A 72089-nucleotide genomic window follows, 5' to 3' on the forward strand; every position below is an offset into this window, starting at 1 on the left:
TTTGATATATTGTTAAAAAAAAACTAAAATTCTTTTACAAAATTGAAATTATAGGCAAAGTTCAGTCTATTATTGAAAAAATTAAAAGTTCATAACAAAATTGAAACAATGCCAAAAGTTTATATTTTTTTATAATTTATTCTTTACTTTATTAGCATTATAAACTTTAACACAAAATTCAGTATACTATTAAAAAAAATTAAACATTGATCATAAAATTGAATTCATGCCAAAATTTCATCATCTTTTTTCTATAATTTATCCTTTATTAATATTATAATGAAGGACGAATTTTCATGAGAATGATAAAATTATTCTTTTATGACCAAATGACTCATAGGTTAAAATTGTGAAAATTTCGCTCCAGGCATAAATCAGCTGGTAAATAAAGAATTACTGGGATGTTGCTCTTTGAGTTCTTAGGTTCCGTGTTTAAGTCACGTCTAAAGAAAAAAACTCAGCAGGCAAGAGTTATTCTGAAAATTAAAAATTTGTGAGACTACCCTTACGTCAGCAGAGAGAGTCTAAGGATAAAAACTGGCTACTGAATTTTCTAATTTACATCTTCTGTTGGAATTATAGGGGCCGAGTAGCAGGGGATGTTCGTGATGGTGCATTAACAAAAATATATATATATATATGAAAATTTCTTAAAAAAAAAAAGCCAAAGTATGCGCAAATACGTCTCTTGTAGAGCGAAAAACATCATATATTATGTGTGGATGGCTTAATGAGAGAACAAGTCTACTTAAAAATAATTAAATTGTCTCTCTATTTAATTAAAAAATCAAAGTTTAAGTTAAGTTCTTTTAAAAAAAGAAAAAAAAAAAAAAAAGCACGTGTAAAGTTGCTTGCAAAGATATGCTACCTCCGAGGCAATAGAAGCATCATAACACGTTTGGGAGGGCATTTCCAAGGCAATAGAGAAGCATCCACAGTGATGAAAACAAGGTCTCAGACTCAGATCGATAAAATTAGTAACAGAAATAATAAAACCGAAGAGAAAACCAGGGAATAAATGCTCATTGAAATTGATACAAGAGGATGGAAACCAATTAAACTAAACATGGTTCGTTTCTGGAAAGAATTTGCAGCAGAATTTGGATACACGCCGCTGTAGGACAGGAGCTAAGAACTGTTCAATACTAACCTTAGAAGAAGTAGAGAGCAGCAGTTTGTTGTTACAGTAACCAAGATGTCGGAGGGGTTGGGCTTCTTGACTTGTTATCCTTTGACGACGGCCCGTTGTCGGTGTCAGATGGCCGGATGTCCTCAATCATCTTCACAACCTCCTCCATCTTAGGCCTCATCTCCGGCACCTTCTCAACGCAGGCCATTGCAATCTGGAGCATCTGCACCATCTCCTCTTCGATGTTCTGATACATCATCAGCTCAACGTCAAACACCTCGGCTGTCCACTCCTCTCGAACAACAGATTGAACCCATCTTGGGAGATCAACCACATCGTCATGGCCCGGTGACTGTGCCGGTGCTTTGCCTGTCAGTATCTCGAGGAGGAGAACACCGAAGCTATAAACGTCTGACTTTTGAGTGGACCTCTTGGTTTCAATCATCTCGGGGGCTCGGTAGCCTGCATTTCGAAGTGGGATAGTTGGCAGGCCCATGAGAGGAGTTAGGCCAAAATCAGAAATGCGGCAGCCACGGAGGTCTTGGGTAAGGAGGACATTGGAGGACTTGATGCTTCCGTGTGTGAATTTCGCGCCACCAGCAGAATGAATATGGGCAACACCCCTTGCAGCGCCGAGGCAAATCTTGAGTCTGGATTCCCAGTCGAGCGTTCTTCCAGTCTCCTTGTTTCCTGTAGTTATTGGAACACAAACATTTGGAAACAGGAGCAATTTGTTAGCAATTTAAATTTGCAGAGAGATTCAGGAACCAAGGGCTTCTATTTCTCCAATTCTAAAAGTCTTAGTTGCAATATGACTTGTCTGTATTCAACAGTAGAATCTATACCCGTGCCCTTGTATATCTTCCACTACAATGAATGAAAAACAATAATCCATCAATTATATATTGTTCATATAGCAACTAGCCACTACTTACCAGAATGTTAATGTGCTCAGTAATCACTATATACCTGAAGATTCCCGTATTCATTTTATGTATTTCAAGAGGAAATCCTCGTAACTAGGTGAAGTTCCTCAAATGCACATTTTATGAAGACATGGGCTCAAATTAGTTTAGGGCAAGCTCTTGCAGCAGCTGTAAGGTTACTTCTAATGGCAGACTATGTGTTTTGAGTTGTGGAAATAGCCTATTTGCAAAGCAAGGAGTCAATGCACAGTGGATGCTCTTTTATTGGTTCAAAATAGTTGGTTTATCAAATGGAGGTTTTAAAATGATTTAGAGTTCATTACATGTTTCATGGATAGCAGATCTACAACATGGGAATTAGGTAAAAGGACATAAAGAAAGAAAATGAAATCAGTAATATACCGTGCAATTGGGAGGATAAGCTCCCACCCCGCAAGTAGTCACACACCAGAAGCTTCTCATCCTTAGAGTAGAAATAAGCACGGAGAGGCATAACATTTGGGTGCCTTCCCACCCTTCCCACTGTCTCCATTTGTTGTTCAAATTCTCTTTTACCAACCACCACTTCCTTCAGTCTTTTTACAACTACCGTCGTTCCCTCTTCCAGAATAGCCTTATAAGTCGTTCCATAACTCCCTTTTCCCACAACTTCAGCAGAGGCTCTCAACAAATCCTCAAGATCAAAATTATAGGAACAGCCTTCAAAGAAAACCAACTTGTTCTTCTCAGCCACTTGCACCCCACTGCTAAAGTCCTCCCTAGGCTTGTCACTCCTTACACCACTGTGGGCCTTCCCTAGTTGCACGCCACTACCACTTCCACATTTCTTCTTTGAACAAAGTAGCAGTGTCATAAGAACAGCAAGAAACAGCACGGCAGAACTCCCAACTGCTATGGCAATAATAGCTCCCATAGTCAGTTTCTTCTTGGCTCTTTGTTTGTGGGGAGGGAATGTGGGTGAGATTGGCAAGTGATTTGGGGAAAGAGGTGGCGGAAAATAAGCTTGAGAAGGAGACGGTGGCAAGTAAGCTGGGGAAGGAGAGGGAGAGGGTGAGGGACTCATGGAGCACTGGTTTAGTGGTGATCCACATAACATAGAGTTTCCTTCAAAAGAGGAAACAGGAAATTTCTGGAGGGAAGATGGAATTGATCCGTTCAGGTGGTTGTAGCTCACGTTGAAATGATTAAGCCTTTGAGCATTGACAAGGGGAATGGGTCCGCTGAGGGAATTGTTCTGGAGATCTAATTCAGTTAGGTACGCCAAATTCTGAATTGAGTCTGGAATGTTGCCTGTAAAGGAATTGAAGGAGAGGTCCAGAAAGCTGAGTTTGGGGGAGAGTGAGGAAGGAATATCACCTGAGAAGTTATTCTGTTGTAGGTGTACAGATTGGAGGGAACGAAGGGAAAGAATATCAGATGGAAGACTACCATTGAGGAAGTTGGATCGGAGGCTAAGGATCGTGAGTTCATCAAGCTTCCCAAGAGTGTTGGCTGGAATGGGACCATATAATCCAACACCAGGGAGCCGGAGAGCAATTACTCGAGTGCCATTTGGGTCACATGACACTCCAACCCAAGAGGAGCATATTGGCGAACTGGATTTCCAGTTGATTTTTCGGCTATGTGGGACAACAGCAGCAAAATTTAGGAGGGCTTGTTTGTCAATATTGAGATCAGCAATGGTGCGTGAGACAAGAAAAAGGAATAAGAGCACAGTTAATGGTGCGGAAGAATTGTGTAGCTTCATGGACGATCTTCTGGCTTCTGTCTGGGAAGGGGATGATCATTAAGAGTCTAGTGTCAGCAATTCTTCTAGTTCTCCTGGTACAGCCATGTAACATTACTAATCATTTTTACCTTCCTCCTAGCACCATGGAACAATTGTAGCTGATCATACAACAAAAACAAAAAGGAGCAGTAAATACATATTACATCCGAAAGAAATGAATTCTTCTCCAATTTGCAGAAAGCTTGATTGAAATAGGTTAATGCTCCGTAGTTACATTATCCTCTCATGAAATCAGGAAGCAAATAGAATGCACTGGATGAAAAGAATGATTTTCTAAACAATGAAAGTTCTTTTTCTCCTTGATGCACTTCTATGTTGTATGCTAACAGTATAATTGGAATCATAACTGCCCAAGAGCTTTGTTCAAGAGAAACTAGGCATTATAGGATCAGAATCTGAAAATAAATAGAAAGTTAACTTAGAATTTTTACCAGTCAATTATGAAACAATAACAAGAAAGATGAAATAGCAGCAAAATTTGCTGCTGCCCTATATTTTCTCAACTACATAAATAACAATGCAAGAAAAAAACAACAGATGGCACCTGCCCTATCAACCTTAACTAGTAAAGGAAACTGAAGGTGATCGTGGTCTTAAAGTTTTCAATTGAAATGGAAAGCACAGAATAGCTAAAATTTGTGTTTCTATACCCAGGAAGAATGAATAAAATTGTCAGTGAACCCTACCATAACTGATAAGGTTGAATTATTCTGAATTTAAGTCATGAAAAGGGAGAAGGTAAAACTTTTTTGGGGGAAGGTTACTCACATTAAGCCTCCTTATGGCTCTTACTGTTTCTTCTGAATATTAACAAGTAATGGAGATTTGCTGGAAGATTTAGGATTACACAAATTACACTACTATAAATTTTGAGAAATCATAACCTGGCTCTCAAAACCTAAGGAAAAGAGCGAGCAATTTGTCCTACGCAATTATTTGTACCTTGCAGTCTCAGTTACTCTAATTTAACAGGCTGTCAATTCTTCAATACTTTTCCCATGCCATACGAATTCCACACAAAAGGAAAAAGGGAAGAAATATAGGAGAAGAAATGATCATCCATTTCTGAGTTAAAATTTGATATCTCCGGGCAGATATATAATGTGTGAAGTAATAATTGGCCTTGTTACTGAGCAAGATTTTTAACATAAACAGTTTCTTTTTCTTTGGTTACCTTGGCAAGTAAAACTTGACCCAATACAATATAAGCACTAAAAGGTATAGGCCATCAAAAATAAATAATTTCAAAAATTAAGGTTGTAAGAAAGGAAAGAAGAAGCCAAATGACGATCTCTCTCTCTCTGTGGTTGATGTGGGTAACGCTCTAGCATAATACTAGTTCTGTTTGTCATTGCTTAATCTGGAGATAGATTAAACCATGTAGCCAGAAAAATACAGAAATTCAATGATGCTCATAACTCTCCATTCATGGAACAGCCGCATTGTAGGCCTCTGAAACTAAACAAGAAATAAAGTGAAAAGGAAAAGAGAAGGGACATAAAGTAACTATAGGCTGAACAGAGTAGAAATATTAACTGGAGAATGACTTCACTGTTCAACTCAAACCCAATTACTGTACAATTTTGTCCCAAGTCTCGGCCACCAGTTATATTCGATTTCACTAATTTTGAAGACTTCTGCATCCTCTGGCCAATTTGTTGCTGAATTGATAAATATATTTGCACCACGAAGAATGTAGGGTTAAAAAGTTCCATACTGATTATTATTATCTATATTTAGTAACTTTTAGCTCTTCTTCATTCCTTCTTTTAAGAAAAAATCTCATCAGGTCCCAGAAATGCACCAGCGAAGTTTGAGCTCTCCTCTTCAAGTATTTGAATCTAAATTAATCGTGTTTAGGAGGGAGGAAATCCTTTGATTCACTAAAAAGGGGTGGCCAAAAACCATACCGCATTTTTGTTCATAGTTCCAATCCCTAGTCGTCGAAAAGTACAGTCAGCGAAAAACAATTGAATGTGTCAAAATCTGTCCAAGCTCAAACAAGTCAAGAACCGAGGTTTTCGTCGAATTCAGTTCAATTGAGACACTTATCGTCCTCGTTTAGCTCTAAGACCGACGCAGACGAAGACGTATTGTGGAGGCGAGCGAGAACTTCAACAAGACGCTCTGGAAATTACTAGAACCGACCAAACCAAATTAAAGAATGCAAATTGCCAACATACAGTTGAACAATAATATTTGTTATATATGTATGCATAAACAGAGAGAGAGAGAGAGAGAGAGAGACCTGGAGTAGTAACTCGCGACTGGAGGTAAAAACGACAGAGGTGTGGAAATCCGAAGCGAACTCAGAGAGAAAGCTCCGCAAACAGTAACTAATTGAAGCTCAGAGAGAGGGACGAAGCGGAGGCATATATATTTCCATTTTCCGCTCTAACCTCCAACGGCATTGTTCTCTGCTTCGGATTCAAAGGTGAAGAAGACTTTTATCATGAAATTCGTAACCAAAATTCCTCAGCTTCTTCGTCAAGCCAACGCCGCACGGAAAGACACAGATCTCGATGACTTTTCTCCCTCTGGGAGAGAGAACGAAGTTGTTAGGCTTCCGGCAAACCACATTCTGAAAAGAAAATCACCATTATCGAATCGTGAATTAATCTCAACTGCTCCACCAAGGTCGGTGAGAAAAATACAAACCATCAAGCTCTCTCTCTCTCTCAAATGAGTCTATTGCTCGTCTCATCTACCAGACCGCCATTGCCAAGTAGCCGAGAAAATATTGAATGTAATATAACATTCTGTTATTTTCTAATATCGTAATTTAATAATTATTATTTTGTCATGTCTAATTAAAATTTAAGAATAGAACGTATTATTTTATTAAAAAAAATATTATGTTACTCGTATTGGACAACATATCATTTGCCCGACGCGAGCAAACTCAAAGGGGTGCATGGGCCCCACCCTATCCTTTGCATGTCTATGTCGACACGGGTAACAAATCACCTCTGTATATTGTTATTAGGATAATTTACTTGTAAAGTTTCTCTTTTTGATTGTTATTTATATTTATTATTTAAAAATCTTATGTAATGATATTTTTAAATTCATGTGATTTAAATATATTTTTAAAAATAATTTTTTTTGCATAAATACCTTATTTAGTGACTTTTTGAAATTAACGAAAAGAATGTCTAACAAATAAAGTAAATTATGAGAATCTCTAAATATATTTTTAAACTATAGGGATTTTCATGCAAATAAACTAAATATAATAAGTTACTATTATTCTTTGCATATAAATTAAAGAGTTGATATATAAATATAATGTTTAAAAACAAAAATAAAATAAAATCTTATATGTACTTTTATGTGTCTACAAAACTATTACACTTAATTTTTCTTATTATAAGATATTAAGAGTTATTTTTATAAAAATTATAAATAAATTTTAAATATTGCGTGACGCATGATGCATATAAAAACATTTTAAGAAATGGCAATATATAAAAAAATCTTGAAAAGTATAAAGAGCAAATGAAAATCCTTAAAAGTTAAGGGGGTAAATGGAAAATTTTAAAAAATTGGGGGGACCGACATTGTTTTAAATAATTATTATTTTATTATATATATATATTTTGTTTAGTTTTTATTTAGATATATAAAAAATAAATGAAAAATGATAAATTAAGTGGGTTAGGCGATGGTCAAACTTGGTGAAGAAGGTGCAGCGTGCAAATTGGGAATATGGTTGACTAAGCTGTGGTGGTTAGGGTTTGTTGGCCTTTTACTTGTTTAAGACAATCAGCTTTGAGGCCCAAAAAAAAAAAAAAAATTATCTTCATTGAGTTTAAAGAGCAAATAAATTAGTGATATTATAACGAAAGTATCGAATCTATAAATTTCTTTAAGAATATCTCGCTTCAATTTTTTATCTTTTGCAATGTCTTTCTAGATAAGTTCTCATTATAAATAAATTATATTTTTAATATTAATTTTAATACAATATTTAAATTTTTAGTGTCTAATTTAAATATTAAAGTATTTATGCAAAAAATTTTCGTACCGCTTTTGATCGTTTTCTTTTTTCCTGAATCTAAATTGTTTAAGGAGGATGTTTCCAATTAATGAATTTATTGTTATGTTCAAGAAAAAATAAATTAACAAATTATCTCTATTCCTACTTTTACAGGTGGCTCTCTTTTTATTTTGTTCAATATTGAACTCGATCTCATGGATTAAATCCCAAATTTATAAGTTTAACAAAAATTGTGCTTTAAGAATATCTTAATTTAATTATTTATCTTTTGCAATACCCCTCAATAAATAGATGACCTCTCATTATAAAAAAATTACGTGATATTAATTTTAATACGATATTTAAGTTTTTAGTATTTAACTTAAAAATCAAAATATTTACACAAAAATTTCTCTACCCTTTCTGATCGTTCTTTTTTCTTATAAAATTCGATTAGTTTGACGATAACGTTCTCAATCGATAAATTCATTATTATATTCGAGCGAGAATAAATTATCTCTATTCTTATTTTTATGGGATGACCCTCACTTTCTTTTATTCAGTACTTTGCACTACTGGACTCAACCTCATGGATCAAATCTTAATTAAATTAAATTAAATAGCTTCCATTCTCCCTAATAACTAAGTTGATTCTAAATTTAAAATCATAAATTCAAACCCAATTAATTAAATTGAGTTACGAGTTGTATAGATACCCAAACTACTAAGAACACACACTACATTACATTAATTTAATTGATACCACCCACTTCAAATTTGGTTTGACATTTAATACTAAATGAGCAACAAGCAACTCCTCGTCTTTGCCCGGGCTTGAAACAAGCTCGAGCTCTTCACCTATTAACTCCACATCATTTGCATATATTATTTGTTTATTTTTGTGAATCACATGCTTGAAGGGTGGAAGTTGCGTGTTCAATGGGTCGTGAGGAGGAGTGTTGTTGGGTCCCCATTGACCCACTGATTGTAATATTATTTTGGTCTTTTCGGTAATCAAGTCACTAATTCTAATGTAATATATAGATCCCCAAGTAAAATCCAAGTTAGTTTAATCGTGAGCAGCCTGATCATGACATCAGGGCTACATCACAGCAGCATGCGCGTACCTTGCGATGCGTATCGTGCCAGTTAGTGAGTCATCCGTTCAGGTAGGCCCCGATGCCTATCACGTGCTCAGGGGATCTAGCCGCAGAGGAGGTTGCCGGAGGAGGAGCCCAGAATGCTCCAGTCAAGGAAGACACCGTCACAGCCATAAGTGCTATTTTGTTCACTCTCAGATCACTTTATTTTGGACATAAAAATATCATTTTGATCTCTTTTTTTTATCTATCACCTCGTTTCTCTCTCTTTTCTCCCATCGTCGACTTACTAACCACAACTAAGTCACCGCTACCTTGCCGACCCACCGCATCACCTTGTCGTTGTCTCGTCGCCACCAACCCACTGTCTCATCGACCTATCAGTGCCTCACCACTGTGCAACGGGAGGCAAGGCGACAATGGGTCAACAGAGAGAAAAAAAAAAAAAAAAGAGAGAAACAAGATGATAAGTAACAAGAGAGACCAAAATAAAATTTTTACTCTCAAGGTGAAGTCACCCGCCCAGAGTGAACAAAATTGCACTCGTCAACCATAACACACTTCTTTATAATCCCAAAAGATTGGTGAGCCTCAACTTCAAGGTAGGCATTGCAGGGGATGCGTACCATGGGTATAAAGCAAGCCTAGACCATAGTGGTCACCAATTTAATATATAATGACTCAGCTTAATGACAATTTGGATTGCCCCAAACATGAGTTCATAATGAAGGAGAAAGAAAAGGTGATGAGTGCCCAAAATTTACTAGGAAAGTTATTTTAATACTTAAAAAAATATAAGGACGAGGGTAAGACGAGAATACCAAATAAGAGCTTAAGGCTCTAAAGATTTAGTTATTTCTTTTTTACTGGGAGGGTTTCCTTTTAAAGGGGCGTTTGGTACAGGAGAAATTTTAAGATTGCTGGGAATGTTAGGTTAGGAATCTGTATTCCCATGTTTGGTACAACTTTCTTATAAAAAGAATACTGGGAAATAAGATTTCCAGAAATAATTTTTAAGAAACTTTCCCACAAAAAGATTTTCATGAAAGGGTTGGGAATCCAAATTTTTCATGGACTTGCGAATATTTTTAAGAACATTTCCAAAAATTATGAATCTTAAGAATTTAAAAACTTTTTTCATACCAAACGTCCCCTAAATGTCCTAGTTGGTGATGCCATCAAAGAATAGCCAAGCGAGTTCGTTCCTTAATCACAGAGGTTGTTAATTGGCCTAAGCTCTAGTGAGATATAGGAAAGCGATGATGGTGGCTCATCATGGATGATTGCTTTGGGGTTGTGATGCGTACCTAGGCTAGCTCGGTGGGGGCGTAAGTCACAAATGGGGGCATGTTTTGCCTTCCTCAAATCGGGGTGCCAATACTTGGTAGAGCCCCAAGTTATTGGACTACAATTGTGCTGCGACCCATAGCAGGCTCCACAATTGGTCTAGGATGACATGGCAACCTTGGAGATAACATCCACTTTTGGTGGTGTGGCTCGCAAGGATTGGATGTTAGCTTTCTTAGGCCTCACTAGGACTACCTAACTTCATTAGATCAATGCCGTTGAAACTTAAGAAGCCAAAAGGTTCACTTAAATTGCATGAAAATGAAAATAGAAAATATTTTTAATATGATACGAAAATGTAGAAATAATATTTAAAAAAAAAGAAATGAAAATGAGGGTCAAATGTAAATTTAAAAAATATAGAATTTTTTTGTAAATATAATTTTTAATATAAAAAATTATAAAAAATAATTCAAACATAAACAATATACCTAAGTGAAGGTTGCTTGTTTGTTACTAACTAAATCTACATTCACTCAAGTTGGAAACTCATAATTGAGATCTAACTTGGTCAAATAAAAAAGTAACATTGAAAAACCACCATAACTTAAAAATAGGAACCCTAAAATTTGATATAAGAAATAAGTAAATATTTCTTTAATCTAAATGAATTAATACAAATGTCCAATTAATATATATTACTTGATAAGATGTGACAGAATACAAGTTTTAACTATATAACTTGACAAGTAGGAATTAACTATATAACTTAACAAGTAGGATGCAAATGAGTTGCTCAATGCCCACCCATAGGCCAAACACTTAAGGGTTATTCAATTGAACTAATACTCAATTCGTTGACTTCAAATATTAGCCTATACCTTTTCAAATTTCTCAGAATCCATTTTAACTAAACTTTGGTTTACATAAATTAAAATGATTTGATTTTAATTTATACATACATACATGATACATACAGTTAAATACTTAGATGAACACACACACACAGGGGTTACTCAAAGGGAATGATGGTGGCGACCTCAGAGGGAACGACAACGATGACAGACAGAATGAATGATTGGTGGCGAGTGAATGACTGACGATAAGGCTTCGGGATATGTGCATGAGTGACCAAAACGACGACCTTTGGGATGTGTTTGTGAGTGACTAAGAGAGAGGTGATCTTCAATGAAAGAATGGCGACAAGAACCAGAAGTGAGGAAACGACGACGAGGAAGCACCCGGAGTAGTAAGCAATTCAGAAACAAAATGAAAGAAGAACTGAAAAAGAAGAAGAAAACTGAAAAAAAGAAAGGGAAAAAAGGGGCTTCGCCCTTCGGGATGCGTGCGTCAGTGACGCTTGAGCAACTGTTGTCGGAAACGCATTCTCAAGTAATTTATGTAAATTGTGAAACGACCCCAAAATGTTTCACAATTTACACACCATTTTTTAAATGGAAAACGATTCGGAAAAGCTAAAATAGCGTTTCCAAGCCATTTTCGTGCTTCAAAGGTTTTCATTTGTTGTCGCTTGCCAAGAACTAAGGCTTAATAAATGCATCTTTGATGCTTTTTCAAAAAAGTTAATCATGTCTGGATACAACTTTTTTATTATTTGACTTGCTTTTGTGATAGAACATGAGCTATTAACAATGGCCATTTCCATTTAAATGCACAAGAAGCCTTGTTCACCTTATTTTGGCTTTTACTCCTATTAGCCATTTCTGTGCAATTTGTTGAACTGTGAGATCCTATGACACACACCAAGAGGGGGGTGAATTGGTTATTTTAAAAATAGCTTGAAAACTTTGAAATCTTTTTCAAAACAAATAAAAGTATAATGAAATATTGATATGTGAAACAAGTGAGGAATGAATAGGTGTTTGACAATAAAAAGAATTTAAAGAACACAAGCACACAAGAACACCAAGATATATAGTGGTTCGGTTTAACACAAGTCTAATCCACTATTTTAGCTCCCCACTAAGAATTTTCCAAACAATCCACTAAAACCCCTTACTTTAAACCAAATAGGTCCTCTAGTACAAGACTAGGAATTACAACTTTCTACTTGTACAAATAGGCCCTCTAACTACACAAGCTAAAAAATATAAGAAATGTACAATATGAAAGAATCTAAGAGATGAATCTCTTACTTACAATGCCTCTTAAAATGATACAAAACTTGAAGTAAATAATTACAAGTGAATATCAAAGCCTTGAAGAGAGAAAATTAAAAAACGGTTAAGGTAAATACAGATAAGTATAAGATGTAAGCTCAAATCAATTTATTTGCCATCCATTAACCTCTTCATGATCTCCTTGATTTGTATTTATAAGCATCCCGAAAGTTTCAAGAGAAAACTAGCCGTTTGTGTCCGTTGGGATTTTAAAAATTAGCTGTTATGGCTTTCTATGAAAAGAGTTAGTCTACAAAAGACAATAAATAGTCGACAAATTTATAAACAAAACAAGACATAATCGACAGAAGAGATGAGATAATCGACAGAACAAAAATATGAAAAAAATATCTTCTAAAATACACACTGATAGTCGACAGATGCAAGGCATAGTCGACAAATGCATGGCACATAGTCGACAGATGCAAGACATAGTCAATTATTCTCTTAGAAAAACTTAACACTTAGTCGACAAATGCTACAAATTTGCCTTTAACTTCATTTTCCAATATTTTGAGATTTAATTGAAATTTAATACTTTATTTTTCTAATCTCCTAAATCAAAAACAACGCATCCACAAACATTTGAAATTGCTTAAAGCATCATTTAATTTGGAGTATTAAGATAATAAACATCATCAAAATACAATGATTTTTCATCATCAGATAATAAACATCATCAAAATACAATGATTTTTCATCATCAAAACTATATCAAAGGCAAAACATCACAATTTGTTTTACATATCTTTTCTGGACATTGTTTTTCATTTTAATAAGTGTTGTTTAAATGATTTTGAAATAAGTGATTTGAATTAAAGGTTTTGAACTTCAAGGTTTTGATCATAAACAATTATTGAAAATGGTTTTGAACGTGTTGAAATAAGTGTTTTGAAGTTAAGGTTTCGAACTTCAAACTTTTGGTCTTAAAGAAATCTTGAAAATGGTTTTGAACTTGTCTTTTAAATAAGTGAAAGCTTGTGGATTATAAAATATTGTCAAAATTCTTAAAAGGAAAATAAAGTAGCCCTACAATAAAGGAAATAACAACAAAAAGTAAATGAGGCACAAAATTTATAGTGGTTCGGCACTAACCCAACAATCCTGTTAGGGAATTATATCCACTAAATCCTCATACCAAAATTTGGTAGGTCCTCTAGTCTCAATGCTAGAAAATACAAAGCCTCTTATCAAAAATTGGTAGGCCCTTTAGCTTACAAGATAGGCAATTAGCTGCATTCTCACCCTGTAATTAAAACACAATAAAAAAAACACAGTAAAACTTTTATATATATATATATTTTATTTTGGTGAAAGGTTTATACTCATCAGTGTACGAGTACAGTTGTAGTCTAAATTTAAATTTATATTTTCTAGATGAGTCCAAGTTGTCCATTGAGAGATTTATTTATGGCAAAAGAAAAAAAAATGTCACATACACGCACATGCATTTAGATGAATTGGCAACAAGATTTTTTTATGGATTTTTAGATAACAGATACTAGGAAATAAAGTAAGGCAGAAGTTGAAATAAACGCTAAATGTGAGGATATGAAATTAGATAGCACTTGACTTAAGACAATTTCAGCACCAACCCGTTGATTCCCAATTTTTAGCAGACAAGATTAGCAACATTAATTTAATTTCAGATATGAGGGTTTGTTATTAAATGCAATTAGAGATGATGATAGTTCTAGTTTAAGCAATCCCCATACATGATATGCGAGATTCTAATTTAAGCAACTACCATAAATTCAATTGCAATTAATACACAAAATAACTAAATTAATCATCCGGGTTTGGGTATGATAGCGTTTCCAGTTCTAATAACTCTCATGTATAGCATGAAAACTCTAAGTTAGGCTTACGCTCCAATCCAAACCTAGTGATTTCTCAATAATTAATACACACTCATACTGAAATTTAAATTAATGTCACTCATTTAAAACGCAGCTTTCTTTGGGAATCATTGGCGTTAAACACTGTCATTGCCTTAACCTAAGATTGGATTTAGCTACTCATCTCCACTTAAAAGTTAATTGATAGGAATTTATATGACGTAATTTAAATAACAAAATTTAAATGACAGAAATTAAAATAGTAGAAATTAACCGGCCATTTAGGCAGTAGATAATAAAATGACAGGAATTAAAATTGGAGAAATTTAAAGATAGAAATTAACCGGTCATTTAGGTGGTGAATAATAAAGTAACAATAAATGACATAAGAATTCAAGAGAAGAAAGAAAGAAAGTAAGATCACAAGAGAAAACAATAGAGAAAATAAGAGAGAACAAAAGCAATTCTCAAAGAGAGAATTCTAAGAAAACAACTAAGATTTGATTCAAGAATAATAATCACACTTACAAGTGCAACCAAGTGAGCTATTTATAGCCCACAAGATGCAATACAAATCACATAATTTTAATTATTCAACTAGACATAATTATATCTAATAGGCACTCACACACTTAAAGTTAAATGGATTTTAGTTATAATGCACACTTATAGTTAAATGAATTTTAGCTAAAAAACATACATAATAAAGTACTCATAAAATAAATATTTAAAAATAAAAAAAATAAATTTCTACAATTGGGTTTTTTATCTTCATTAGGATAAAAAAAAATGCTTGGGTCTTCTCCAAATGATGTCTTCCATGGGTTGCTCAAGTTGGGCCTTAAACATGCGCTGGGCTTTAATTCTTCATGGGCTAGGTTTGAATTCTTTATTCTTCAATCCAATTTGAGTTTCCAAGCCCACCTTCTTATGCCTGCAAGCAAGTAATTGAGTGTTATTAATAAATTATATATTATAAATATATATGTATTATGCATGGCACATATATATTAGATTATATTATATATATATATTACATGCACGCATGTATTGACGTATATGTATTATATATATTTATATATGTATTATTATTATTTATTTTATTTTTAAATTTTACTTTAGAACTTTATTTCATTCATTTTTCAATTTAAACTTGCATATAACCATAAAATATATATTAATATCTAATTTAAGCCAATTTTAAGATAAAAAAAAGGGTATAATTATAACAAATTTTTTATAAAATTTAACCACTAATCAGCAGTACAATAATGAATTACAATTGGAATGAATCTAAGAGATAAATCTCTTAGTTACAATGAAGCTCAAAATACAAATTCAAAAACTTATAAGAGTTACAAAGATGTGCCTTTGAATGAAAATGAAAGGTTAAAATACTTGAATAGTAGAATCAAATACTTGAGCACATGCACTTGTTCATTAGCTTGTTCTCTTGTAGCTTTAATATCTATTTATCGCTTTTTGGTCATCCAAGCATTGATTAGCCGTTAATGGGACCGTTGAGCTACATTTAATACCTGAAAAACTAGTCGTTTTAAATTTTTAGAGAAAAAACTGTCGACAGACATTAAATTAGTTGACTGTTTCCATCAAAACATTTGAAATTTCAAATCGGCTTTTAAAAAACCTTTCAAAATTTTAGAAAGAATGTCAACTTATTTAAACAAACAGTTGATAGTTTTGAACAATAAGTCGACAATTTGAGGTAAAAGTTGACACTATACAGTCACTTTCAACAGATTTTGAACTTTCATAAATACAATGAAGAGTATGAAATTACTTGTCGATAGGTTTTTGGCCAAAGGCTAGAAATAGTTGATTATTTTCATAGAAAAGTTGACAATTTTGCTCATGTATTCATCTCAAAAGACTAAGACACAAAATGCTCAACAATTACCATAACATGGTTGACATTTTTACCTTGTACTTTTTAAAAAAAAAAAAAAAAGTGTATGATTTAAAATAATTTTCTTGAAATTTTATCATACACCAAGTTAATTGATTTTAAAATAATATATCATGAATTCCAAATGTTAATTATTCAAGAAATTTCCATCAAGGCGTTTACATAAATTTGAAAATATTGAGACAACATCCTTAGGCAAAAGAATGTTTCCCATTTTCAAGCATATATGTATATATTTAAACGATTTGAAAATCCAAATGATATTAAAACATTTTCCATATAAAAAAACATAATGATGTCATCATCAAAATAATATAAAAAACATAAGAATAATCTCTCCCTTTTTGATGATGACAAAACTTCCAAGTACTACCCCTTATCATCAAATTTCTTCAAAAGTTTATAGAATTTATGCTTTACCTCTCCCTTTTTGTTATAATAAAAAAGGATAGGTTTTAATCAAGCACTCCTCCTTAATTTGTGAGAAAGATCAACTTACATTTTACAATAGGGTACTCCATTTTAGACAATGTACTCCCCCTTAAGCATTGAGCAAGGATCAACATTAAGTAAAAAAATTCACAAGACAATGGAAGGTATAAGATATTAAGACACATTGTATAGATCAAGAAATGCACATAGTCCATTAATTCAATGAGCATTGGATACATTCTTGAACATCATCAAAATACATTCAAAAACAGTAAAGCAAAGAAAAATATACATAAAAATATCAAATGCGAACAACATCATGTACAAAAAGAAAATAGAACTCTAAGGATCACAAGGAAGTGAAGAGGAATCAGGAGCAGGGAGCCTAACTAGTATGGATGAGATGAGTGGAAGAAGTTAGGCAAGCTGATTAGACATCTTATCTTTCTTACAGCATATAATACTCATCTTAGTCTTCAATTTAGCCATCCCATGTAGTATCAATTGAAGATCATCATCGCGAGACCGTTCTTCTTCTATGGGCTGAGATGATGAAGGTCTAGGTGCATTATGAGTGACGGGCTGCTCTTCCTCGTGGTCTTCATCAACTAACTTCATTTTCCTACTTCTTATCCATTCACCCTCTTCATTTTCCTTGAAGCCTATTCTCATTATAGTGACGGCATTAAGATGCTATGCTAGATTTATGTGAACTCTCCTAACATCGCCCAATCCTTAAACTTTGTTTACTATAACTTAACTGATTTCCATTCCATAAGACAATGACCTTGTTTTGCTAGGGAAGGCCCTAATCATTTGATTTACCATTAATAAACACAAATTTGGTCTTCTCTTAGCTATAATGCATTGCATGAGCCATGAGTCTTCTTTTGTGATTTGGGTAAAATTGCAACTCCTTGGCACTAAAACTAGAGTGCAAATGATGTGTAATAACCTATTATGCAACATCCTGGAAGTATTTGAAATAAACTCCATAATTAAATCATCCTCAAAAACCAATCTACATGCCGCTGCATAATTACAAGTTCATGTGGAATATCCCTCACCCCGTTCAGGAATACCAAACATGTTATGGATCAAGTTTGTGTTTACCTCAAATTCTGTTGATCCTATGTTGGTTTTGAATCTCTTATCAGATTTTCTCCCATTGTAGACATTATTGCCATTTGAATAGAACACCTAAACCAAGTCTACAATGATGTCTACATGTAAAGTCATGAAATTCCACCAACCAAACTCTTTAAACGTGTCTATGTATGGAAAATTAATCGACTCTAGAAATTGAATATCTAAGAATTATCCAAGTAGTATCTCACAAAAGCCAACTTCGTGTTCAAACCTCTCATTTTGATGAGAGTTGGAGAATAGTTCAATTGTGGGTTGAGATTATGTAATACTTGGGAAATTCTTAAGGTTATAAATGGAATGTTACGTAAGGGCAAGTGGAGTTTTTCGGAAGAATATGGGGCTATAGGATACACCATCACCGTTTTTGAGTAACCAAATTAACCGTAGGGAGGTCCCCAAAACCTAGATGTCTGAAGGAAATGATATAGCACTAATGAGAACTCCGAGACATGATTTTAGGAGTAAAAAGAAATTGGATCGAGAACGATTTCCGATATAGTTTCGATTCAGGCTAAAAAATTGAATCAGCATTAGAGACTTCCGAGAAGTCAACAAAACCATGGTAAGGCTTTGATTGTGGATGTAGAATAACCCTTGAGTGATCTCGAGTCAAAACGAAAGGACTTAGGATCAAATTGATCAATCGGGTCTAAGTGTAATTTGCTAATTTTGCCGGATGGAGGTTTAAATGACGTTATTTTGAATTTTCGGGGATGAAATAAAAAGATTAGAACTTGTGGGACATAATGGAAATATTAGAAAAATCAGGGGTTTTATGGAAGGGGCCGAAATGGCATTTGAAAGAAACAAAAGGGCCAAAGTATAATTAACCAAAGTACAGTGTGAACATTGCAAAATCAACCGTCGCACTATCACCGTGGAAAATCCATGTTTCCGGGGATGGGAAGACCGAGGGTGCCTTGGGAAAGGTTGTATACGGCGAATGGATGCTTGGGGGCCAATCCTTGGCTGGTGATTAGTCGAGAAATGGTTGGTTTTGTCTATAAAAGGGGGCTGAGAGTTTCAGAATTTTTGCATAAAATTGCTCGCATTTTAGTTTGAATCAAGCATCAAGGATAGGGGGCTTTTATTCTCGGGGCGCCGAGGATCATTTCTGGAGATTTTGGTGAGTGGTTCGATTCTAGTCTTACCCTTTGTCTTGAAAGTGGTTTGGTGTGCGCGTAGTGGGTTCAGGTGAGTGATTCTACCCTCCCGAGCTTAGGTTGCATGTGTTTGGACTAGTTCCCACGAGTGATTATATCCTCCAGAACTTGGGTTGTATCGTGTAGGGGTTTTACTTAAAGTATTTGTGGTATCATATGCATATTGAACATGTGATATATTACATCAACTGTTTTTACCTATAAAAGAGTCGGTGCATGGCATGTGATTTTCATATCATTGTGGTGTTGAATTCGTGTCATTGTTATGTCTGTGAGGACAAGATGGGGTGGGTCTGCTTGAGAATGGGGCAAGGTTAATCCCAGTGATCGGGTGACAGGGACAGGCACCTTGGGATTAAGTATGTCGTGGCAAGATCAATCCAATGGTGTGTGGAATGGATTTTCCACATGAGATTGAGTATGCCAGGGAGATTTCTCAAGATAAACGCGTTGCATGTTCGAAACCTATATAGTATGTTTTGAAACCTCTATCATTTCTGTCAACAGAGCATTTAAAAACTATGTTGCATATGTTTTGAAATATGTTTTTGAAGTATGTTTCGAAACCTTCATAGCATCTTTCGAAACATCTGACTCTGTCAGCAGAATATTTGAGAAACTGACATGTTTTTGCATTTTAATTCAAAAGCTATTTAAAAGTTATCCTTCGACTTAATCTCCATACCCTGATGTTTCAATTTCAAATATTTTGAAAGTGGAGAATAAAACAAAATCATTTTGTTTTTAAAGCATTGTCTCTTTCTCATTCTATCTCTAAGTGCATTATCAGCTGTAAAGGCTGGATATTTTTGAAACATATGGTGTATGTTTTGAAACCTCAGTGTAAAAGAATGTTGTTTCGAAACCTATTTTATCATCTTGTCTCTAACAATTATAATTAGCCAAAATTCTATTTCTTGGTATATATATCAGTTCTTTGAAAACAAGAAGCACTTCTTACAAGCATTAATACGAGAACACACATACAAGAGACATTGATACATTCACAAGCACAAGTGAACAAAATCATTTCAACAAGCTCTCAAAGAAGGTCCATTCAATCAATCTTTGGTGTGCATTGTGGTGTGAAAGGAGAAGCAAACTAAAATCGACATCTCATCCTTCTAAGATCTACTCACCTCATACCAATAAGTTTGTATAACCATTTGGTAAGGTATTCCATTACATTAAATCTATTGGTTGTAAAAGATAAAGTTTTATTTATCTTGCTATTGGTTGTAAGGTTTTGAGATTAGCCTTAAAACTAATTGTGGTGTAAGGTTTGAGTTGAACCATAAAAACTCATCGTGTACAAAGTTTTAGGGTGAATCGTGGTAAAACCCTTGTTGTGGTTGATTACTAGTAAAAGTGATTGTGTTTGAAAATTCTTCAAGTGGGTAAACTTGAAGGTAGTGGACTAGGCGGGATGCCGAACCACTATAAATCTCGTGTGCAATTGCTTCACTATTTTATTTGCTTATTCTCATTGTTCATGCTTTCAAAAGAAACATTTTCAAAAGCTAAAAGTTTCAAAATAAGCAAAATAGAGAGGAAGGTTTTGAAACATACTCTCTTAGGTTTCTAAACATACTTAACAAAAATGTTGGTTTCGAAATATACAAAAATTTAAAGTATTTTGGCACAAAAAAAAAAGATTATAAGAACTCTTTTCAAATTGAAAAACTTTTACTTTCAATTGAATTCAATCATCATTTTTCCTTGCTGAGGAATATAGTAACTTGCCATGAAAAATGACCAATTTCTACCCAAATTCTAGCTTTTGTAGTGTTTGATTAACCAATTTTTCCATGAAAAATATTTTCTCACTTTGGCTCACGTGACCCTCTTTTCCCACTTTTACTAGAATTCATTTTCCCATGGGAGGGCTGGAATAGATTTTCCAGGCAAAGAAAGATGGAGCGATCTGGCAGAAGCAGAAAAGAGGAAGAGTGGCCGAACGAGAGGGTGAGCGAAAGAGAGGGCGATCGAGGGGACAACGACGATGGCAACAGAGGAAGCTCGACAGTGGCAATGGAAGTAACAGTGTCATTGGCGAATGACAAAATAGATGAAGAGGGACTCCAGAAATGGCGATGCAGACGGTAGCGATAACAGAGATGAGTTATGGACGGTGTCATTGGCGATGGCGAGATCTATAGTGAGCATGGAAGCAGAAGAAGATGAGGAGAAGATGATGGTGGTGGCGAGATCTACGAAGAGGATGGAAGAACAAGATGAGGAGGAGGAGGAGTCAATGGTGGGGGCAGAGATGATGGATGTGAATGGTTATGATGGAGGCGGCAAGATCTGCAGTAAGTGATGGAGTCGGTGACTGACAATGTTGACGGTGGCGACGATAAAGGTAGTGAAGGCAGCTATGGGGGCAGCGGCGACCATGGCATCCTTAAGTTGTATGTATATATATTTGTTTTTTTAAATATTTTATGTAATAGATTTAATTTATTTTTAAACAATTTCTTAGAATTCAATTAAGCCAATCAAATACCTTCAAATGATATTTTGCCTAGAATTTAATTCTAGGTAATTCAATTCTCTGAAATTCATTTTCTTTCCACTCAAATTTTACCATTACAATCAAACGCACCATTATTTCTAGATGTTTAGAAAACAATTATATGGGTTACAATGGAACCTCCATATTTTCTCTCATGATCTCTATAGTCGAAACAAGGCAGTTGAAATATGGCCAAACTAGTGGTGGTTTAGCTAGTGGTTGTCATTTTTTGCCGAGTACGAGAGGGCAAGAAGAAAAATATGAAGAATAATGGAAGAGGAAAAATAAGAAAATTAAAAAAAGACAATAAAGAGGAAGCCATGGTCGAACCCACTTATTTAGCCATAATTGTCATTACATGCGAGAAAGAGAGAGGAGGGTCAATGTGATAATTTGTGAATGATATATGTTATCTTTATCTATCACATCAGTAATTAACAATGAAAATATATTAATGTTAAAAATAACGTAGCATTAAATTAAGTACAAAGTTGAATATAATTAATAAAATTAAAAAGTGATTCTAAAATTAAAAATACAAAAAATTAATATTTTTTATGTAAATAACCCTTTATTTAAGTATTTTTAAAATACAATTGAGATTTGATCCAAGCCATATTGCAATGGTATAATTTAACATTTCGAAACAAATATATATATATATATACAGGTTTGATCTCTTGCCCGCGTTGGGCATTCCTTATGTAGTGGCCCACTACCGGATAGTCCCGCTAGCATAGGATATCCAAAAGGAGGTCATCACAAGTGTGATATAGAACAATAACATACAACACCATAATACTATCCTTAGATAAACTCAGCGGAAGCTAACATAAAGGTTTACAACATCTTAGACCATAGTCTAAACAAAATAAAATACAAGGGCACTAACAAATTTTACAACATAAAATTTCCTCACACTTGCCCTCATCACAAATGCTAACATAGACCATCTAATTTGGAAGGTCTCTGTACACTTCTAACCCTAGGCTTTAGCCCCACTGGGCTCGCCCCCAACCACTGCTCTACTTGTACCTGGAATGATATGAGAGTAAACAAGGTGAGCCACAAGGCTCAGCAAGTGTATTTATAAAGCATGGAGATATAGAATCAAAGGCAGGGATAATCAAGATAGAATAAACAACTCTATGAGGAGATATTAGTATAACGCGACTCATAAGTTCTCGATTTACATTAATTTCCCATGCCGTGATTATTACATATATTATGCACTCGTTCCCATGCTCATGCATATGCACCAATAGTAGGGAATTTTTCTGCATAATTCTCAAGGCTCTCACGGCCTATATATATATATCCATTCATGAATATATATGCATCATGAAAATACATCAACAAATGATAACAATTTGAGCCACGCCTTCTGGGTTGATGGCCACCTCACCCGCGTCAAGCGCTCATAGGATATCCTTTCTCATCCACGGACTTAGCCGTCACGCAAAATAATAGGTGCGCAAATCAGTATAATCATGCATCACATATGCATATCCCTATTTCATGTCAATCCTCAATGATTAAGAAAAATCTCAAATCATGCTTAACATGCACAATTACATAAATTAAAGTGTGCACTATCTTATGATCACAGGGTAAATTTTAATACATTTATTGACTCATACTTATAGAAATGTCCAAACCAATATTTATGGTATATTTTTACCCCAATAATAATCGCAAGGAATCAAAATTTATACATGCAAGAAACACTAAATCTTGCATGATACTAGACCCTAATGAATAAATGTCATTCCTTAAGAAATGTAGGGTGACACAAAACCCTATTTAGATTTTTGCAATGTTCAACAAGAAAACGAATTAATATTGCAAGATTTATCGAAATAAGGAAAATAAAACCCTTTTATCCAACAATGAGGGTTATCAAGAATAATTCAAAAAAACAATGGAAGAACTATACAAAAATTATAATTTTAAACGTAGGAAGGATAGACTACATAGGAAGAGTTGAATAACAACATATTTCAGAAATTTTCAGATTTCAAGCATATTTTCAAAAATCCAATCTGGGCTCAATATTTGGTCAAATACCACAAACGATATACCAAATCAAAGCCTAATGAGTCTAGTTTCTGGAACATCAACTGGATTTGAAATCGGAAATAACCACAAGGAGATATTCCACAAAAACCAAAACAAGGCAGAATTTGTAATAGTAATTTACAGAATTCTACATAGAATTCAACAAGGTTGTTATGGGTACAAATCATAACCAAAAATTTCAAATCTTATACCGAATAGAAGCCCATGAAGTCTATTTTATAGAAAAAATAAATGGATCACAATTTGGATATAACCACAGAGCATTATACCCTAAAAACCGAATCAAGAACAGATTATTCAAAAACAGAGCAGAAAATTTCCAGATTCTGGGCAAGAATTTACAAGGATACTGTAGGCTCAAAACACAGCCAAAAATTCTAAAAATTTTATCAAATGAATATTATCAAGTCTAGTTTATATAGAAACAAACGGATCTTGAATCGGATATAACCACAGAGAGTTATACCCTAAAGAGTACAACAAGGTCAGTTTACTCGAAAGCAGTAAAATTTCCAGATCTTAGTAGGGATTTACAAGGCTATAACATGATCAAATCTTAGTCAAACAATTCGATTCTTGTGTCTAAAATGAAGCTTAAGATGTCTAGTTTACAACACAACAAATGGATCTCAATTTGGATATAAACACAAGGAGTTATAGACCAAAGAACATAACATGGTCAGTGAATCCGAGAATAAGAATTTAAGAGCAACAACTTAAAAATGAAGGAAACAAGCCTTCTAAGATGAAAACAAGGTTGAAGAACTTGCATTAAAATATAATCAAGAGAAGAAGAACTTACACAATCATAAGGAGAAGGAGAAGAAGAAGAAGAAGAAGAAGATCTTGAATTTGAAACAAGAATGAAGGGAACTTGCCTTAGATGGTTGCAAATCCAAAGAGATGAAGACACCCCTTGAAATTGAAAATTCCATAGTCTCCACTTAAAGCTTCAATGAAGAAGAACAACGGAAGAAGAAGAGACAATCGGGAGAGGGAGAAGAAGAAGGGAACAAGAAAGTAAGAAGAAAGAAAAGAAGGGAAAAAATGTGGGAGACTTGTCTCCCAACTCCTTTCAATCTATCTCCCTTTTAATTTTCTCTAATTTGCCCTTCATACTAACACACACAATTCACATATCTCTTATCCATTTTGGTCATTTTACCATTTTCTTAATCTTTTTTTCTTTTTAATTAAGATACCATTATCTATGCCCATAGCCCAAGCCCAAGTCAAAATATATATATAGCCCAAGCCCAAGTCAAAATATATATATAGCCCAATCCAACTAAGGCCCAATGGACTTTTTTTGAGATTTGGGTTCAACCCAATTCATTTACACTTAAGATTTAATTATTTATCAATGGTCTAATTCAAATAAGGCCCAAACCCATTTAGCCCACAACTTTGAGACTTTTTCACACCAAATATTATTTTCATTAATTTACCCCCATTACCAACTCATATAATATTTTTAACAATTAATTAATAAAGACAACAACTCTAATGTGCAAACTAAAATACCCATAACACCTAGACCCACTAACGGGTCGTTACACCTTATGTTGCCCAACATGAACGTATCACTTCCAAATGAATTCAAGACATCACCTCCACCCCCTGAACACCCCCCTTGAACGCACCTTTCTTACCCCCCTGAACACCCCCCTTGAACGCACCTTTCTTACCCCCCTGAACACCTCATTGAACCCAACGATGACACATGACGCATTTTAATATTTTTTAAATATTATTATAATATATTTTAATATCATATTTTTATTTATTATACAATATTATAAATAAATTACAACTTAAGAATATTTTATAAAAGACAAATTTGATATATTACTCATATCGAGCATTGTTTATGTTGCTCGACGCGAATGCGGACATCGACTTAAAACAAACGAACCATCACGAAAAATAATTATTGAAATTCATATAAGAAGCATCATAATTGCGTTACTGGCAATACTTGTGAACTCATCATTCTACATTCCATCAAAAGAATACTGGGGATGATATGAGTCATCCAAACCATCCGACCTGAAAAGATTGAAAAAAATGGTAATATGAGATGCGTAATACAACTTGTAAAATGAGTTAAATTAGTTCGAAGAAATAATTTGAAAAATACATTACCTATCATGCAACATCGGGCAAGTCCTTTTGTCGTGGCCACTAATGTTACAAATGCAACATGTTCTACTAGATTGGGACGTCATTGCCTTCTCTTTTGATGACTTTAATCGTTTCCCACACCCTTTCGTTCTAACAGCATTCGGATCACATACTACTTGGGGCTTCTTACGACTTTTGCTCTTATTTCTGCTCATCTCGATATTTTCACTATTGTTAATATCTTTAAGCCTAATGTGCAAACGTTCAAATTCATCCAATAGAAAGGTGTTGAGAGCATTTATTAAAGACGCGTCATCAACCAACAACGAAGCCTTGTGTGATAGTAACCCATGCCTAGCCATTAATGATTGGCTAGAACCCTCATCGACTGATAAACCAGCTAAAGGTTCATGTACGGGTCCAACCTTTGTATTCTTTGTCCACTTCTTTAAAATATATTTCTCCGGTAATAACAACATTTGTTTTTTCTTTAAATAACATAGCATGTGTCGGCATGGATAATCGTCGAACTGAAATATTTGACAACTGCATGATATGAAATCGTACTCTGAATAATTAGCTCTCGATGCCTATCAAAATTCTTCCCTTGCTCAAAACGCTCAACGTTGTACACCTTAGCATTTACGAAACTTGATTTCTTTGAACAAATGTATAAGTTGCTTTGCTCAACTTCCTTCTGGAACAATACAAATATATGCTTCGTATATATCTATACCATTTGTTGCACCATCGTAACAACTGAGGTCAGCCTTGATTGTTCATTGAGATCAATATGGTTGGCAACTAATTCCTCATGGCGTTGATAAGCTAATGCCCTATTGAAACGTGTGATAAAGTCCATCAATGAGTTATTTCTGTTGACATATCTCTTAAAAAATGAGTGATTGCTCTCAACCCTTTGGTTGCTAAACATTCTTGCACTGAATACATGTTTGACATAAGTTGGTACCCATCGATTACGTATTTCGTACATGTTGATCAACCATTCATTATTGCTCAAATTGGTGGTCTCCATTATCTCAGTCCGTTGTTGTTCAAACTCCTTGGGTGATTCAGACTGTTTAATGATATTCACCAGCATGTGATATTGCTCTTTATACAGCATGACATTGATTTTTTTTTTTAAAACTTGTTCAAAATATGCCACAGGCAAAGTCGATGCAGAGTGAATGGCAACACCATCAAGATAGCCTTTAAAATTACAACGTATTGATTAGTGATTATAACAATGGGGGCGTTTGATTTGGCATGGCTTCTAAGAATTTCGAGAACAACCAAACAAATGATTCGGTCGTCTCATCACTCAATAATCCATAACCAAAGATAATGGTCTGGCCATGGTGGTTTACACCAACAAATGGGGCAAAAATCATCGAGTACTTGTTGGTGTTGTAGGTTGTATTGAACACCACGACATCGCCAAAGAAGGCATATGATCTTCTTGACTCAGAATTAGCCAAAAAACAATGAATCATCCTATTGTCCGAGTCCGTATCGTAATCAAAGAAAAAGTTTGGATTTTTTTCTCTCTCAAATGTGAAATGCTCGATTAGTGTTTTAGCATCATGTCCCATTTGTTGTTGACGTAAATCCCTTTCATGGTTCCTGATATCTCTCTCAGTACAACCCATTGATGATGGACTGCCCAACTCTATCTCCATGAGTCGTAATTGTTGACATGTTGGTATATTGGCTTTCGAAAATTGTTGAGCAAGTGTCTTTTTGGTGGCTAAGACATTTCGGTGTGATCTTAACAAATGTACTCTGCTAGGAATAGTTAGACCATGGTTATGTTTCTCCACAGATTGTCTAACCACCAAACTATTGCTAGTTTGTTACTGCACCACTGATAATCTTGCATTGCACCCAACTTGTGCGTGTCCATGGTTTCTTTTGGCAACTCGTGGCATAGCATTTTTACGACCCATTTGATAAGTCTCGTCTATTTTTCCCTCCTTAGAGCAAACAAATAACTTCCATATGGTTTCACCCGTTTCCTTATTTTTTTTTACTATTTGCGATTTGAGTGCTAAAACCCGCTTCTCGTGCATATGCATTATAAAAAGTGTACGCATCCTCATGTGATTCAAATACCTGGCCAATTTTTTGAATTCGACCAATAAAAACTTGAGGAAGATACACATTATCAGAACTTTGCGATTCCATCCCTACAAAAAAAGTTGCGCTCTAGTTAGAAATAACATATTAGGACAACACAAGACATATTAATAAATTAACCACAAAGTAGGATTTTAATACTACTAGTAAATAACAATGTTTATTAGGCAAAATGAGGGAGATAAAATTTATAAAAAACTTTTTATTATGTGCCAGTTAATTAATGATTTTCTAAACTGGAGAAAATTAATACTCTAAACCTGATGAAAATTAAATATAAACAAGTGTCATTTAAGCAAAAAGAGGAGCGAAAACAAAATACAAAATATGAATAATATACCAAATGTGGTGACATAATGAAATATATTAAGGTAAGAAGAGATGAAAAATAAACTACCAAAATCAATAAAAATAATAAGGTGAGAAATCTTCAAGAATGTGGTGTTTAAATGGAGTGAAATTCCACAAGAAAACTAAGATTTAAATACTGATGCGAAAATGAGATTTCTAATTTGGGGGTAGGGGGCTAGTTGACATGATTTTACTGAGAGAGAGATTTTGATTTGGGGGTGAAGGGCCAACTGACATAATTTTACTAAAAATGGGAATGATTCTGATGTAAGAGTGGGGGTCGGCTAATATAAGAGAGTTTTGATTTGAGAGGGGTAGGGGCCGATTGATTTGAGGGTGAGAGTGACTGATACATTAAGAATTATGATTTAACAGTGGGGGCAGCTAATATAAGAGAGTTTTGATTTGAAAGAGTAGGGGCCGATTGATTTGAGGGTGGGGTCAACGTGCACATTAATTTTATTCTTAGAAATTGTTCTGATTCAGGGTGGGGGCTTGAGGATTGTTCGCACGCATGCGTGTGTGTGTGTGGGGGGAGGGGTAATAAGGGGGTTGAAAAATGAAAATTTAAATAAAAAAATTGTTTGGCTAACACTTAAAATCTCATTGAAAAAATAAAAAGTAAAAGAAATCAAAAATTGAAGGGATTTTTTAATAAAAAAAGTCTAATTTTATTGAAAGAGAAAAAAATTACAATAAAACACATTAAAAATTCTTTTAATTATTTTAGAATCTAAACAAAATAAAATAAATACTAGATAGATAGATGACTATTTTATTAATTAAAATTATAATTTTTATTTAAATTTTTTCGTTAAATTGAAGTTTTTGAAATTAAAAATTTAAATTTTAATAATTATTTTTCGTAATGATTTATTTGTTTTAAGTTAATATCCACATTCACGTCAAGCAACATAAATAATGCTTGATATGAGTAATGTATTAAAATTTTCTTTTATAAAATATTTTTAAATTGTAATTTATTTATAATATTATATAATAATTACAAATATGATATTAAAATATATTATAATAATATTTAAAAAAATTAAATGCAACATATTTCTTCGTTGGGTTCAAGGGGTTAGGGGGGTGCGTTCAAGAGGGGTGTTTAGGAGGTGGGGGCTGTCTTAGAGTGACACGTTTGCGTTGAAGTAGAATATCAAACTTTTATATATATATATATATAAATTTTATTATGTTATTTGCATAACTAACTGTTATAGTATTTAATGTAGATAAAATAAGTGGAGAGACATAGGTGGGTAAAGTAAAAATTGCTCGACGCCCACCGCCCTAACCAGAGGGCGAAGGCCATAAAAATCTTTTCGTGCGAACGAAGTCAGGATTGAAACGCTTTAGGCCCCTAAGAGAAAGGGAGAACAATGGCGGCATCGGCGATGGCGTTAGATCCGAAACCCGTTTCCGAGCCTCCACCGTCATTTTCGCTTACGAAACACGATCCACATGGCGGCGACCAGTCGTCGATGGCCTCCGACGAGGACGACCTCTACGGACGCCTCAAATCGCTGCAGCGCCAACTGGAGTTCATCGACATTCAGGAGGAGTACGTGAAGGACGAGCTGAAGAACCTGAAGCGCGAGCTGCTCCGAGCGCAGGAGGAAGTGAAGAGGATCCAGTCCGTGCCACTCGTGATTGGCCAGTTCATGGAGATGGTTGATCAGAACAACGGCATCGTGGGATCCACCACCGGCTCCAATTACTATGTTCGCATCCTCAGCACGCTTAATCGCGAGCTCTTGAAACCTTCCGCGTCCGTGGCTTTGCATCGCCACTCCAACGCTCTCGTCGACGTGTTGCCCCCGGAGGCCGACTCCAGCATCTCCCTGTTGAGCCAATCGGAGAAGCCTGATGTTACTTATAATGTGAGTCCTCATTCTTATGCGTAGCATTATAGCAATTTGATCTGGATACCTTGAACCGCAGATTAATTAGGGTTTGCAGTTTGGAGTTTTATTTAGGGTTTTTATGAGGACGCATGTGATTTTCTTGTCCTTTTATTTCTATGCTCATTTTCTGGATGAGCTTTTCTAGTACCTTTGCTTTTCCTTTTTGTGTTAGGGTTCGCCCCTTAATGCGATTGTTATTTGTCAACCAAGAAATGAAAAGAAGTCCGATATCAATTGCATTTATGGTTTACCAGGAGGACCAGTCCTCTGGTTGAAGAGATTGACAGGGATGGGGGTATGTTCGTTTGAATTGGAATTGTTATAAAACTGTTATTATTTTCTATTCTGGGACTTGGCAGTATTCATTTAGACTATGTGAAGAGGAAAGAAGTTTGTTTGCTTAACAGGTTTTTGAGGATTAGTATGTCATAGTCCATCGGCTAAGGGAAGGCATTCGGGTAATAACAGAGGAGTAGTTGAGAATAGGGCATTATTGCAATAAGAGAAGTAGAAGTCGTTACAATTCAAATGTTAAATCAAACTGAGGCGCCAAGGCTGGCTATATAAGCCAAGCCCGCAGCCAAGTTGAGTGTGAATGAGAAAATGCAGATTTCATTTTCCCTCCACACTTCTATTTCGATCTCTTTCCCTCTCAGCTCTTTCCCTCATCACTCAATTCTCTTGATTACACTTCAATTCCCCGCAATTCTCCATTGAATTGCTAGAGAATTCCTTGTCAGAAAGAGAGTTCTGACATTTTGATATTAGAGCAATTCTTGGGGGCTTGGATTGGGCCATGGTAGACGAAACAAGGATGAAACAGATGGAGGTGCATCTCCAACTGGTATCATCCACCATTTCCGAAATGTAGAATCGGATGGAGATGCTGGAGAATTCGGTAGAACGAAGGATTGATGGGGTAGTCAATGTGTGGCGTGAAGAGAGTAGAGCGCAAACCATGTGCTTGGAGGATCAGATGCGAGAGCAGACTCAGGCTCTCCGCGATCAAATGCATTAGTTTATGCTGATGTTCTCCCAACAGGCTTAGGTACGGATCTCACCTAAGTTTCCTCCAAGAGGACGATCAGAACCAATTCTCAATGACCAGGGAGGTCATTTAAGATCGGAGGGATTTGTGGAGATAGCGATAGAGTAACTGATGATGGAGGAAAACGGAGGGATGAGGAGGCAAGGCACGAAAACTGGATCAAATCCGATCGATTCGCTGATGCCTAAGATGGAGATTCCTTTGTTCGAAGGCAACAATCCTCGATGGTGGATGAGACGATGCGAGAAGGTCTTCAGCTTATACAAAGTGGCTGAACAACAGAGGGAATCATTAGCGGCAGCTTACTTGAATGATGTGAGTGACGCTTGGTACTAGAATTAGATGGGTGGCAAGGAGGAATGTCGGTGGGAAGAATTTGCGAAAGGTATGTGTGGTAGATTTGGGGAGAAAGGAATGGCAGACATCGTAGAGGAGTTCAATAAGCTACGACAAGGGGGATCGGTGCAAGCATAACAATAGAGGTTCGAAGAATTAAAGGCTCTCATGTTGATCTCGAACCCCACTCTTACTGAGGGGTACTTCGTCTCAAGCTTCATTAGCGGTATGAACGAAGAGATTCGCCCCACTATAAAAATGTTTTGACCCCTGACCGTTCAACAGGCCATGGAGTGCGCTCGACTACAAGAAATGACGGTAGAAGCATTGGCCAGGAAGCAAAAGGGGGTGAATAGGGGATGACAGATGATGCCTCAACAACAAAACAATTGGGGGGGCACCAAGGAGGGAGGAGCTTGGGGACATCGGCCACCAATGTAAACGACAGTTACTGTTATTGGAGGGCACGGAGGAAGAAGGCGAAGAGGAAGGATGTCAGGAGGAGGAAGGAGGAGAAGAGAAGGTGGAAATCTCCTTACATGCTCTCAGGGGCGTTACCCCTAACAAGATCATTAAGGTGGAAGGCAGGGCAAGGGGAAACAGTTTGATGTTCCTCATAGATAATGGAAGCACCCATAGCTTCCTAGACAAAGCTATTGCCAAGAAACTAAAATGCAGCCTCGCAGGAACACATCCCCTATCAGTCACAGTGGCTAACGAACAGAAGGTGTTGTGCAAATCGGCTTGTGTGGGCTTTTGTTGGCAAATGTAGGGGGAAGAGTTTGAGGCTGATATGTGCCTTCTCAAATTAGGAGGGTGTGATATGGTATTAGGCATAGATTGGATGAGGGAAGTCAATCCCATCTGTTTTGATTTTAATAAGATGGAGGTCACATTTGAAAAGGGAGGTAAGAAGATGACCCTCACGGGTAATGTGGAAGCAGGGACTTGCCGTATGATTACAGGCAAGAAGCTACACAAATTGCTTAAGAACAAATGGGGAAAGGTGGTACAACTATTCTCCATACAGGCCCGGGAAGTGGAGGAAGACAAAGGAGGAGGAGAGCTAGCATCACTGCATTCCACAGAGGCAGCTCATACTTCTTGGGAGGTAACTGAACTAGACTCACTTAATTTACTTCTCGATGAGTTTGGGGACTTGTTTGAGGAACCAAAGGCTCTACCACCCCCGAGACCTAAAGACCATACCATTAATTTGAAACCCAATGCTGAACCAGTCAACCTCCGATCCTACAGATATCCTCCAAAACAAAAAGAAGAAATAGAACAGATGGTTAGAGAAATGCTACACTCCTCTATCATTCGACCTAGCACCAGTCCATACGCATCACCCTTGCTTTTAGTTACGAAAAAAGATGGTAGTTGGAGATTTTGCATTGATTATCGCCAATTGAACTCCCTTACCGTTAAGAACAAATTTCCTATACCTATTATCAAAGATATCATTGGATGAATTACATGGGGCCAAGGTTTTTTCTAAACTTGACCTCCGATCAGGATATCATCAGATTCGCATGCACCCCAATGATATCCATAAAATCGTCTTTAGAACCCACCAAGGGCACTACGAATTTTTGGTAATGCCTTTCGGATTAACCGATGCGCTAGCCACCTTTCAAGCCCTCATGAACCAAATATTTGAACCATATCTCCCCCAATTCATTTTAGTATTCTTTGACGACATCCTCGTGTATAGTCCTACCATAACTCAGCATCTATAGCACTTAAGGATTACTCTACTAGTCCTCATGCTCAACAAGTTGTATATTAAGAAGTCTAAGTGTGCATTCGCACAATCCCAAGTAGATTACCTAGGCCATATCATTTCTGGTGTAGGAGTAAGTACTAATCCTAGAAAAGTTGCAGCAATGATTGCTTGGCTGTGACCTACCAGTGTTAAGGCTTTGAGGGGATTCTTGGGCCTTACAGGGTACTATAGGCGATTTGTGAAGGATTATGGCCTAATTAGCAAGCCTCTGACGGAACTACTCAAGAAAGATAGGTTTCACTGGAATAACAAAGCGAAAGAAGCCTTCGACAAACTAAAAGTGGCTATGAGCAAGGTGCCTACGCTGGGTCTTTTGGATTTTTGCCAACCTTTTGTTCTAGAGATGGATGCTAGTGATTTTGGAGTGGGAGCAGTGTTGATGTAGGGAGGCCGACCCCTAGCCTTCATCAGCCAAGCCTTAGCTCCCAAGCATTCAGGTCTAAGTGTTTATGACAAGGAACTCTTAGTTGTCCTAATAGCAGTGGAGAAATGGAGGCACTACCTAGAAGGGGGTAGATTTATAATAAAAACCGATCATGAAAGCCTTAAATTCTTGCTGCAACAAAAACTTCATACCCACCTTCAGAGGAAAGGGATGTCGAAGTTAATGGGGCTCGATTACATAATCCAATACCGGAGGGGATATGAAAATAAGGCTACAAATGCGTTGTCAAGATGTTTGGAAGAAGGGGGAGCAACAATTATTACTGCCTCAACACTTGACTGGTTCCTGGAAGTGACCTCCAACTATTACCAAGGTGAGTGGATAAAGAAGCTGGTGGAGCAGCTCACCATTGACCCTAATAGTAGACCGGGTTTCACTCTTAAAAATGGAATGATCAGACATAAAGACAGGCTGGTAATTGGAGAGGATGAACCTTTAAGGAGGAGAGTGATGAAGGCTTTCCATGACTCCCCTGTGGGTGGCCATTTAGGGGAGCTGAATACCTACAACCGGGTGAAGCAAGTGTTTTACTGGCCGGGACTAAAGAAAACGGTAAAAGAATATGTCAAGGCATGTGACATTTGCAGCAAATGCATACATGAAAACATACACCCTCCAGGGCTCTTGCAACCTCTACCGATACCTAATCAAGCATGGACCAATATCAGCATGGATTTTATAGAAGGGTTGCCGAGATTGGAAGGGAAAGATTGTGTTCTAGTGGTGATTGACAGGTTCACAAAATATGCTCTCTTCATAAGCTTAACCCACTTGTTTACTGCTTAGGAAGTGGCCAGAGTATTCCTCGATCAGGTAGGAGTGGTTGTTTCCGATCGGGATAAGATCTTCACTAGCTTGTTATGGAAGGAGCTCATGTGGTCTTTGGGAACACATCTCCATATGTCTTCCTCTTATCACCCCAAAATGGACGGGCAAATCGAAAGAGTGAATCAATGCTTAGAAACCTATCTCAGGTGTGTATGTTTAATGTATCCTATCGAGTGGCATAAATGGCTCTCTCTAGCACAATGGTGGTATAACACCAGTTGTCACTCTTCCCTAAGAAAGACCCCATTTGAAGCACTCTTCGGATACCAACCACCTATTCTACCATTAGGGGAAAGGGGCCATAATCCCGTGGTCACAGTGGATGATTACTTGGCCCAACGACAACAAATGTTACACACTCTCAAGCAGGAGTTAGCTGGGGCATAGAATCGGATGAAATAGTTTGCGGATAAGAACAGGAGTGAGAGGGAGTTTGAGGTGGGGGACATAGTGTATTTGAAGCTGAGGCAAGTACAGTTGAAGACCATAGCACCCAACAAAGTAAACAAGCTCAGCCCAAAGTTTTATGGCCCTTACAAAATAATTGAAAAAGTGGGGAAGGCTGCATACAAGTTACAGCTTCTAGGGGAATCCTCCATCCACCTTGTATTTCATGTGTCACTTCTTAAACCCTCACACGGCAACAACTCGACGAGTCCTACCCTGCCCCCAGCCCAGAGTAGCCATCAAGAGGCAGAACCTACAACTATTGTTGGAAGAAGAATTATCTACAAACAGGGAGCTCCCATCACACAGGTGTTTGTGCGCTAGTCAAACCTCCACTCGGAGAATAATACATGGGAGTACTTGCCGGTTCTGCTCTAGCAGTTTCCCCGAGTCGCAGGATTACTCTAACCTACTTGAGGATAAGTAGAGTCTATAACCGGGGGGAGTTGTCATAGTCCATCGGCTAAGGGAAGGCATTCGGGTAATAACAGGGGAGTAGTTGAGAATAGGGCATTATTGTAATAAGAGAAGTAGAAGTCGTTACAATTCAAATGTAAAATCATTTTGAGGCGCCAAGGCGGCTATATAAGCCAAGCCTGCGGCCAAGTTGAGCGGCCAAGTTGAGTATGAATGAGAAAATACAGATTTCATTTTCCCTCCACACTTCTATTTCGATCTCTTTCCCTCTCAGCTCTCTCCCTCATTACTCAATTCTCTCGATTACACTTCAATTCCCCACAATTCTCTATTGAATTGCGAGAGGATTCCTTGTTAAAAACAGAGTGCTGACATAGTAATACCGTGGGATTAAATTAAAGTGAAATCTGCTAATGAATAATGCGGTGCCTATAACTGATAATGATCATGAAATAAAATTTTGGGCTACTAGTTACCATTTAGGCTACAGGTCCAAGCCATTTCTTTCAATCATAAAATTCAATTATGGGAGTTCAAAATCAGAAGCCATCCAACATTCAGTATGTGATCTTCTGATTTAGGTTTATGCCATTCCATTTCTCTCTCTTTCACCTCATTTGGACATTGTGCTAACCAGTTAGGATTCTAGTGTAGCTAATGCGGACAAACACTGGTACACTGGTTACCAGGCTGATAGTGTCATTTGGGTCGATCTATATTGTAATGTGGAAACACCATCTATATTGTAATGTGGAAACGCCTTCTGCACTCAATTTACAATAATTATGCTGGCATTACTATAGTGGAGGATTGTGTGCAACTGAATATATTAATGACTAAAAAGTTAAACTCAGTGCCCAAGGTGGAAACATTACAGGCTGTGGAGAAGGTTATACGTTACTTTTTATGAGATTGTTTGAGTGAATAGCTGTTTGTGGACTTAATGGATGACAGTTGTTGGCTGCATCAAGCATGTTTGATCCTACTGGATATTTACCATTTTATTTATCACAAAAAATAGACTTAATGGATGGACTACAATATGATCTAGGGTTTTTGTGAAGTGTCAATGAATACTTCTGTTAGATTTCCCTTTCTATTATATAATTGTGATTCTCAAACATTGCATGACAGTTAGTGCATATCAACAAAATAGTGCCACTGACTCTCTCTCTCTCTCTCTCTCTGAGGCAATGTGGATCATGATAATGTTTAAAGTTTTCTTCTTTAATTATATTCTTATACAGTTACTTGTACTAATTGATATTGGTAATTTTGTCCTACAGCTACTTTGTATGAAGGTGTTTTGTTTCTTTAAAATTTAGCGTGCTTCTGGACTTTAGATAGACCCTGCATGTTTTACCTAGTTCAGCAATGGTATTCTCTTATGAAAACATTTCTGCAAATCTGGAGGTTTTAATCATTACTGTTTTGATTCTTGAAGATACATGTTGTAGATTCAATTGTTTTGTTTATATTTGAAATTATGCACTGGTCTACCTGTTGTCATTTTGCAATAAGCCATTAACTACTATTTATCACCTTCCTTTGTTTATGAAACTATGTTGCGTTTGGATTTAATTAGTTAAAGCTACCATTCAACCATTCTATATCATCTGAACTCAGTGTATCAGAAGAGAGATATATGAGAGTTCTAAATTTAGTATCTACATTGATTTAATTGTTCAATACTGTTCTTTGGGCACTTATTGAATTATGATTGTTAAGTTTGGACACTTTTGATTTTCTGTTGGATGCTTAACGCTTCTTTTGAGCTACATGTGATGGACTGTGTGAGGTACACACATTTTTTTTTTTTCTAAGTCTGCTGAAATTATTGAATGATAGACTGTATTAGATATTGGCAGGTTGTTTTTCCTACGTGCTCAATCATGTTACATGGTTGTAATGTTTGGACCTCATCCCATTTCCCCCTCTCTGGTTCAGGACATTGGAGGATGTGATATTCAAAAACAGGAGATCCGTGAAGCTGTTGAATTACCTTTGACACACCATGAACTATACAAGCAGATTGGTATTGATCCACCACGGGGCGTGTTGCTGTATGGTCCACCTGGTACAGGTAAAACCATGCTTGCCAAGGCTGTTGCTAATCACACTACAGCAGCCTTCATAAGAGTGGTTGGTTCAGAGTTTGTTCAGAAGTACTTGGGTGAGGTATACTTTCTAAATCCTATTCTTGCTTCTGGTTGGCTTGGTTTGTTTATTTGACCGAATGCCTACAAACACTTTTTTTTAAGTTATGCCTTTGACTGTGTTTACTTGATATTGTCCTTAAAGATTGGTCCACATGCTTCTCATTTCCCAGAAACTAATAATTTGAATATTAACTTAGTACTGTTGTTGGCTAACATTCAGGGTCCTCGAATGGTCCGTGATGTTTTTCGTCTTGCCAAAGAGAATGCTCCTGCAATTATTTTTATTGATGAGGTAGATGCTATTGCAACTGCTAGATTTGATGCCCAAACTGGAGCTGACAGAGAAGTTCAACGAATCCTTATGGAGCTACTAAATCAGGTACTTTGGTGGAATATAGGTCTCAGTCAGAGTACATGATAGGATTATGTCAATAAAAGGATCTAAGAATTGTGTCAGGGGTAAATAAAAGAAAGAAACCAAAAAGAGAGATCGAAGGATTTTCTAATCATTTGTTAAATCATTGTTTGCTAGGTTTAAAGACTAATTAATAAGAAGTCATTCCATGCAATTTTTTTTTAATTTAATTGGAAACTAAAACTGTGAAGATGATTAATTTAGAATTGAGAAGAGTTCCATTCTAGTCCCACTTTTCTCTCTTTTTAGTGTCACATTCCTAGGGACAGAAGAGTCGTTGTATTTCTTTTATTATACTTGCTGTTTGTAATGCTTGTACTTAGCTGTTATAGCCATTGTGCTTAACCGGATTGTACATTCTGGATAGTGGTATTGCTAGGCTATATATATAGCCCACAGCTAGAGGATGGGGATTAGGATGTGAATGAAGTATCCTTTCCCTCACTTTCTCTTATCCTTCTCTTTCACTTTCTATTCTCTCTCTCTCTCTCTCTCTCTCTTGCTGTTTCTCTCCCTCCTAATTCTCTCTAGCTCTCAATCCTTCCCAATCGACCTCTTGTCAGATCTGAGGATCTGACATTTATCTGGACTAAATTATATAACAGGAGGCTGGTCTTCCAGTTGTTTCTTAACACTATGGCTCACCCAATCATTAACACATACAAATATGTTTATTAAATATTTTGATACATGACTCTGAATGCAGTTTAGATATTGTCTTTAATCTTGCCCAGGTGTTTGATTTATTCTTTAGCTGAGCAACTTGTTTTCCCACATTCATGATTGTTGGGTTGTTTGATGCATCCTTGTTCTATAACTTTAATCCATTCTTTTGGCTTCACCAAGTACTCGTAACCTGGAACTGGAGTCCTTTTTGTACAACACATGGTATGGGATACTCTCCCATCTTTTAATGGATGGCAATGACATTTGCACTAAACAATAAATGTAAGGATGGATGACAAAGGGTGGCGTAAAGGCTTGATATGTTGTTGTTTTAGACATTGCTAAGAGTTGGCTTATCTTTGTTGTTGGCTATTTGATGTTAATTATGCTTTGGTGGATTGAATGCCTAACAGATGGATGGGTTCGATCAAACAGTAAATGTGAAGGTTATAATGGCAACTAACCGTGCAGACACCTTGGATCCAGCACTTCTGCGCCCTGGAAGGCTTGATCGAAAGATTGAATTCCCATTGCCTGATAGACGACAAAAGAGGCTTGTGTTTCAGGTCAGCTGTCATTTGAAATTTGTCCATGTCCCGAATAAAATCCATTTGGTGCCATTTTTTTTCTTTGGCAACAAAGTTAGCTTGAAAATCAGTCAGAAAAAGAAAAAAGCTAGCTTAAAAGAAGTTCTGATAGACTACTTAGTTATTAGCTTATGTTGATTTTTTTTTCTTGTGTTTAGTGCGACTTTAAGAGGTGAAACCCTGCCTAATTTCATATTCAATTTGCATGGGATACATATATACTTCCCTGCAGGGGTATTGGGGTGGGTTGGGGTTGTTAGAATAACATTTACCCTGATAAAAAGGCCTTTTGGCCAAAGTACAAAATTTATAATAATACTATCTTTATGATTCAAACACCCTGGTATATATGTATGCAGATAATATAATTATAACCCAAAAAGAAGAATATAAGAGCATGCTATATATTATACAATTATGACAATGTTTTTATATTAAATTTGATAAATTTATAGTGTATAATTATGATATTATTTTAACTGCATCTTATGAAAACTGAGTGTTGTGGACCATTATACTTTGAAGTTAAAAAGCAGCTAAAAGAAGTTGGAGCCAAATGTGCCTTAAAGTTTCTTAAGTGTCTATTCAATGTGAAAGCTATGGAATGAACCCCGTTAAACTTTGAATGACCATGTGGTAATTATTTTGGTAACTGTGAAACTCTTTCCTCTCTTATTTAAATGAATATTAAATAGTAGTTGTTCTTTAATAGGTTTGCACTGCTAAGATGAACTTGGGTGATGAAGTTGACTTGGAGGATTATGTCTCTCGGCCTGATAAGATTAGCGCAGCTGAGGTTAGTAGATTGTTGCCCCTTTTATTTGCTATATTGGAAATATTTCTGGAAGTAGATATAGGAAAATAAGTTATCTTTCTGATTCATTGTTTTGTTGTCATGTTGAGTGAATAATGCAATGTGGATGAGCATTTATATGTACATAATATATGTGTATGTAGTATGTGTGTGTTAAATGCATTGTGTTGCGTTTGGCTGTTGCATGTCAGCGTGTGTAACAAATATATTAATTAATCTCAATGTAGCTGTTTAGTACTAGAAATATTGTGGAGCATGTTTCTTGGTATTGCTTACTGTCAAGAAATGAAAAAAGTGGCAATATATCAAGCCTATTCCCACTATTTGGGCATTGGCTACAAGATTCTAGCTTGCCAATTATTTTATCTATAATCTTATCTTCTATAAGGCTTTTATAACTTGTATCATACATAAGACCCAAGTTTTTCTTGCTCTTCCTTTACCATTTTTCCAAAACTTGTTCCATTTCATCCACTATCTTTGTAGGAGCCTCTATTGATCTTCTCACATGACCAAACTGAAGCAAGAGCTTCAAGGTAACAAAGAAGAAAGAAAAACAGAAGAAAGACTGAGAGGAAACACAAGAGAAAGAGAGAGAAGTCTTCCTGAAAAATAATGTCTTTCTCAATGACAGAAATAAAAATCAGCTGAGTATTTATATTCAGCTAATCCTTGTTAACAAACAACTTGCTAGTTGCAGCAAGTTGAGCAACTTGATTACAACAAACCAACTGAAACAATAGAGCTGACAAACTAACTGCAACAACAGAATTTTAAGAATCTAACAATATCCTAACTGTTAAAAAGGTTTGCCTAAGATTAGACTTAAGGCTTGGAGGATAGAAAGAATACGAGGAAGGAAACAAGTTAATGGCGGGTTTCTAGAAGAGCTAGGCATTATGTAACAGTAACTTCCACATAAGGCAACTATCGGTTAGTTAGTTTTTTTTTTTTTTAATTTCAGTTTCCTTGTATTTCCCGCCCCTTTGTTCTATAAATAGAGGGTCGGGGTGTTCCATTTCCTTCACGAGTTTCATTGTATCTTGAAGTGAGCGCTGTGTGAGAGAAAAGACTAGTTGTTTGTGCTTTGTAATCTCTGTTAGAACAGCTTGTGTATAGGGCTGTGAGTGCAGTGCGTGTATCATCTTTCTGATTTCAAGATAGTGGAAACCAAAGCCTCATCAGTCTGGACGTAGGGTATTCCTATTCAAAAGGATATCCAAACCAGGATAAATCCCGGTGTTCTGTGTGTGTTTGTGTTGTTTTCTTGTTCTTTCCTAATCTGTCCAATTTTGTGTGAGGATTGGTGTCTTTCTTGAGGGTTGAGCGCGAGTGTGTGAAGCGGAAATTGTGGCAACACTAACCGTAGCACACAAGTAGTATTCTAACAAGAAGTTACAACAATTGTAAAATAAACAGAAATTATTTCTCTTCTACATTCCCCCTCGAATAAGACTTCGTAGAGGAAGAAGTCTTGTGTTGTAACTTATTTGGAGTAGCAGCAAAACCATAAGATATAGGAAGATTAAGATTATGACATAAGAAAAGAAATTTGTCTCTAGGTAAATCCTTAGTGAAGATATCAACAACTTGATAAAGTGTAGGAATATATTTGATTTCAACTTCACCATTCTCAACTTTCTCATGAACAAAGTGAGCATCAATTTCAATATGTTTAGTATGAGAATGAAAAATAGGATTCTTAGCTATACTCTTTGTTGCTGTTATGATCCTAGGAGCAATAGAGAGGCAATATTGTAACAGGGTTATAATAGTTTGTTGATATTTTACAATTTGTTAGGAGCACATGGGTGTTGTTATGAATTCAGTTAGCAACCAATCATTGGTTGTGGTTTCGATTTGAGTTAAAGGCCGGTGAAATCAATTTCAGTGATTAAGCTCCAGATTGAGAAGGATTGAAGGTGACTTGGCTAGGCTGTTTCGACGGTGTTTCGGTGACTCCATGAATTGATTGAGTAGTGAATTCTAGGGACCGGTGAATTCAACGGAATCAGAAGTTCTAACAAGTGACCAAGGCAACTTCCAGAAACGATTTAGGTAGAGTCACCTGAATTCTGAAGCAACATGAAGAAGCGGAGGCTTGGAACTTGATTCGAGTATTGGGTGATCCTTGGAAATCGATTCTGACTCACGGAGGTTGAGCGTTGGCTGATATTTGAGGCCTGAAAGTGGAAGGCGAATCGAACCAGAAGGTTTTTGGCCATAGATTCCCCTGCAATCACAATCATAACAGTTGTTCCTTAGCGATGAGTTCGGAAATTCAATAGTTGTTTCGATCCAATTTTGAGGAAATCAAAGCCAGATTCCAAGTACAGCAAATTGGTCATTGGAAGCAAATTCAGACAGTGAATCTTGGCTACTGATAGTTGATCATTTCCGATCTGTTTCTAAAGGTATCAAAAGTTGCTCTCTCAGTCGCGACGGAACCAACAAACTTCAACTGTTGCAACTATGATTCAGGAAGGTGACCACAACAATTGTAGGAATTGATTGCGCGGTGATTCAAGAGATTTCGATTAGAAGTTCGACAACTCATAGCAACGAATCGGTGAAGAGAATTCCATAGCCGGTGATTCCAATCGAATTCTAGGTTGAGTAAGGGGAAACAAGAGGTTGATTTCAGCTTTGAAATCTAGTTAACTTTGTTTGAATTGGAAAGGCCAAGAAGAGCAGGTGCTCCTCGACTATTGAATTGAGGCGATTATAATTTAGAGCTGATTAGCTCACAAAAGGGTTTGGATTAAGTATGTACAAAACTCCTACTCTTGGTTCTTCGACTTGTCCTGTTCCTGAGATGTTGTCCATGGGGAGCAATGCACCCATGAAACAATTGGAGCCTTATTTGCTGCAAAAGAATGCTACCACAGAAATCGTGAGGAGTTTGGCCAAAATCATGAGACATGGGAAAAGAAATTAGATAATAAGTTCAATTAAATGTGTGAGGAAACAAGCTGTGTGATACATGAAACATGCGAGGAAATAAGTCATATGTTACGTGAGCAGTTGCAAGAGTTTGCAATGATGCTATCCAAGAGGTATCAGGTCAGCATTCTAGCTGAATTCTTCGATAACCCAAGAAGAGATGTTTTAGGTGATTATCTCGGAAGTTCTATCCAAGAGATGATTGATTTAGACAACCAATCATCAGGATTGAATGACTGTAATAGAGAGCTCTTGGAGAAGGACGTGGTTAAGGAAACATTATAGCCTCAGGGGTTCCTTAAAATGCAGTAGTCTAAGGAGAAGTCAAGATTATGGGAAAATGATTCATTGCTTACCTCTAAGTTTGAGCAGAAGAAATATTTTGATTTAGGTAGTATTAACAAGAAGGATAATTGTAATATCCAAGATGATATTGGCAGTGAAATGCGTTCTCCAAAGGGAAACTATAATGATTAGGTTGTTAGGGCAGCAAATCCAAAGAAACTATCTGATTTTGTTGAAAAGGAAGTTCATGTAGAGGAATATTTCGGCAAATAGAAAGAAAAGGTGTTGCTGAATTATTTGCATGGAATTAGGAAGTTCCAACTAAAAAATCAGTTAATATGAAGGAAGTTGGTGCTAGAGTCCTTCCTTAGGATTCTAATTTACAAGGACCTAAGGAACCAATTGAAGTGAACCTGTCAATGATAACGTAGGACTCTGGAGATGAAAGGAGGTTCGATAAGGAGATCTATGTAGACCACATTTTACAAGGGTAGGAAGCTAATGATTCGGTTGATAAGCAAGCTATAAATTAGATTGGAGATGAGAATTGCTATGAAGATGGCTTTCATGTGTTTGATATTCTGGTCAGGGATTTTGTTTCATCAGATACTTTGACTATAAATCATGTTTGGGATGAAGGTCGTGATGGAGGCCTTGTTTCAGCCATTGAGGAACTTGTGGAACTTTCTCATCCCTTCCTATGCATTCAGTTTGTTCAGACAGGAAGGGTAATTGTAGGAATGGACATGGGGACACCATTGGAGGAGAAAATTATGGAAGATAAATCTTGGGTGTATAGTAGCGAGCAGGAAACAACTCGGGAAGAAGAGTTTTCTGCTGTTTTATTTGTACAAATTCCAGTTGGTGAGCTGCAGTGTCAGAGCGGCCCTTGGTTGGCAAGGAAATTTGAGTCCCTTGCTATCATTGGAAATGGTATGATTGAAGATAAATCTTGGGTGTATAGTAGTGAGCAGAAAACAACTCGGGAAGAAGAGTTTTCTGCTGTTTTATTTGTACAAATTCCAGTTGGTGAGCTGTAGTGTCAGAGCGACCCTTGGTTGGCAAGGAAATTTGAGTCCCTTGCTATCATTGGAAATGGTATGATTGGAGATATATCCTCAGCTGAAATATCCTCAAATGTTGTGAAGGGGTGTGGATTTGGTAAGAAATTTCGGGGGACAGTTGGTAGTTGGAGGAAAGCTAAGGGAGATTGCTGAAGAAGTTAAAAGTTTTGCTGTGGGGAACAAAACTCTCGCTGCTTTGTTGGTTCTTACTCTAGCTGGCAAATTCGAGTTTTTGTCTACGGTATTGAAGGATGGATCGATGGCTAGGATTGGTGTCACAGTAGCTCCTAGTTATGATGCTCACAGACAGCCTTTGTCTGGCTATCCAAGGCGAGTCTACAATTCTCCATTGCTACATCTCTAGGAAATTGTAGATATTTTTGTAAGTGAGAATGGAAGTTGGTCTGTGTTGAATCCATTAATTGCCACTAAGGATGCATGTCTGCCATCCTTAATTTTCTAGATGGGGACGAAATATTAAAGAAAGTTAGGGTCACAGTTAGCCAATCCTCTAAACTTGCACCAGCCCACATTGAAGGAACTATGATGGGGAAAGTTGGTGAGGATAGTAGTCGACAGATTTCAACTGCTCACTTTCACCATCAGAAAGTGATTGATTTTGGTTGGGTTCCAGTCGAGGTGTGAACGAGAGCTATTGCAAATTTGTTATGCATATAGAGGTTTTTCAAAACTTCTCTGTCCAAGCTATGGAAGAAAAGGAAAAAGCATATTGGAAGTTGTGGAGGTTTGGCATTTCTTGGGGATAATAAGGCTGCGTTCTCTTTGTTGTTTTCAACCCGTTTTGAGTTTTTAGTTTTTTAAAACACTGAAAACGCGTTTACTTTACTATTTTCAAAATCGCATTTTTGAAAATAAGGCAGAATTTTGTAAAGGAAACCCAAAACAACTTGTGTTTTGGGTGTTTTCAGCCAAAACACACTAAAAACACCAAAGCGCGGGAAACACCCCCCCCCCCCTCCCCCCCCCAAAAAAAAAATCTCAACAAATCTCTCGTCTCTCTCTCTCTCCTTTCTTCTTTTCTTTCTCCTCTCGCCTTCCTTCTCAAGCTACCATCAACCGTGCCTGCCACTGACAACTCCTTTTTTCTCCTTCATCCTCTATCGTTAGCAGCCACATGAAGTTGATGATGATGCCTTCATGATGCCGATGGCCAAGCAACATCCACTGCCATGGCAAGGGCAAGAAACGACGGCCATGGTAGAGTAATAAAGACTGACGACCATAGCGATGTATAAGGCCATGGTTGGCGACGTGAAAGAGGCCTCTGATCGTCAGAAACCACCGACCACGGTGGCAACTGACAGTGGGTTTTTTAGTTTTGGCCAAAAATTAAAAATCAGATCTGAAAAAATCTAGTCGTTAAATTTGGCCCATTTTTGTGTGAACCCCCTTGCCTTGGTGTTTCTAATGGTAGGCTCTAATTGTGTGAATCTCCAGTTGGCGGTGGTTGCTAGTGACGGAAAAGATGCAGGCATTGGAGAGAATAGAAGAAGAAAAAGAAAAGAAGGAAAAAAAGAAAAAATTATTCTTAAATTTTGAAAATAAAATTATATATTTATTTAAAATTTTAAAAATGTAGTATATCTATATTATAATTAAAAATATAGGAAAACATATAGTATATTATTAAGTGTATTACATATATTATGTATAATAATATTTAATATAACATTATATAAAATGTTATATTAAAGAGAGTTAGTTTTATTATTTAATAATCAAATTCATTAAGTAAAATACAAACAACAACATATCCAGTCGTTATCCCACTCTGTGGGGTTGGCTACATGAATTCTAGACTTCTATGTGGGTTACATCCCAACAGATAGTTTGTCTAGAATTCATATTTGGATCCGACTAGGTTTTACGCTGGCTGTCGGCTACCTAACGCAACCCTCCTCCTTTATCCGGGCTTGGGACCAGCAATGGATAATATCCCCTGGTGGAGTAATGATGAAATAAAGTTTCAACACCATCTTCATATGGAGAAGTTTCATGAGATGGTGGTGAATGAAGATAATTGATATAGTTGTGTTCCATCACTTAGTTGACATGGTGAAACCAACAAGTACAATATGGAAACACACCATTCATTAAGTAAAATGTCATAAAATATTTTTTTTTTCAAAATTCTAAAGTAAACGTATTTTCTAATTTTCTGTTTTAAAAAACAGTTTTTCAGATTGATAAAAGGAACGCGCTTTCAAAAATTTCAAAATAGATACTCAAAACACAAAACTGAGAATTAATTCAAAACTCAAAACTGAAATACGAAGAGAACACTACCTAAATGTTTCAAACCGAGGGGAATTGTCATGACCTTAGGAGCAATAGAGAAGCAATATTGTAATAAGGTTACAATAGTTTGTTGATATTTTACAATTTGTTAGGAGCACATGGGTGCTGTTATGGATTTAGTTAGCAGGCATAGCGCAGCTATGCCTATGAAAGGGCTATTGTAAAAGGATGGGATGATTATGTGAAATGATATTGAAATCCCTTCTCTTCTAATTCTCTATATCCCTCTCTCAGTTTTCTCTGATTTCTCCCTCCCTTTCTACTAATTTCTCTTCCCCCCCTTTGTTTTGTTTGCAACTCTCTCTCATTTTCGTCTATTATCTCCCTCCTTTTGTCCCATTCTCCCTTAATCCAATTCTGTTATTGTTCTTAATTCCCTCTGATCCTTTCAAATTCCAATCCAAACCATAGGTTAAACCCTTGGTACATGACAATTGCCAGATTATCACTCCATATAATCGGAACTTTGGAACATGGATAGCCTAGTTCAGAAAACAAAGACTTAAGCCATAAAATTTTAGTGACACCCTGTCCAATAGCTTTATACTCAGCTTCTCCAACAAATCTAGCAACCACAAATTGCTTTCTTGAACTCCAAATTAATAGATTTTTATAAAAAAAAAACACACACAAACCACTGGTAGACTTCCTCGTAACCTTACAACCAGCATGATCTATATTCGCAAGACTGAAGAGATATATCATTAGGAGGAGGAGTGAACAATGAACCCAATCCAATTGTACCCTTTAGATATCGAAGTAACCTCTTGCAAACCAACCAATCTTTCTATTTTGACGAGGATAAAAACTAGTTTGTTCACCATAAAGGCAATATCAAGTCTGGTATATGTAAGATATTAAAGAGAACCAATAATAGTTCTATAGAGAGCAGGATTAGAAAATAACTCCCCATCATTTGTCAAGGAAACCCTTAAACTGGCTGGTGTAGAACATGGTTTATAGTCTTGCATAGTAGCCTTTTTCAACAAATCTATTGTATATTTGGACCGAGTAAGATAGATACCAATGCTGTCTCTATGGACTTCAAAACCCAGAAAATAATTCATTGATCCTAGAGTTTTGAGAGCAAAATGGGTGTCCAGATCTCGAACAAAGGATTGAAGAACTTTAGGATTAGAACCAGTGACAAAAATATCATCCACATAAACAAGGATGAACATAAAGAGCAGACTTCTTAACAAAGAGAGAAGCTTCAGAAATTGCTCGCACAAACTCCTAACCTTGTAATGTAGTTCTAAGTTTTGTATATCATGCCTGAGGAGCTTGCTTAAGACCATACATAAATTTCTTCAATCGACAAACATGAGAAGGAAAGTGAGGACTAACCAAGCCTTCAAGTTGAGACATGAACACTTTTAGTTAAATCACAATTAAGGCTGACATTATTCACATCAACTTGTTGAATATCCCAAAATGTGATAACCAAAGAAAACAAAAACTCGAATAGTAGGTGCCTTAACAATTGGATTGAAAGTTTCAACATAATCAATGCCAATTTGAAAAAATCCCTTAGCTACTACTAATTGAGCTTTGTCCTTGAGAACTGACCCGTCAAAATTATACTTAATACGAAACACCTGTTTATAGCCAATAAAATTCATATAAGAAGAAAAGGGAACAAGATCCCATGTATCATTATGCTGTAAGGCAGAAAATTCTTCTTACATAGCTTTAACCCACCGAGGAACCAAGAGAGCATCATGGATTAAAGTAGGCTCTAGAGTGCTCACTAAAGCATGGGGAGAAGAAGACAAAAGATGTTTGGATTTAGATTGTGTAATCATAGGAAGAATAGAAGGGGCAAGATTGGAAGTAGACGTAGGTAAAGGATTAAACATAGGTTATTTAGAAGAAGTAGACAACAAAGTAGGGTCAAAAGAAGAAGAAGAAGGTACAATAAACGAAGAAGATAATGAAGGAATAGAGGACTGTACTACCCGAGGGGAAGAAGAAGAAAAGAAATGAAGAAATAGAGTAGAAAGACTGTTAGAAGCGAAAATAGGAGCAAGAAGAAGAGGAAAACAAAGTAGGAAAAGGAAAATCATTAGAATTGAATTGATGCCGAGAAACATAAACCCAACCAGATGGATGTAAGCACTTATTGTAATACCCTGAGAGCCCGAGGTTAGGTCTAGTATAGATATTGAGAATAGTAAAGAAGGAAACATCATCAGTTGGATACTTTTTGGATTGAATCTGGATAAAAAATTCCCGGGTTAAGTGTGCTTGAGCTAGGGTAGCTCAAGGATGGGTGACCTCTGGGAAGTTTGCGTAGGCTCATTAGGGTAAGTTGATATGGTACTTCCTTTCGTTCGATGCGAGATGTTACAGGTGGTATCAGAGCTGACTTTTGGAGAAGGCGGTCCAATGAGGGTGGGGAGTGGCGTTGGGGCTCGAGGACCTGAACAAGGAGCAACTCCTGGCAAGTTTCTAGGATGACAATCCCCAAAGGAGAGAAGATCTGGGACCAGTTGTAAGGTCACATGACGAAGACGCCATGTGCTCAAGGGAGGGAGAATGTAATACCCTGAGAGCTCGATGTTAGGTCTAGTATAGATATTAAGGATAGTAAGGAAAAAACAACACCAACTGGATATCTTTTTGGTTGAATGTGGATTAAAAACTCCCGGGTTAAGCGTGCTTGAGTTAGGGTAGCTCAAGGATGTGTGACCCCTGGGAAGTTCACGTAGGCCAATCAAAGTATGTTGATATGGTACTTCCTATCACTCGATGCGAGATGTTACACTTATAACCAGCTTGAACATGATTATACCCAAGAAACACACATTTGGTTGAGTGAAAATCAAACTTGTGCTTATTATAGGGTTGAAAGTAAGGAAAACAAGCACATCCAAAGGGTTAAAGAAACAAATAATTGGGTTGCTTGTGATAGAACAATTCAAAAGAGTGAGAAAATTAGTGTTCTAAAAGGTGGTCTAGACGACTAGGCGTTAGCCGGCCCTTGGTCATCGTGAATACTTCCAAATCGGCACCCTTAGGCGCGAGGCCTGTTTAATCGGGCCCAATTAGCGCCTAGGCGGTGGGTCGCCACCTGGTTTAAGCGCCGCCTGGGTTGCCCAGACGTGCATGTATGCTAATATTGAGCTATTTGGTATTTCCCCTTTCCCTTTCTCTCTCTCATCGCGCGTTGCCTGGGTCGTCTCTCGTGGACTTGTCACTTTCTCTCTCTTGTTGTCGTCGTCGCCAATTGTCTCTTCGCCATTCTCTCCTTGTCGGTTCTCACTCTTCTTCCTCTATTACGTATAGCCGTCATCTGAGTTTGCAGTTCTTCTTCCTTTGGTACAAAAAGTTGCTACTTGTTGCAGCTACTGCAGCAAGCACTGCAGCAATAGCAAAAAGCAACCATGCACATACTTTGTTATTTTGCTCTTGTTCATCTTTCTTATATTTCTGTGTTGTATTTTGTTGTTGGCTTTGTTATTCTTGTTCTGTCTTTGTTTGATTCTATTGTTTGTAATGCCTATAAGTTGTGTTTCACAGAGTCTAAACCCTAAACTTAATGATCTATGTTAATGTTTCATAAAGTCGTTAGTTAGTTGTCTATTTTAATTCAATGTCTTACTCAATACTTAGGAAACAGAAAAAGAAGAAAAAAGGAAGTCATGCTTCTTGAACCTAGAACTAATCTAACAATTTGTTTTCTTAGCTTAATTTCATTATTTTATGTGTCTTTCCAACTTTGATTTATCTGAAAATAACATCAAATTACATTAAAAAGTTAAACCCCCCCCCCAACCCCTGCATTTTTCTTTGGCCCTGCTTAGGTGCTAGGCCCCAATCTGGTGCCCAACTAGCGCATTTTAGAACACTTGGCAAAATTAAAGGGAGAGGCTGGTGTCAAGCCTCGAGTACGAGGCTTGGGCAATTCTGGAAGAGTCAAGAAATTTGAGAAAGAGAAAGGGAGGGAGGATTTGAATTAAGAAGAGGGAGAGAGAAAAAGAGAGAGAAATTAGAGAGGGAAAGATCTAAATGTATTCATTGATAGATCCCATCCTCATATACACTGCCTTTTATAGGCTCACCCATCTGGTTGTTATTGCAACCAATTTCCTACAAGTGGCTTAGGCGGAACCGCCCATCACATGCATTCTGTTATTACATTCTGCTATTACCTCTTATAGCTAGCATCTATAGTTTATTACACTTAAGCCATTAGGCTTGTGACAGTCCCTGCCCCTTAAAATCTTTCTTATCCCCAAGGAAGGCTAGTAGTTGAGCAGCGCGTGGAAATTGATTCAACAGCTGGGGAAGGTATTCCCAAGTGGTATTTTCAGGGTGTCGGTTGGACCATTGAACCAACACTCGGATGAGAGGTACGGGGCCCTGATGGACTACCCTTCGGTCGATGATGGCTAGTGGTTCCACTTCGCCGTCAGCCTCTTCGGCTGCAGGAGGTGGTTCTGAGCTCACAGTAGCATTAGGCTCAATGAACTTCTTCAATAGGTAGACATGAAATACTGGGTGGCATTCCACGTGGGGAGGTAGCTGCAGTTTTTAGGCGACTTGACCCACTCGTTCCAAGATACGAAATGGTCAGAAGTACTTAGGATTGAGCTTGGTGGGGGTAATGTTGGAAAAGGAGGACTGTAGGAATCGTCGAACCTTTAAAAAGACCTGATCGCCTACTTCGAAGTTCCGATCACTTCGTTTGCGGTCTGCGACTTGCTTCATCCTGTTGTTAGCGATAGCCAACTCTTGTTTGAGTAGTGAAATCATCTCTTGTCGGTCTTGCAAATACTCAACTGCGTTAGTTCGCACCCTGTTGGTACCAGTCGTGGCAAGCATTGTAGGTGTCTGGTAACCGAATAGAGCCTCAAAGGGAGTCTTCTTGATAGTGCTGTGGTAAGTTGTGTTATACCACCACTGAGCTAAAGAGAGCCACTTACCCCATCTCTTAGGCCGCGCAAAACACATACATCGCAAGTAAGATTCCAAGCACTAATTGACTCTTTCGGTCTGCCCATCTGACTCAGGATGGTATGCTGATGACATGTGTAGACTCACCTCTAGGTTCTTGAACAATTCTTGCCAGAAGTGACTGGTAAATATTTTGTCTTGATCCGAGACGATGGATTTAGGTAGTCTATGCAATTTGGCCATTGTATCAATGAACACTCGGGCAATCTCCTGGGCTGTGAATGGGTGAGTGAGGCCAATGAAGTGAGCAAATTTGGTTAGCCTGTCGACCACAACTAGAATCGCGTTTCGACCTTTTGATTTGGGTAAGCCCTCGATGAAATCCATGGATATCTCCTCCCATGCTCTGTCCGGTATAGCCAGTGGGTGTAACAATCCTGGATAAGCCACTTGTTCATGCTTGCAGCGTTGGCATGTCATGCAAGCTGCCACAAACTCCATAACTTCTTTTTTGAGGCCAGGCCAAAAGAACATCTGTCGAACCCGGTAATAAGTAGCTCTAGCCCCCGAGTGTCCACCGAGTGGAGAGCTATGTAGTGCTTGTAAGATCTTGGCTTTTAGTTCCTTGTCATTGCCCATGACCAATCTGCCCTTAAACCTGATCAACCCATTAGACATAGAATATCCTTGCTCATTGGTGTGCCGAACGGCCAATTGAGTTTGTAGGGACTTAGTCCACTCAGACTTTTCATAGCTTTCAGTAACTTTTTTGACCCAATCAGGCACCATTGCGGTGATAGCTTTACATTCCCCTGTTTCTGATTTTCGTGACAGAGCATCTGCCACAATGTTCTCCTTTCCCCTCTTATACTGTATCACATAATTCAAGCCCAACAATTTGGATATTCCCTTCCTTTGCAGGTGTGTATGCAACTTCTGTTGTAGGAGGTGTTTTAAGCTGTCATGGTCGGTCCGTATTATGAAGGGAGCTCCTTCCAAATAATGTCTCCACTTGTCGATAGCTATGATCATGGCTAACAGTTTTTTTTCATACACACTTAGCCCTCGGTGTCGAGCAGCCAGTGCTTGGCTGATGTAAGCTAGGGGTTTCCCTTCTTGTGTCAGCACTGCTCCTATCCCGATGTCGCATGCATCGGTCTCCACCACAAAAGCCTTAGAGAAATCCGGCAAAGCCAGAACCAAGGCTTGTGTCATCACATTTTTAAGAGTGTTGAAAGCATTCTCAGCCTGGGAATTCCATCCGAAATTGTCCTCCTTGAATAATTCAGTCAATGGCTTACTGATCACTCCATAATTCTGTATAAATCTTCTATAATACCCTGTTAAGCCAAGAAATCCTCTCAGCTCCCTTGTAGTCGAAGGCTTATGCCATTCCAACATTGCTGCAACTTTACTAGGATCTGTACTGACTCCTTGGCCAGAAATGATATGCCCTAAATAATCCACCTCATTCTTTGCAAAGGAACACTTGGAGAGTTTAACAAACAATTGATTAAATTTCAGGATTTCAAATGTGGTTTGAAGGTGGGCTAGGTGTTGTTTGAGGTTGGGGCTGTAAACTAAAATGTCATCAAAGAATACTAGGATAAATTTCCGCAAGTATGGGGCAAATAGGTGGTTCATAAGGGCCTGACAAGTGGCTGGGGCATTGGTGAGTCCAAATGGCATCACCCGAAATTCATAGAGGCCTTGGTGTGTTCGGAAGGCTATTTTATGGATGTCGGCAAGGTTCATCCTGATTTGGTGATACCCTGCCCTCAGGTCTAGTTTAGTAAAGATGGTAGCCCCATTTAACTCATCTAATAGGTCTTCAATCAAGGGAATGGGGAATTTGTTTTTCACAGTAAGGTTGTTTAACTACCTATAGTCTATGCAAAAGCGCCGAGGCGAAAGGCTTTGGCTTGGTTGGATAATGGACGTTTGGAGCATACTTTTGACCTGTCTTTCAATTTCAGCCTTCTGGTAAGGGGGATAACGGTAGGCTCGGACGTTTACTGGCTCAGAATTGGGTTTCAAAGGTATAGTATGATTAAACAGGCGGTTTGGGGGTAGGGTGTGTGGTTCCACAAATAATTCCTGAAATTCCATAAGCAATGGATGTAATATAGTAGAGAAGGTTACCTTTGCAAAGAGGTCTGTGGTGAGAGGGCTCTCCTACTCATCTTTTTCCATCGTTTGAATGGAAAACAGCTGGGATATTTGCCCTTTTCCCTTCTTCAACAGCTTATGTAATTTTTTCCTTGTAATCATCTAGCATTCCCATGCCTTGAGGCGCCCTTTTAAAGTCAGCTTCCATCCCTTCAAATCCAGTGTGACTTCCAATTTATTGAAGTTGAAAGTCAGAGGACTGACTGTCCTCATCCAATCCACCCCAAGGACGATGTCACAGCCTCCTAGCTCCAGAATTCTTAGATCCGTAGAGAACTCTTCCCCTTGCATCAACCATTTAAACCCTACACTCTTATAATTGCTGTACATTTTACTGCCGTTAGCTACAGTTACAGATAAGGGAGAAGTATGCGCTAAGGCACAACCTAATTCAGTGACAGTTGCTTCATTGAGGAAGCTGTGGGTGCTGTCACTGTCAATCAGCACCATCATCCTTCTCTTGCCCACTCTCCCTTCAACCTTAATGATTTGCCCTGCATGTTCCCCTTTCAATGCATGAAATGAAATTTCCCTTCCTTCACCGACAGAATCACCTTGAGGAACCTCCTTCTCTGTTTCTTTGAGGTCTTCTTGCTCCTTCTCTAGTATTTGCTCCTCACCACCCTCCATGTTCAGTAGTTGCCTTCTACATTGGTGGCCAGGACTGTAAGGGTCTCCACATCTGAAACAAAGCCTCATCTGTCTCCTCTGTTCCATAGTGGGATTTTTGATCACCATGGCTTGCTGACTTCCTCTCGATGGACTTATACCCCCTGTCACTCCTATCTCCCTCGCATGACCACTAGGAGGTAAACTGATTAATGGTCCTGTTCGAGAGGAGGCCCTATTCCTTTTGTAGATGGCTTCTAACGTCAATTCTTGTAATCTGGCTTTTTCTGTTGCCTGCCTTAACCGTAATTGGCATCATCATCTTCACCATGGATCTCAACTCATCCTTAAGCTCACTAATAAAGCTGGACACAAAATATTGCTCAGTAAGTGTTGGTTGAGCGTTCCACATTAAGGCTCTTAACTCTTCGAATTTCTCCAAATACTCCGTTACAATCCCTTCTTGCCGAAGTTTATTGAATTCTTCTATCACATCTGCCATATTCTTCTCTCCAAATCGCTTACACAATTCTTCGGCAAATTCGATCCATCTCACCCCAATTCCTTGGTACCTAAACCATCCTTGAAATCAGGAATCAGCCGTATCATTAAGATAGGCTGTGGCCAATGTAATTTGCTGTGTTTCAACTACATTATAGTATTGGAAGAAACGTTCACACCGGCGGACCCACCACCTTGGCCTTGTCCCATCAAATAATGGTATCTCCAACCTTGGCATTGGCGTGTGAGTACCAAATTGTAATTTAAATTCCCTTACCTAAGGGTCTGTGTCAATTCCTTGCACTCCTTCCGACTTCGCTTCTCCTGGAGGCCTCGGAAGTATTCCAAATCCATTCGAGTTCGGTCCAGCTCCAGATCGCAGGGGATATTCCGTTGGCAAACTGAATTGCGGTAAGGATGATAGCATATTAAACATGCTATTGATCCTTTGACCAAACTGATCCATCGTTTCTCTATGCCTTTCCAGCTCGCGGTGCATATCCTCGTGAGAAGTCGCCAGTTCCTCTCGCATTCCTTCTTGCATTGCAGCCACATCTTCCCTACTTTGGGTGATAGCTTTGTGTGTCTGCGACATTCCGAACTCCAGCGCTTCCATTCTGGTTTCCAATTGTTTGAGTCTCGTTCCTTCCGCCATCGTCTGCTTTGCAATTCCTTCCACAAACACTGTCGAGGCCGCTAGCTCTGATACCAATTGTCAAGCCCCGAGTATGAGGCTTGGGCAATTCTGGAAGAGTCGGGAAATTTGAGAAAGAGAAAGGGAGGGAGGATTTGAATTAAGAAGAGGGAGAGAGAAAAAGAGAGAGAAATTAGAGAGGGAAAGATCTGAATGTATTCATTGATAGATCCCATCTTCACATACACTGCCTTTTACAGGCTCACCCATCTAGTTGTTATTGCAACCAATTTTCTACAAGTGGCTTAGGCGGAACCGCCCATCACATGCGTTATGTTATTACATTCTGCTATTACCTCTTATAGCTATGCATCTATAGTTTTTTACACTTAAGCCATTAGGCTTGTGATAGCTGGTAACATATTTATAGTGTAGAAAGTAGTTTGAAAGGCTTCTACCAAAAATTGTAAAGGCATATGAGCATGGGCTAATAAAATAAGACCCATCTCAACAATGTGCCTATGTTTCCTTTCAGCAATTCCATTCTGTTGGTGAGTACGTGGGTATGTTAGACGAGGTTGAATACCATGATCATGAAAATATGGAAAAAAGGCCTGGAATTCTCCACCAAGCCTTAAGCTTGGATTGATATTGCAATTCAACAAATTTATGGAAGGTTACAAAGGTGGATAAGGCATTAGATTTTTGTTTCAATGGATATAGCCATGTATATCTAGTAGAAACATCAACAAAAATGATATAATAACTATAACTTTCTGTACAGACAATAGGAGATGAACCCCGTACATCAGAATAAACTAATTCCAAGGGTTTCTTTGCTGTGATTTTAAAAGTAGAAAAAGGAAGTTGATACAATTTTTCAATCTTACATGAATCACAAAAAGAAAGAAAAGAACTAGGGTAAGTGTCGTGACAATGTGTAGAAACGAGAAACAACCAATATAGATAAAAGACAAGCAAACACAAGATTTACGTGGTTCGATCACAATGTGTGATGTACGTCCACGGAGAGAGGCAAACAATTTCACTATGAAAAAGACGAAGCAATACAATCGTTGATTTCTCTCAAACCCTGATTACACCCTTAATCCCCTCTCATTTCACACCCTAATTACACGAATGAGAGGGGATTAGGGCTGGTCCATACTGTGGGGGGCAAAGCCCCCCCCCCCCAACACCCCCCACGAGAGCAGTGGTGGGCTTCGGGCTTGGGCCTAACTTTGCTACCACCATAGTTCTCCTGAAAAATCCACATTTGGGTCTTGTCCCAAATTATCCGAGTCGAGTCAAATAACGAGCTTCATTCTAGAAATCAAGATATACTTTAACAACAAGAAATATGAATTTTATTCAATATTGACTGTAATAAAAGAAAGGAAGGATGTCCTAATTGTGCATGCCACTGGCCCACTGCTGACACAGTTTTATTTTAAGCTATGTTTTCATTTGAGGGCAATGCATGATAAGATAAGGACTGCCTTTTACACTGATTTGACAATGGAGTCAAAGAAGAAACATTTGTAGAAAGGACTTCAGGCTTGATGGAAGAAGACAACACAGGTACAACATGATCAAATGCTAGAGATAGCTGATAGAGATCATCTTTAAGAAGACCTCGGAGTAATACTGGCCTTGTATCCTTGTCCTTCATCAAACAAGAATTAGAATGAAATTCAGCAATCACATTGTTGTCTTTCGTAAGTTGTGAAACACTAATGAGATTTTTCTTTCATAGAGGAACATGAAGAACATTTGATAAAGAAACAATAGAAGTAGGGTTAGTTTGAGTATAAAGTTGACTAAGACCAACATTGGAAATAGATAGTTTCTTACCATTTCTGACTGCAACCTTGTCAACACCTTGATATGGAGAGTGGAGAGTGCAAAGAGAGATTATTGAGGCTGGAGGTTATGTGATTTTTTTTTTTTTTTCTTTTTCCTGTGAATAAAGAGGAGGTTATGTGATTTGTTACACCAGAGTCAATAAACCATGAAGGATCACCATACCCTAGGTAGGGACAAGATGCTGTTATTTCTTATTTTGTTCCTATTTGTTTCTTATGATTTTTATTTCTAAAGATTTCAGTTTTCATCATCCCAGTTCACTCCTGATTTTTATTTGCTTCTTATGATTTTATTTTGTTCCTTTAACGTTCTTTTTCTTGTAAATAAATAAAAAAAGATTTATAAGGATTTGAGTTTTCTTCACCTGATAATAAAGACAGATGATTAGAGCTATAGAATTGATATAGCTGACCACAGCTAATGAGATTAAATCTTGTGATTGTTGTATAAAAAATTGGGTTTATTTCTTTGGCATTTGGATCTCGTTGTTCCAATTTCGGTGTTGTTGTTGTTATTGTTGTATCGCTCGCTGTTTCTGCATGAATTTTCTTATTTTGTATGGAACATTTGCAGATAACAGCCATATGCCAAGAGGCAGGAATGCATGCGGTACGAAAAAACCGGTATGTTATACTCCCAAAGGATTTTGAGAAGGGTTATCGAACCAACGTGAAGAAGCCGGATACTGATTTTGAATTTTACAAGTGAGATCGATCATAGGGGGGAGGAGACGTATATGTAACTAACTAAAGAAGAGCGATGGCAATCTCTTCTTCTTGTGTCCAAATGATTTTCTTTTGTTCGTTTGTTTGTTAGTGTTATTTGATTGGATTTGGGATTGAGTTGTGGTTACTTTTTTTACACTACCACTAAAACATCTTTTTAAGGTTTGCATCCCCAAGTTACTATTTTTTGTGTTCCTGGTCATGTTTCTTTTCTTTGAAGAATATATATATATATATCTATATATCTATAAATTAGGATATATATTGCTAAAAGAAAATTTAACTAAAATAATATTTATATTTATATGATTCTAATTTTATTTAATTTTATTTTCTCGTAGAAAAAGGAAAATAATGTATGAAAGTAGTAGTTAGGCTTGATTTCTTGGTAGAACAGGTGGAATCACCATGAATGGCAATGAGTTACACGGGTATGTATATATGGATGGATGCCATAACTCAAAAATTGTGTAAATATCAAATTTGGGTCTCTCTATTCTGGCCTTGTTAGGATTTGAATTATCAGGGAGGTGAAAAGTTAATACTAAGTTTCTTTATGGGTGAATTACCAAAAAGTGTTATTTACTTAATTATTATATTAATTTGAGTTGTTTACTTTTATTTTCTCTTACTTCTAGGCTATATTGTTATTATCTTATTATTATTATTATTATTATTATTATTAATTGTTAACGGGATAAACTTATGGTTAAGTGATTTGGTCAACGAGGAGGAGGACTTGGGAGTTTTTCGCATACCAGACTGACTGGCAGTAAGAATTTTGTCCATCAACCAAAATTGTGTAGGTTTTGTCACTTCGTTTGTGTTCTTAGGTGGTTAATTTTTGTTATTTTGCTTACCAAAGTCATATAACATAACTTATCAATTGATACTATTGTAAATGGTAGTAGTAGTAGTATAAATTGAATCAACAATATTCAAAGATACTCTCAATTGAGAGACAAAATTTACAATTGAGAATAGGGTAAATTTGAGTTATCTAAATTTACTTTTTTACCCCAAAGGTTCAATTTGGTCAAGATAAAAAGGGTTCAATCTAATCAAATTGATTGGATCCAACGTTAAACCCTCAATCTAGAAACCCATTGGTGGGGTTTTATACCCTCAATTTGGGTTTGATTTGGTTTTCATTGGTGTTTCACAATAAACCCACCAGTGACATGGGGTTTTTAGTGAAAATTCACTATAAACTTAATTCTCCCCCCTTCTCTCTCTACCAAAAAGCCTAGATTTGAAACTCATTGTTATAGGTTATGTTGATCAAAACCTAGATTGTCGAAAATGATGAAAATATAGTTGATTCTCTAACAAAAACCTTATCATGTGGTCAAGTTTCTAACTAGGTTGGATCTAGTCGAGATTAAGGGTTGACCTGATTGCAAACGTCAAACCCTTAATCTAGAAACCATAGATGGGGTTTTGGACCATCAATTTGGGTTTTACTAAAATCTTTATTGCATGAAAACTCATTTCTCTCTCTTTTTCTATCAAAACCCAAATTGTTGGAAAAGATAAAAAATAAAAAGGTAGTGACCACTAAACCCCGAGGTCTCTTCCTATCTCTCTCTCCCTCTTTGAATTAGGGTTTCTAATTAACTCTATTGTGAATTAGATTTTTGGGTCTGAACAAAGCTAGTGGACCTAAACATCTCTCCCTTTTTGTCCTAAAATGATTTGAGTTCAAACTCTCCTTTTTTCTTTCTTCGACAATCATCGATGTATAAGATCTTAATTATTGGTAGTGTTGTTATTTTTTAATTTTTTTATTTTTTTTAATTGTAGAGTACAGTAAAGAGTAGAAGAAAAGAGAGGTATTTTGTAAATTTTTAAATTCTTTGTGATTTGAGTCATTTGCAGAAGACTTATGTGATCTTTTGTTTATTGGTCAAACATCTCATCTAGAGACATTTTAAAATCCTTGATGTTTAAATGTGTTTATAAAGGCCATTTAAACACCTCATCTAGAGACATTTTAATAAATATACTTTGTATAAAAATAAAGTGCATTTATTTTTTTGTTAAACTATTACTCTAATGGTGATATTTAGCATTGCCCCCTTTTTTTTCTAAAGTACATTGCATTTAAACCTTTTATGGTTTTAGAAGTTCCTATGGTTCATTTTTTTTTTTCTCAAAACACTTCTGTTAGTTTAGGTATTTTAGCAACAAAATTTAGGCACTTCAGACTTTAGAAACATGCTTAAATCACAAGAATTTTAAATCTCTATTTGTAAATAACTCAAATTATAAAAGATTTGCATGCAATAGGATACGGATGAAAGCCTTCTCCCCTTTTGGATGAATGGGGTGATTGACTTAGGATTATTAAGCAACTTCTCATGATTGTCTTTCACAAAATGCAAACAAAGAATTTATTACTTACTTAATAAAGTAAGGAATTTATTACCTACTTTCGCACACGAGTTTTGGGCAATGATGTACTCTAGGTATGTAAGCTCCTTGATGACCACCCTCTTTTTCTTAGTCAGTTTACTAGTATAGGCATTCACTTTCCTTTTCCTCCATAAGGATGGGAAGATAAGTTTGCACTCTCAAGACCTAACAAAGAGAAATCAACTCTTCCACCTCTTAATAAAAAGTGGGTATCAATATAAACAACCAAGGGGTAATGGCGGTGAAAGAGTATTGCCTTTGCTCCCAAGTTACAGCTCGAAACAGGGAGCAAAAAAGCTGAGTAGTGGGAGGAATCTGGTTAACCACACAACAAATGAAAAAGAAGAAAAAGTCCTCCACTCATTTGGAACTAGTTGGTAATGATTCATCTCAAGGAGACAAAATAACTCAAAAGCAACGGATGAATAGGAATACAAAGGCTTGCCTAAGAGGGCATAGGTATAAATGACTAGGGTGTCCTCAAGGGCCTCATGGGCTCAGCCAAACTTTAGATGAGTATAGTAGTACTCATCCTCCAAAAGTCCATGCTAGCTTATGAGTGCCCTAGCTACTACCTTCCTATTGAGGTGAGTAATCTCCTCGGTAAGAGGAGGGGTATTCGCGTTTAAGCTAGTGCTCTCGAAATCCTCATTCTCGGCCCTAAACAATACTACCACCCCCTATGGACCATAACATTAGACTAGTCCTCAAAACTAGAAGAGCTTGAGCTTGCTTCACTATTTGGGCTTATCTTTTCTATATTTATTTGCTTAGAGGAAGAAGACATACCTAGTCGGTTCAAAGAAGAGGAAGTCAAGGAAGAGAAATCAAAGACTCTGATGTTAGATAAGAAAGCCTAAGATGATGAAATGCTAAGTGAGGGAAAGGCTTGGGATAACCACCTTTATATAGATCTCGAGGAAAGACCAATCGTCGCTTGCTCCTATAGTCTTGGTGATATAGCACCCTGTCATTTATTTTCCCTCTAAGCAAAAAGGCAAGAACATGGCCCTCTCATTTGGTTGGAGTGTTTCAGCTAATAGTTGAGCAAAGTAATAAATATTAGAGGAAGTGTCAAACAAAAAGTGAAAAGACCTCATCCCCAACATCAATGGTTAAAGAGGTGAATTAGAAGTTGAAAAGACCACACCCTCAACATTAAGCACAAAGAGTATAGTGGTCAGAAGTAGAAAAGGATCTACCTGAAAGCCTAACCTAAGACAACCCAAACAAATATCAAGGTAGGCCCAAACTTGAGCCCAAGCCTATTGATTAGTGGTCAATTTTATATGCAAAATTTCTTCCAGTGCCCTTCGCTCCCAGCACACTGTGTGCGTTCCTTCTCCTAGTGCTGTGCCCTATACTGTCTGAGACTCCTTCCCTTTATTGTGGTTGTTGGAAAATTATTCAGAGCTAGAGGGGCTTACCGAGAGCCTTACTGAAGAGGGACAAAAATACCAAAATGCCATCACCCATTGCCCTGCCCTGCTCTCTTCTCTCCCTTCCCATGGTCGCTGCTGCTTTCGCCTTCATCGCTCCTCTCCTTTCCCATGGTCGTTGCTGCTTTCGCCTTCATCGCTTGGTCGATCGTCGCTACATCTTGAAGATGCAGAGATGGTTGGCGAGACGATAGAAACGAAAGCGGCAACGGTCATGGGAAGAGAGAGGAGAGAGCAAGACAATGAGCAGTGGCCCACTTTACAAATTTATAAAATGAGCGAAGACATTTTAATATTTTTATCTCCTTTCAATAAGGCTCTCCTCACCCTCTCTCTAACTCTGTAAAGGAATCCGTGATTGCTATGCAGCTGGGGCTCCCCAGCACACTGTTCTCGAGCGATTATATATATCACGCCCTCTCCTAAATACCCTTGAAGTTGAGTGAAATTATAGGGCAAGGGACCGCGTTGCGTTTCTGCTGTGCGTGAGCTGGGCCTTTAAATTCCAATTTAATTCTTCAATTGGGCTGCCTCAATTTGGGCTTTAAATGGGCATGCGGCTGGACCCTTAATTCTAATTAGTGGGCCTTCAATTGCAATCAGATTTGAACCTCCAAGCTGCTTCACGCTGCAAGTATATTAAGTTATATATATATATATATATTTATTTATATAGCATGGCACCATGCATATATGTATTGAATATATGTATATGTATTATAATATATTATATATATTGTAATTTTTTTAATTTAATTTCTTTTGTTAAAAATTAAAAGAAAATATTTTTTCCCCTAAAATTTCTAATTCATCCCTAATTCCTTTCTTTAAATTTTATTTTCATCTAAACTTGTATATAACTACAAATTACGCATAATTATTCAATTAAATTAATTTTAAAATTAAAACAAAGATATAATTATAACAAAATTTTATAAAATTAACCACTAATCACCTATGACTCTAGCTAGCTTACTCGACTCATTTTGATGATCAAATCCAATCGCCCACATGACTTCATCCTAAGCCCATACTAACCCTTTAGCATGTCTCTTTAAAGACAGACACAATATCTTAGGATCTAGATACGTCATTTATTAAATCACTACTACATTATTTATGAATATGGTGACTAACTTGAATGTCAAATGATCCATCAAAAGGGCATATCTTATTCTTTTAAATTTTTTATAAAAAAAAACTTATTTAAGACAAGCTCGGACTTAAGAATTACTTGAATAACTTTAGAACCGTGAAAAATTTGAATAATAAAGCACGACTATATCACGAATTAAATGATGATCGACTCTAAAACACCATCAACAACAATGCACTTGATGAATAAGTTATATTATTTATACATAAAATGCGAGTTTGCACGTGGGTGCCCAAATCCTAGAAATCACATTCCATCCATATATATATATATAAAGTGGAGAAGGGAGGTAGAAAGGTAGGTAATGGACAACACAAACACTATGTGATTGGTTAGGCGGTCACACATTGGATTTCCGACCTTAATTTTCCATTACATATATATATATATATTAAAGCTTTTCACTATTTTGGTAATAATGAGTGTTTAATATATTTTATTTTATTATTTAAATATTCTTATTAAATGATAATAAATATATTATATTTAAACATTAAAAATAAAATATATTAAATGTGACTTTACGTGATAGTAAAACCATATATATGAACATTCAGCATTGCCCAATTCCTTAGTTACAACCAATCTTAAAGTTGGTTGACTTCTTTTTTATGTGTTGGATTCAATCATGTTTATTGTATATATAAACAAGGGAAATTATTATATTGCTTGTATTGAGTAATATAAGATTTGTCCGGCGCAAATAAAATTAGAGGAGGAGCGTGAACTCTATCCCTTCCACACCTCACTTGCATGCTCGCATCGAGCGTGGACAATAGATCACCCTTCTATGAATCAATAAATTATAGATGTTACAATTTTAATTAGGTTAGATGTTAAAATTAATCAATAAATTATTAACACTATATAATTTGAAAATTCATTAAGTTTTCTAAACTTTGTCCATATAAATAAATATTATATCTTCTTCTCTAGAATGCTATTATTAGAAAATTTTATATATGCATAGAAACAATACAATACAAGCATATAATATTCGATGATTTTCACGTAATATCACAAAAGCTTGATGATATGTTATCTCAAACACGAGTTTTTTAGTTTTAATTTATTTTATTTTAGTTATTATCAAATACAACAATATATATACATATATATATTATGTGTGCATGAGAGTGTCTCAATCAGAGAGGTCTATGAGTGACTTAGAGGAAAGAAAATGGTTAGGGAGGTCTATGAGTGACCTCGAGTCTGCGAGTGATCTCTCGTGCGAGTTCTCCAATAATTAAGTCAGTTTCCAAATAAGTGGGTAGAATGTAGAGAAAGTAAAATTTTAGTAGGTGTAGAATTTTGAGCGTATCTTTACTAGAGGATGTGTCTCCCATTTATAAGGGGGGGAGGGGGGAAGATTGACAAGTGGAAGGAGAGGCACAATCATCGACAGGCATTTTAGGCTCTCTTCCAAATTTGTAGGTAAGGATAATAGAGGCCCGCGAGAGTCTCTCGGATAATAGTGGCCAAGTGATGCAAGAATTCCTGGGAGGGTCTCGAGGGTCTCGTGAGAGACTCTTGAGCGAGGTCACTCGGTTGTTTAATTGTCTCAGTCATTCGATTTTGGTTACTCGGCTAATGTCTATCAGGTCTCTTGATCATCTAATGATTTCATGTTTATGTGACTTGTTTATATGGATTTCGCTTCTTTTTTTAGCCTTGAGCCCACTTTTTTTTTGGATATAATAGTTTTAATCAAAACTTATTTAGTTGCTTCGTCATTTCTCCCTAAGTGTTCATTTTTGTCTTCCCTTTTTCTCCCATTTCTTATAAAATAAAAAATGGGGAAAAAGAGTTTCAAATATGATATGTGTAGCATATGCTTCATAGGAAGAGAAGAGTCCATTTATCATAGCCACTTGAGTTGTTGCCTAAGTTTAATTATTGCTGCTCTTCTTTTATGCCATAGTTAGACACCTCTATTGGATGGAGAAGTCCTACTCCTACCTACCACTTCGTTGGACTCTACCAAGAATCTACAGGATTGAACGCTTACCACCGTGTCAAAAATTATAACTGTTAGCAGAGGCATAACTCTTTATCTCTATCCACATTATGAGTGCAACATTCTCCCTAGACCTCACAAATAGACAGTTCCCCGAAATAGTTGTTGGGGCATGCATGGGATATAGACCAACCCCCCCTCCAAAAAAAAAAAAAAATAATAATAAATGCACTGGGCCATGGGCTATGGATCACCAAAATCCGCCCCTCCCCTCCCTTCCCAACTCTCCCAGAGGAGACTAGAACCTGCAACCTGCAACCTGCTTTGATACTAGTTAGACCCCACCAGGAATCTACGGTGGTAAGCGCTCAATGCTAAAAGTTTCTGGTGGGGTCCAACACACTCCACCATCTTCATCGTTAAGATAGACTTAGCTTTATTTGCGACAATCTAGCATTTATAATACAATTAGCATTCAATTTTCTCTTTCTTTAAATTAACAACAATTATATTAAAAAACAAATAGATTAAGTTTAGTTTCAATCATGATATATCCACCTTTTTTTTAGGTTTTTTATTCCTAAAACTCATTCGTAATGTACCTTACAACAATAACAATTACAAACTAAAATCTTATAATTATTAGATAATGTTAAGTGCATGCATATATAAATTCTAACTTCTCTAATCATCTCTCCTGATCGAAGGTCATATTTAAGAGTTATTGCCAATGTAACCTCAGGTCAAATGAATAAAAAGAAGAACAAAAAAACATATTGTACATGACCCTTATATATATATGGTACGATGATGGAAGAGGAAACCCCGACATATTTGATTTTTAGTTGGTGCAAGGGCAGACGTACACATTCCAAGAAGCTATGTCCCCAAGGAAAATCTGGCTAGGGTATGTGTCTTACAAATGGAAAACAAAGATATGTGTTATAGGGTCCACTGGTCACTCATTTGGGCTCCAAATAGATTGTTCCCAAAGGCAGGCAGCAGACCAAACCCTACAACCATGGCCTACAGAAGAAGATGCACCTGTCTAATTCTTCCCAATCCTAGTGGATAGTTCACGACCTTTTCCATGACCACCCTTCTTGCCAATATAATTGCCTAGAAGAGAATATTTACCGATTCAAAATTAGGGTCAATTAAACTCAAGATTTTTGGCTTGATATATGGTTAGGTTGGTTAATGATACTCTTTGTACTAGATGTCGGAGATCAAATATTTTAGATTTTTGGCTTGATATATGGTTAGGTTGGTTAATGATACTCTTTGTATTAGATGTTGGAGATAAAATATTTTAGATTTTTGGCTTGATATATGATTAGGTTGGTTAATGATACTCTTTGTACTACATGTCGGAGATCAAATTAATATTTTAAAGACCACGAACTCATAATTTATCTATAGTGTTTTTAATTCTTGAACTATTGTGTACAATTAAAATTTATTCTATGTGCATCAATAGTAATAGTTGTGATTTTTTTTTTTTATATAAAAAGAGAAAAGCAAATCAAACAAACAATATGGTGATGGTGATGGTGATGGTGGTGGGTTACACAATATCAAACCCCACTAGTTTCTTCATTCTTCGACTTCTTTCCTTCCTATCGATAGGTGAATATGAATTATAAGAAGAATATCTATCATAAAAAATAATTACAAATATTAAAAAAAATATATATCTAGACATGAAAAATAACAAAATCAAATAGTATATATGTTATGGGCTCTTCTCTAAATTATTAATTCAATCTTCATTTTGTTTCAATTGATAACGAATACTAAAGTACAAAAATTTGGAGCTTAAAGCATGGAAGAACACATGAATAATAACAAGATCATGATCAAATGGGCGCACTTCAGCTACAAATTAAATAGCTGCAACTAATTAAATATGTAACACTTTAATGGTTTGAATTGAAACAAAGGGTGGGTCTCTGAAGAATATATATGTATTTGTGATGTGAGGAGAAGAAGATCGATGGTGTTAATATTATTCCACAATTTTAGGGTTAAGAGTGTCGTCCTCATTGGCTTCTGACTCCACCACCACTTTGTGGGTTGCTGCAACTTCAACTTCATCTTGGAGTGTCCCTCCGATCCCCCCCTCTTAATTTCTGCAACTCATCCACCCACCCACCCAACCACCCACCGACCGCTCTTCATATTCATATATATATATATATATGCACATTTTGCTTTCTGACGCCAACTTCACTTTCACTTCAATATTTATATTTTCTGCCTCAGTTTCCATGCTGCCAAACACCCGTGAGCATGACCTAACCCTAATGATCAGCTCTCAAGAATAGCCCATTTTTTTCATTAATTCTTCGCATGATGGAGTTAGTTGCCTTCTTTTGTTCCCATAGACATACATAAATAATGGGGTAAATTTTATTCCCATTCGTTAAGCTTTCTATTCAATAGTAAATTAGTAATTATACTTTAATTTTTATCACCACAATCACTAAATTTTAATTTTTGTTATAATTCAATCCTTTTTTAATTTTTCGTCAAATTATATTAAGATAGATCTCAAAATCACTTAGTCGTTGAGTTTGCTTTAATTTTAACATTAAGTGATTTTTAAATTTATATTAGTGTACATTACGTCAGTTTTCGTTAATAGAATTTGATAAAAAATAAAAAAAAGTGTAAATTATAACAATAATTAAAGTTTAGTAGTTGTGGTGACAAAAATTAAAACATAATAACTAATTTATTATGAAATATGAAATTTAAATACTAATAATATAATTTACTTATAAATAATGAATTAACTAGATTTGTATAATTTATGAAGTTATAGTCTCAAAAATTAACTTTTGGTTCTGAGCTTGGTATATAAATCTAACATAATGATTTGATTGAGTGGATTTACAAACTATTTTAAGAGAATAGATCTCAAATTAAGTTGTCAATTGTTGAAATAGATTATTTGGAAAATAAGGTAAAAGTGTTTGTAGAAATAAGGATAAATTGCAGGTTAAACATCAATTTGAGCTGGTTTCAGGTTCGAGTTGTGTAGAAAGCATTCTTTTACTCCAAAAACAAGGGCCCCAAAACAACAACGTAGTATAGTGATTAAGACAAAAAATTTCCTGTCTTCAAATTCAGAAATTTTGTCTTTGTCTTGAGAAAAATTATAGAGATAAATTTTTCCATATTGGATTTCAGATATGGAAAAATTCCGTCTCTAAATTCATCTCTAATAAAAAAAATTAAAAATAAAAAATGACAAATATATTTCTAATTTCGTCTCTAAATCAGAGATGGTTATTTTTTGTCTCTAAATTTGTTTGTATAACATTTTTTGCAAATCTAAGTCACCATTTGTTGGACAAAGTGTAAGGGCCATTGAGTTGTTGGGATTAAGGTTGGGAATGGTTCGGCTTGGTTTTGATTTTTTCCAAAACCATAACCAAACCAAACTTAAACTATTAAAACCAAAACCAAACCATTATCCATTGGTTTTAAAAATTAAAAACCATAACCAAACCATTCGATTTCGATTTTAACCATAATTTTTTTAGTTTGATCCATACCAACAAACAAAGACAAACTCTTGCAAATAGCATTCATAAAAATTTTTGATAACTCCACAACAAATAAAGACAAACTCTAATAAAGTTATCTTCTTCTTTCATAAAGTTACAAATTAACTTCAAACTTCTTGGATATAATTATTTGATTAATAAAAATAAAATAATTTAAGATTAAGTTTTATTTTTATTTGTTTATTACTTTATAAATGTTAAATATTTTATATATTTGTAATGCATTAGTTAAAATACTTGTAAAAAAATGCATTAGTCAATATATATATTATGTGTATATATAATATATTAAATAAATATATATTATATATATGTATATTCAGTTCAGTTTGGTTTGGTTACCCACACATTCGGTTCAGTTTCGGTTCGGGTTTTAGTTTGGATTTAGTGAAAACTATAACCAAATCATACCTATTGAAACAGTGTTCGATTTTTCCCAAACCAAACCATTACCCAGTCAAATGATTTTTAACTGCGTTGACCAATTCGGTTCCCCACAATTTCGGTTGTAATTGCCATCCCTAGTTGGGATTAATCCACATTGATGTTTGTGGACCATTTTTTGTAATGGCACGAGGTGGTTATATCTACTTCATAACCTTTACCGATTATTTGTCTAGGTTTGGTTATCTATACTTGATGAAGTACAAATTTGAAACCTTTGAAAAGTTCAAAGAGTTTAAAGTTAAAGTAGAAAATCAAACAAGAAAGAGTATTAAGATCATTCGATCGGATCGAGATAGTGAATACTTGAGTATTAAGTTTATTGATTACCTCAATGTCTTTGGCATCATATCTGAACTAACGTCCCTCGCTACATCACAACTAAATGGGGTTTCTGAGTGTAGAAACTAAACTTTGTTATATGCTCTATGATCGCTTTCTTTTTTGAGTTATGCTTTTTCCACAACAATTTATCTCTTTAATGGGGCTCAGAGTAAATCTGTCGAATCGACTCCATATGAGATATGGACTGGGAGATAACCTATTCTTAAACATATTAGGATTTGGGGTTGTCTTGCTTTTGTCAAAAACCTAAAAACAAACAAGTTGGAGTCCTAATCTGACAAAGGAAGATCTTGGAAAAAGTGTTTATTCAGGAAGGCAATGCTAGGAGAAAAGTAGAACTTGAGAAAATGTCCTTTAAATCACAAGTCCAACCCAGTCAAGAAGCCAATCTAGAACAAGTAGGTCCTAGTAATGTTATCCCACAAGAACTTTGTAGATTGGGTAGAGTATCTTGTCCTCTAAAACAAAATGGATTTATTATGGAGGAGATACATGAAATATTCATGTATGGAGATAGTGAACAATTAGTTTATCCTACCATCTATGAGGAAGAGATATCTGATATCAACTCCAAGAAATGGCATGAGACTATGCAATTAGAAATGAAATCTATGCATTCCAACCAAGTCTGGACTAGTAAATCTGCTTGAAGGAATAGTTTATATTGGCTGCAAATGGATCTATAAGAGAAAGATTGGTGTTGATGGGAAGGTGTAGACCTTCAAAGCACAACTGGTGGCAAAAGGGTACCATCAAAAGCAATGTGTTAATTATGGGGATACCTTATTATTGGTCGCTATGCTTAGATCCATTAGGATTATGCTAGCTATTATTGCACACTACGACTATGAGATCTTGCAAATGGATGTCAAGACTGCATTCTTAAATGATTGTCTTGAGGAAGATATATTCATGGAACAATTGTGGGGCTTTAAATCCCCAGATCCTAATAAGGTGTGTAACCTTAAGAGATCCATCTATGATCTTAAGTAGGCTTTGCATTCTTGGAATATCTAGTTTGATACTGAGATAAAAGAGTTTGGTTTAATTAGAAATCTAGACGAACCTTGTGTGTACAAGAAGGTTAGTAGAAGTGCGTGAGCATTCCTTATCTTGTACGCGGATGATATTTTCATTATCGGGAATGATGTTGGCATGTTGATGTTAATTCAGGTATGGTTGTTCAATAAATTTTCCTTGAAAGATTTAGGAGAGGTGACCTATATCTTGGGGATACGTGTCTATAGAGATAGAGAGAGGAGATTGATAGGTCTCTCACAAAGCTTGTTACTTAGAAAAGATGTTAAAGAAGTTTAACACAAAGAATTCCAAGAAAGGTTTAATACATGTTCGGCATGAAATTTATCTCTCTAAATAGATGTCTCCTAAGAATCCTAAAATGAGAAATCGCATGGAGAGGATTCCTTATGCTTATCTTATAGGGAGTCTCATGTATACTATGATATGTACCAAGCCTAATATCACCTATGTAATAAGTGTTAATATTATTAATAGTAGATATCAGTCTGATCTTGGTGAGGATCACTGGATTGTTGTGAAACATAATCCAGCAGTACTTGAGAAGGACCAAGGATATGGTTCTAGTATATAGAGGAGTTGACCTCCATGTTAATGGGTTCATTGATTCAGACTTTTAGTCTGACATTGATGATAGAAAGTCTACATCAGAGTTTGTATTTATTTGCAATGGTGGAGCTGTTAGTTGGAAGAGTTCAAAGTAAGACATAATTACGGATTCTGTCATAGAAGCCTAATATGTTACTCATGCGATGTTGTAAAAGAAACTATTTGGATGAAAAATTTCGTTGTTGAACTAGAAGTGGGTTCGTATGTTGTTATTGTTGATACCCCTGTATTCCAACAACAATGGGGCCATTGCATAGGCTAAGGAACTTAGTTCTCGCCAGAAGTTAACCATATCAAGCAGCGCTTCCACCTCATCCAAGAGATTGTCGCACGTGGTGACATGAAACTATAGAAGATTGCATCATTAGAGAATATCACGGACCCAATAACGCAGACACAACTAGATCATCATCTTGAAAAGATAGGTATTAGATACCAAGGAATGATGTAGTAGTAGCATGTAAATTAGCAATATTGCAAGTGGGAGATTGTTAGTGCCTTAATGTTAGATTTAGATGACTTTTAGCATATGAATTGGGACTAATGATGTAAATCTTACAAATTTAATAAAATATATTTATATATTTTATGGTGATATATTCATTCATATCTCTCCGTTTATATTTATGAATGAGTCCCTAGATATCTTGATAAAAATCTTATTCTTAAGTTATTAAGAATATGTGACAAAGACCTTTAGTTTGAGATTTCTTAAAGCTATTCTCGGTCCTTAGAGATACTAATAATAATGGATGGTGAGTCACATATCATATTGCATGAGATGCTAATAGTAGACATGTAGGTAGATGTTGGATGAACATCTATCGAATGTGAAACATGTAACAAATCACATGACTGAGAGGATTAATGATCTGTTATAGACTTTGGTTGTGTAAATAGTCCTCAGATCCGAGGCGAAAAACAATTTTCTTGTATGCTAGTGTTGGAGATTTTTCGTTGAGCGGAACCATCTGATGTAAGAGGTGGGAATGCTATTTGTATGGTCTTTGTGCAGTAGTATATAGAAGTAAGTGATTATTGATGGGATCCATTGACCTCCGACATGAGGTGAACATCCTGTGCAATCATAGTTGGTTTGTGATTATCTAAACCACTAGCCAAGGTGAGC

General features: G+C 36.5%; 2 protein-coding genes across 3 annotated transcripts; one reads left to right on the forward strand and one right to left on the reverse strand.

The window, feature by feature from the left end:
• Positions 1-955: 955 nt before the first annotated feature.
• LOC127789272 (probable inactive receptor kinase At3g08680) lies at positions 956-6546 on the reverse strand. Of its 2 annotated transcripts, XM_052318139.1 has the most exons (4): positions 6093-6546; positions 5755-5981; positions 2458-3942; positions 956-1819 (listed from the first exon to the last, which is right to left on the reverse strand). In XM_052318139.1, the coding sequence occupies exons 3-4, from the start codon at positions 3800-3802 to the stop codon at positions 1182-1184; spliced, it is 1983 nt and encodes a 660-aa protein (XP_052174099.1). In that variant the 5' UTR covers positions 3803-3942; positions 5755-5981; positions 6093-6546; the 3' UTR covers positions 956-1181. The 2 variants fall into 2 exon arrangements, with proteins under 2 accessions (XP_052174099.1, XP_052174098.1); XM_052318138.1 differs by lacking the exon at positions 5755-5981.
• Positions 6547-29384: 22838 nt separating this feature from the next.
• On the forward strand, positions 29385-58165 carry LOC127788698 (26S proteasome regulatory subunit 6B homolog). The gene is made up of 6 exons (XM_052317281.1): positions 29385-29993; positions 37275-37505; positions 37707-37865; positions 38981-39133; positions 39867-39950; positions 57831-58165. The coding sequence occupies exons 1-6, from the start codon at positions 29493-29495 to the stop codon at positions 57963-57965; spliced, it is 1263 nt and encodes a 420-aa protein (XP_052173241.1). The 5' UTR covers positions 29385-29492; the 3' UTR covers positions 57966-58165.
• Positions 58166-72089: the final 13924 nt, after the last annotated feature.

The sequence above is a fragment of the Diospyros lotus genome, chromosome 13, assembly GCF_014633365.1.
Source record: "Diospyros lotus cultivar Yz01 chromosome 13, ASM1463336v1, whole genome shotgun sequence".
NCBI classification, from domain to species: Eukaryota; Viridiplantae; Streptophyta; class Magnoliopsida; order Ericales; family Ebenaceae; genus Diospyros; species Diospyros lotus.

Bases quoted from the DNA above. Each gene is read 5' to 3' on its own strand.
- LOC127788698 (XM_052317281.1), top strand. From the start codon at position 29,493: ATGGCGGCATCGGCGATGGCGTTAGATCCGAAACCCGTTTCCGAGCCT. The intron at 29,994-37,274 runs GTGAGTCCTCAT...TCTCTGGTTCAG, and splicing joins AGCCTGATGTTACTTATAAT to GACATTGGAGGATGTGATAT. The intron at 39,134-39,866 runs GTCAGCTGTCAT...GTTCTTTAATAG, and splicing joins AAAAGAGGCTTGTGTTTCAG to GTTTGCACTGCTAAGATGAA.
- LOC127789272 (XM_052318138.1), bottom strand. From the start codon at position 3,802: ATGAAGCTACACAATTCTTCCGCACCATTAACTGTGCTCTTATTCCTT. The intron at 1,820-2,457 runs GTATATTACTGA...CAATAACTACAG, and splicing joins CTTATCCTCCCAATTGCACG to GAAACAAGGAGACTGGAAGA.